The sequence below is a fragment of the Triticum urartu genome, chromosome 3A (genome assembly GCF_056163025.1).
Source record: "Triticum urartu cultivar PI428250 chromosome 3A, HENAU_Tu73, whole genome shotgun sequence".
NCBI lineage: Eukaryota > Viridiplantae > Streptophyta > Magnoliopsida > Poales > Poaceae > Triticum > Triticum urartu.
This window is the reverse complement of record NC_141875.1, coordinates 149521297-149593385: the sequence shown is the minus strand read 5'-3', so window position 1 is coordinate 149593385 and position 72089 is coordinate 149521297.

Here is a 72089-nt window from a genome sequence, read left to right as displayed (position 1 = left end):
ATGGAGCATGTTCCAAGAGCTCAGAACGCCATTGCCGATGGCCTGTCAAAGTGCGCCGCACTTAAATTACCTGTGGAACCAGGGATCTTTGTGCTCAAGCTGACTCAGCCGTCCGTAACGCCATCAACTGGACAGAGCAAAAATAGGAAGTTGATTACTGGTGACTATTTGCGGGCAGAGCTTCCCGAAGCCGCCGCCAAGAAAGTCCCTAAGATCAACACCAAGAGTGCTGAGGAGCACTCTGCTCCGGCAAGCCCTAGGGTTTGTTCCATTGTAGCAGAAGCTCCCGACAAGTTTTGCTCCGGCAAGCTTGCCGGGGAACATCAAGCTCCGGCAGAGGCCCAGGTTCTCGCCGTAGAAGCGGACGTTCCCGCAGCCGCAGATTTTCCTTTAGTCCTTGTTGTCGAGCCACAAGCTCCAGCATGGGCACAGCAGATTGTCCATTTCCTTCAGACAGGAGAACTTCCCGAAGAGCAAGAAGAAGCGGAAAGAGTAGCCCGGCAGTCAAGTATGTACCAGTTCGTCGACAAGACACTGTACAAAAGAAGACTCAACGGTGTGAAATTGAAGTGTATTCACCGGGAAGATGGACAAAAACTGTTGGCAGAGATACATGGAGGCATATGTGGTCATCACATTGGCGCAAGAGCACTTGTCGGCAAAGCATTCCGGCAAGGTTTCTTCTGGCCAACAGCCCTCCAGGATGCAACTGCACAAGTAACCAAGTGTGAAGCGTGCCAGTTCCATTCCAAGCAGATACACCAACCAGCTCAAGCTCTCCAGACGATCCCTTTATCCTGGCCATTTTCGGTCTGGGGGCTCGACATCCTCGGCCCCTTTCCACGAGCTGTCGGGGGCTTTGAGTACTTGTACGTTGCAATCGACAAGTTCACAAAGTGGCCGGATGTGGAACCAGTGAGGAAGGTGACAGCACAGTCAGCAGTCAAGTTCTTCAGGTCGATTGTTTGCCGCTTCGGGATCCCTAACAGGATAATCACCGACAACGGCACACAATTCACGAGCCGCACCTTCATGCAGTACGTCCAAGATCTTGGCGCCAAGGTCTGCTTCGCTTCTGTTGCTTACCCGAGAAGCAACGGTCAAGCGGAGAGGGCAAATGCTGAAGTGCTGCGCGGGCTCAAGACCAGAACTTTCGACAGGCTGCACAAGTGCGGAAGAAACTGGATCGAGGAGCTGCCGGTGGTTCTTTGGTCGATCAGGACAACGCCAAATCGAGCCACTGGCCAGACACCTTTCGCTCTTGTCTATGGAGCAGAGGCAGTTATCCCCACGGAACTCGTATACGGGTCACCTCGAGTGCTCACTTATGATGAGCTTGAGCAAGAGCAGCTGCGACAAGATGACGCGCTGCTCCTTGAGGAAGACCGTCTTCAGGCTGCTGTGCGAGCTGCTCGCTACCAGCAAGCTTTGCGCCGCTACCATAGCCGCAAAGTTAATGCCAGAAGTCTCGAGGAAGGCGACCTTGTTCTTCGGCGCGTTCAGTCAGCCAAGAATTCCAACAAGTTGACGCCGAAGTGGGAAGGCCCTTACCGGGTGAAACGAGTCACTAGGCCTGGCGCTGTCCGCCTTGAGACCGAAGATGGCATTCCGGTGAGCAACTCCTGGAACATTGAGCATCTTCGCAAGTTTTACCCGTAAGGCGCGGTTGTCGGAACCTGTTCCGGCAACCACCTTTTGTACAAGTATTGCCGCTGTTGCATGTAATCCTTTGTACAAAGCCGGGCGCAGACCCCGTGCATAAGTAAAACTCATGTGCTCCGCACATTTTGTCGATTTTATGCTTTCTATTTTTTGGCATATATGATCTGACACTTTGTGCAGCACCTACTCCACGGTAAGCAATAACGAGCCGTAAAGCTCCATATCTATATAGTCTCTTCTTTCTTTTGAAAGCAAGGTTCCCCTCGCCCACAAAGTTGCCGGGGGGGAAAGGAGAAGACGATGGTATGGGCCGGGCGTCGTTCAAGAAAGTTTCGCCTTGCCGGGAAGCAAACAACAGAAAAGCTAAGTTACCAAAGTTTGAGCAATCAAATTTTTAAATTTTAAGTTATCTCCCTTGAACGACCGCACTTTGTATGGAAAACCTGTGCGCGGAGGAACCAACTCGTAGCTAGTTGCGCCCTTACTTTGTTTCGAGTCCGCTCAACAACTTAAGTGAGCTGCTAGCGCCCTTACTTTGCTTCGAGTCCGCTCAGCAACTTAAGTGAGCCGCTAGCGCCCTTACTTTGTTTCGAGTTCGCTCAGCAACTTAAGTGAGCTGCAACTAGTTGCGACAAGGTTTCTTGTCGGTAGCGGCACCGGCAGCAGGCTGCTGACATTCCGCACTCAGCGCTCGCGACTCAGGTGCCTGCGCCGGCAAGTTCCCTAAAAGCGTAGGGTAAAAAAACATACAAAGGGAGGAATCAAGTAAAGGGAATAACGCTGCAATCATTGCCCAGAACAAAGTTATATTACAAGGATGACTTGTCGTAGCTCTAACAGACTGTTTTCATGACATGATAAGCAGCGATAGGGAAAGAAGAAATGGGCGGCCTAGTCTACGCGATCGCCTTCGACTCGCTTGATCCCGCTCACCTTGTCCACAATGGGTGCGACAAGGGCCTTGAGCTCCTCCAGATCAGCCTCCGGCGGCAAGGTCCTAAGGATGTTGGTGAGGCGGAGGCCCGGATTGCGGAAGGCCACCTTCATCAACACCTTCTGGAGGGCTCCTACGCAGATCTTGCGCGATTCGTCGGCCAGCTGCTTGGGGATCCTCTCCCGGAGTCGCTGGAGGGCTGTCGCCACGCCCTTGAAGAACAGGACGAGCTTGGCACTGGGCTGGAGGTTGTCATCGGAGGGATACCCGAGATCTTCCATCCCCAGCTGCGCCAGCTCCTTGTCGATGTCTGTGGAGGCATTCACCAGACTCTCCGTCCAGTGCGTCACAGTCTCCCTGAAGGCGTTCTGGGCGGCGGCAGCACTCTCCAGCAGCGCCTTGTCAGACTTGATTTCCTCCTTCAAGGCCGCCTCCCGCTTCTTGGCGCTGTCCAGAGTCTTGGTCAAAGTGGTTAACTTCAACTCAAGATCCACGTTGGAGACCTTGGCGGCGCTGAGCTCTCTGCCCTTCTCGGCGAGATCGGCTTCTAGCTGCGCCACCTTTGTCTTCAACTCCTCCTTGGCGGCCTCGGCGGCGGCGGTGGCGTCCTCTGCTTGTTTGAGGGCTTCGTCGAGTTTTCCCTCGCGCGCGGCAAGCTCCTCCTCATGGGCGTCGAGGTTGACTTTCCGCTGCGCCAGCTCGCCCTCCTCCGCGGCTAGCTTCACAGTGGCAAGACGCTGCCGCTCTTCGGCTTCGGCCTTCTCGTGGAGGAAGGCCTTCTGTGCCTCAGCAAGCTGCTCCTGTTCCTCCGCCAGGGATCGGAGGGCTTCCCGGTGGAAACCCCTGAGCTCTTCCGCGCGCCTTTTGATGTCAGCTCCCACCTTCGCGACAAGTGCCTCGCGGGATTCCAGCTTGGCTTGCCGCGCGCGGTAGAGCGACATCAACTTCCGCAGCAGCTGCTCTTCTTCGGGCTCGTTGTTGCTGCTGCTTGGCGCGTCGACCAGCTTCAGCCCCGCGGAGGCAAGCACTTCTCCGTCAAAGATCTCCCCCTCGACCGGCGCTCTAGAGCTTGATGCCCAGGGAAGATTGATGAGGACGTCGTCGCTGGCCTTCAAATAAACGCCCGGCTGGGGCTCCTTGGAGTTTGGCGCTGCGGCTTCGGCTGTTGGGTCAGCGGTCGGCGTAGCGCCCGGCGCTCCTGCGTCCTCTGGGCCGTCAGTACGATCGCCAGACTCCTCGCCAGTTGCTGCGGCGGCAGTCTTGGCGGCCTCTGCGCCGGCGGCGTCTCCAGCACCGGCTGATTCGTCGGCGGCGACCTCGGTCTCCATCTACTCCGCAGCGGATGGATCTGACGGCCGGAAAAGGGGAGAAGAGTCAAGGAAAACCCAGTAAAAACCCAAGAAGATCAAAAGAAGAAGGATCCAAGAGAAGTCTTGAAGCAAGGGGAGTACCTGCACTAGGCTCTGCGGTCGTGGTCTCTGTTGTCGGGGGGCCGCTGGTGCTGTCCCTCACCGGAGAACCCTCCCTTGCCGGAGACTTCTCCCTTACCGGGAAGCCCTCCCTTGCCGGAGAATTCTCCCTTGTCGGGGAACTCTCCCTTGGCTCCTGGTGGGGCTGCTCGGCTCCTACACAAGTCAACAAGCAGATATCAGCAACGACAAGTACCCAAGCACGCCTCGCAGCAGAAAGTAAATCATGCACTTACGCTGGGGGCTGCCCTGGAGGAAAGTCGTCGGGTCCGGCAAGGTTGTCTCGGGCGCGCCACCTGCTGTCGCAGTGGGCTCGTCCTCGATGACGATCACCGGGACCTTAGCTCTCTTTGCCGCTCTCTGGGCCAGAGTCCTAAAAAGGAACAAGTTCAGAAGAAAAGCAAGTGAGAAACAAGACCAACAGCAAGAATTGAAGAAATGCAAATATAGCAAGAGAAGCTTACTCTTCTTCTTCTTCGTCGGAGCTAAACGCGGAGAAGTCGAAGTCTGGCCCACGTCCGGCGCGAGGAGGCGGAGGAGTGGCTTCCCTTGGCCGCTTGGCGGGAGCAGTGGCGGTGGTCTGAGACGACCCCGCTCCAGCTGTCGGCGCGGCGTGAGCAGCGGCAGGAACTGAAGCGGTGCTCCGGCTAGACTCCGCTCCAGTTGCCGTCGCAGCATGAGGCGCTCCCGCGGCAACGGTGTTTGCCGCGGTGGAGCGTGTCACGCGGCGCGGCGACTGTTGACCCACTTGCCGCTCCGCCACGTCACCGACCTTGCGGAGGCGCCTTCTTGGTGGAGATGGAGGCTCTGCTTGCGGCGAGCTGCCCGAAGAAGAGGAGGAGGAGGAGTTGATTTCCAACGAGCCGCTTGTGTCCTTGGCGGGCTCGCTCGGCTCGGCATCACGCCCGGCAAGTTCCCTCTTGCCGGCGGGCTCCCCTCTCTCAACATGGCTTGCCGCTTCCACTGCATCCGCCTCCTCCACAGTGAAGCCAAACTCGCCCGCGGCTGCCGCTGCCGCTGCCTCCTCCAGCCTGGTGGCGATGAGTGCCATCTCCACATCCGTGGTGTCGCGGGTGAGGCCGTCCTTCTCGTCGGGGCGGATTGGCACCTCCACCAAGTCGTCGAAGAACTGCTGCACGACGTCGTCTGCAGGCTCCTGCCAAGTTGGCACAATTCCGTGCGAGTCGCACTCCGGCATCATTGCACGGATACGGTCGAGCGCAGAATTGTTGCACAACGGGACGATGCCCCCCGGCAACCTGAAGACCTCGGGATGTTGTGGGTCATACTTGAACAGCTCCTGCAGCATCGCGTTGAGCTCCAAGACTGTGAAGTTATAATTGAGGCCTGGCCACAGCCTCATAATGTCTGCCGCGTTCTTGAACTCCCAAGTTGGCCTCCCCCGTTCCTGCAGGGGGGCGATGTGGCGGCGAAGGAAGTCTGCGCCAACTGCGCCAACAGTAAGCCCGGCAAGCCTGAGGCGCAGGATCCTAGTTACGGTGATCTTCAGCCTGTCGTCCTCCGGGGCCACGTCGCTCCAGTCGCTGCCGCGCGCTACTGGGGTTCGGCGCCGGGTGGTGAATGGCTGCGGGCTCTCCTCGTCAATCCAGCACCAATCAGCCCTCCACTCCTCCCACTTGCCGCGGAATTCTCCCTCCAGATACGTTTCCTTCTTGCCGGCCCTTGAGATCCAGGCAATTCCGCCGGATAGAGCCTCTCCTCTCTCTACTCGGGGTATGAAAAAGTGGCGGAAGAGGGCTACGTTGGGAAGGACTCCGACAAAGTTTTCGCAGAGGTGTGCGAAAACTGCCATTGTCAGGACGGCGTTGGGGGTGAAGTCAAGGAGGTGGAATCCATAGGTGTTCATGATGTCGCAGAAGAAATCAGAGAAGGGCGGGCAGAGCCCGCAGTAGAAGAACAGAGCAAAGAAGGGGTACCCATTCGGAGCCTTCTTCTAAGCGGCGGCGGGGAGAACCTTTGTGCGCGGATGCGCGCGCGTCTCCGCCGACCAGAACAGATAATAGTTCTCCCTCAGCTCCTTCGCGCCGAGCTTTGGGGGAAAGATGGACCGCTCCTTCCGCAGCGCCGCGAGCCGCTGCGCCTCGGTCGACTTCACGGCCTTCCCCTTGTCGACCTTTGGAGCCATGGCGGAAGCAGTGGAGGAGGTTGACGGCGTTGGTGGTGCTGGCGGCGATGGGGGGCGGAGCGCTGCTCTCTCTCTCTCTCAGCTTTGGGAAGGCGAGGGAGCGGCGGAGATTTCTGAGATTGGAAGCGGCAACGGGCAAATGGGCAAACTGCCCCTGTTTCCTCTGCTTATAAAGGGGGGGGCGGACGTTCCGCATTTCCGAATAAAGAAACCCCCACGATCTCTCCCACGACGCCGCATTCAACGCGTGTCGTTCGGGGAGGGCGCGGTGGATTCGGAGTGAGATACGGCATAACCTAGGCCGCGCGTGCCCGTGCCCTGTTTTGGGCCTGGCCCAACAGCGCTCGGCACCGTGTATGGCCCAGGCCTGGGGGCTCCTGTCGGTGTACTAGAGTAAGGGTACCCTAGTATCCCGAACTTGTGCACGGGCAGTCGCAGCATCCCGCGGCAAGGCTTGCCGGGTGACCGCCAAGGTCCTCCGTGGTTCCTTTGGAGCCATTCAAGAACAAAGTGTCCAAGCCAAGAAGACAAGACCCCGGAAAGAGGAGCTTGCCGGGAAGGCTAACAAAAGCATCCCAAGACCCCGGCAAGAGGAGCTTGCCGGGAAGGCCACCCAAGGCATTTCAAGGAACTTGCCGCGGCGCACCACGCGTCCCGGCAAAGCCCGGTGAGTGACAAGCTCCCGGACGCGACAAGACAACGGCCGCGACAAGGCGCTTGCCGCGGCGAGCCACCTCTCCGTGCCCGCGCTCCAGCACATCCACCAACGTGTCGCTCTGGGGCCCTTCTAGGCGTACGTGGCGGAAGGCTGTGCAGCCAGGGGCGTGCGGTGGCAAGCGGCGCTGACAAGATCGCCATCGTGGCGAACGGTGGCGTCCCTGGCGGTCCCTTTTCGCACTGTTTAGGCGACACAGACGGGCATTTAAGGCTCTTGTCTCCTGCCGTCAGGGTTAGGTATGATACACTATAGCGGGTAGCTGTGCCTACCGCAGCACTTTTCCATTTCTACCCCCTGCCTCCGTTGCCACCTGTCGGTGACCCCTTGAGCATATAAAAGGAGGACCGTGTGCAACGTGGAGGGGGGTTAGCTGGTTCGAACACTCACGCTCGGTCTCGCTAGCTGCTGGTGTGTACTGTAGCACTCCGCGCTGCCGAGCAAGAAATCAATACAAACCACAAAGCAGGAGTAGGGTTTCACGCATCCGTGCGGCCCGAACCTGGGTAAATCGCTCACGTGCATCGCCTCGATTTGCTCTTTGCATGATCTCCGCCCCCGCCGAACTGAAAGGGACCCGGTCCGCCGGTCCCATAGGTGCCCGTGGATCAGTACCCCGGCACTTAGAGGATAAGAAGGCCGGCAATGTCAAAGGTATATGTGATATACATGTTATTGATGTGTACCTAACCAGTGCTCGTGGTACCTCATGGGTATTTGATACCGGTGCGGTTGCTCATATTTATAACTCAAAACAGGAGCTGCGGAATAAACGGAGACTGGCGAAGGACGAGGTGACGATGCACGTCTAGAATGGTTCCAAGGTCGATGTGATCGCCGTCGGCACGCTGCCTCTACATTTACCTACCGGATTAGTTTTAAACCTCAATAATTGTTATTTAGTACCAGCTTTGAGCATGAACATTGTATCTGGATCTCGTTTAATGCGAGATAGCTACTCATTTAAATCTGAGAATAATGGTTGTTCTATTTATATGAGAGACATGTTTTATGGTCATGCCCCGCTGGTCAATGGTTTATTCTTATTTAATCTCGAACGTGATGTTACACATATTCATAGTGTGAATGCCAAAAGATGTAAGGTTGACAATGATAGTCCCACATACTTGTGGCACTGCCGCCTTGGTCACATTGGTGTCAAACACATAAAGAAACTCCATGCAGATGGACATTTGGAGTCTCTTGATTATGAATCATTTGACATGTGCGAACCATGCCTCATGGGCAAAATTACCAAGACTCCGTTCTCCGGAACAATGGAGCGAGCAACCAACTTATTGGAAATCATACATACTGATGTGTGCGGTCCAATGAGTGTTGAGGCTCACGGAGGCTATCGTTATGTTCTCACCCTCACTGATGACTTGAGTAGATATGGGTATGTCTACTTAATGAAACACAAGTCTAAGACCTTTGAAAATTTCAAGGAATTTCAGATTGAGGTTGAGAATCAATGTGACAGGAAAATCAAGTTCTTACGATCATATCGTGGGGGAGAATATTTGAGTCACGAATTTGGCACGCACTTAAGGAAATGCAGAATTGTTTCACAACTCATGCCGCCTGGAACACCTCAGCGTAATGGTGTGTCTGAACGTCGTAATCGCACTCTATTGGATATGGTATGATCTATGATGTCTCTTACCGATCTACCGCTATCATTTTGGGGTTATGCTATAGAGACTGCTACATTCACTTTAAATAGGGCTCCGTCGAAATCCGTTGAGACGACACCGTATGAATTGTGGTTTGGTAAGAAACCTAAGCTGTCATTTCTGAAAGTTTGGGGATGTGATGCTTATGTCAAGAAACTTCAACCTGAAAAGCTCGAACCCAAATCGGAAAAATGCGTCTTCATAGGATACCCTAAGGAAAATATTGGGTATACCTTCTGCCTTAGATCCGAAGGCAAGATCTTTGTTGCCAAGAATGGATCCTTTCTAGAGAAAGAGTTTCTCTCGAAAGAAGTAAGTGGGAGGAAAGTAGAACTTGATGAAGTATTGCTTCTTGAACCGGAGAGTGGCGCAGCTCAAGAAAATGTTTTTGAGGTGCCTGCACCGACTAGAGAGGAAGTTAATGATGATGATCATGAAACTTCAGATCAAGTTGCTACTGAACTTCGTAGGTCTACAAGGACACGTTCCGCACCAGAGTGGTACGGCAACCCTGTCCTGGAAATCATGTTGTTAGACAATGGTGAACCTTCGAACTATGAAGAAGAAATGGTGGGCCCAGATTCCGACAAATGGCTGGAAGCCATGAAATCTGAGATAGGATCCATGTATGAAAACAAAGTATGGACTTTGACTGACTTGCCCGATGATCGGCAAGCCATATAAAATAAATGGATCTTTAAGAAGAAGACAGACGCGGATGGTAATGTGACCATCTATAAGGCTCAGCTTGTCGCTAAAGGTTATCGACAAGTTCAAGGGGTTGACTACGATGAGACTTTCTCACCCGTAGCGAAGCTGAAGTCCGTCTGAATCATGTTAGCAATTGCCGCATTATATGATTATGAGATATGGCAAATGGACGTTAAAACGGCATTCCTTAATGGTTTCCTTAAGGAAGAATTGTATATGATGCAGCCATAAGGTTTTGTCGATCCTAAGAATGCCAACAAGGTGTGCAAGCTCCAACGCTCAATCTATGGGCTGGTGCAAGCATCTCAGAGTTGGAACATTCGATTTGATGAGATGATCAAAGAGTTTGGGTTTAGGCAGACTTATGGAGAAGCCTGTGTTTACAAGAAAGTGAGTGGGAGCTCTGTAGCATTTCTCATATTATATGTGGATGACATACTATTGATGGGAATGATATAGAATTCTTGGGAAGCATAAAGGCCTACTTGAAAAAGTGTTTTTCAATGAAGGATCTTGGAGAAGCTGCTTATATATTAGGCATCAAGATCTATAGAGATAGATCGAGACGCCTCATTGGTCTTTCACAAAGTACGTACCTTCACAAGATATTGAAGAAGTTCAATATGGATCAGTCCAAGAAGGGGTTCTTGCCTGTATTGCAAGGAATGAGATTGAGCATGGCTCAATGCCCGACCACGGCAGAAGATAGAGAAAAGATGAGTGTCGTCCCCTATGGCTCGGCCATAGGGTCTATTATGTTTGCCATGCTGTGTACCAGACCTAATGTAAACTTTGCCGTAAGTTTGGTAGGAAGGTACCAAAGTAATCCCGGCATGGAACACTGGACAGCGGTCAAGAATATCCTGAAGTACCTGAAAAGGACTAAGGATATGTTTCTCATTTATGGAGGTGACGAAGAGCTTGTCGTAAAGGGTTACGTCGATGCTAGCTTTGACATAGATCTGGATGACTCCAAGTCACAAACCGGATATGTGTATATTTTAAATGGTGGGGCAGTCAGCTGGTGTAGTTGCAAGCAAAGCGTCATGGCGGGATCTACATGTGAAGCGGAGTACATGGCAGCCTCGGAGGCAGCACAAGAAGCAATCTGGATGAAGGAGTTCATTACCGTCCTAGGAGTTATTCCCAATGCGTCAGGCCCGATGACTCTCTTCTGTGAAAACACTGGAGCTATTGCCCTTGCCAAGGATCCCAGGTTTCACAGGAAGACCAGGCATATCAAGCGTCGCTTCAACTCCATTCATGAAAATGTTGAAAATGGAGACATAGATATTTGTAAAGTGCATACGGACCTGAATGTCACAGATCCGTTGACTAAACCTCTTCCTCGAGCAAAACATGATCAACACCAGAACTCTATGGGTGTTCGATTCATCACAATGTAACTAGATTATTGACTCTAGTGCAAGTGGGAGACTGTTGGAAATATGCCCGGTTATTATTATATTTCCTTGTTCATGATAATTGTCTATTGTTCATGCTATAAATGTATTATCTGGAAATCATGATACATGTGTGAATACATAGACCACAACATGTCCCTAGTGAGCATCTAGTTGACTAGCTCGTTGATCAACAGATGGTCATGGTTTCCTGACTATGGACATTGGATGTCATTGATAACGGGATCACATCATTAAGGGAAAGACGTGATGGACAAGACCCAATCCTAAGCATAGCACAAGATCGTGTAGTTCGTCTGCTAGAGCTTTTCTAATGTCAAGTATCTTTTCCTTAGACCATGAGATTGTGCAACTCCCGGATACTGTAGGAATACTTTCGGTGTGCCAAACGTCACAACGTAACTGGGTGGCTATAAAGGTGCACTATGGGCATCTCCGAAAGTGTCTGTTGGGTTGGCACGAATCGAGACTGGGATTTGTCACCCCGTATGACGGAGAGGTATCTCTGGGCCCACTCGGTAAGACATCATCGCAATGAGATCAATGTGACTAAAGGATTAGTCACGGGATGATGTGTTACGGAACGAGTAAAGTGACTTGCCGGTAATGAGATTGAACGAGGTATTGGGATACCGACGATCGAATCTCGGGAAAGTAACGTACCGATTGACAAAGGGAATTGTATACGGGATTGCTTGAATCCTCGACATCAAGGTTCATCCGATGAGATCATCGTGGTACATGTGGGAGCCAACATGGGTATCCAGATCCCGCTGTTGGTTATTGGCCGGAGAGTTGTCTCGGTCATGTCTGCATGGTTCCCAAACCCGTAGGGTCTACACACTTAAGGTTCGATGACGCTAGGGTTATTAGGAAGATTTGTATGTGGTTACCGAATGTTGTTCGGAGTCCCGGATGAGATCCCGGACGTCACGAGGAGTTCCGGAATAGTCCGGAGGTGAAGATTTATATATGGTAAGTCATCATATGGTCACCGGAAATATTCGGGGGTATGCGGTATTGTATCGGGACCACCGGAGGGTTTCCGGGGGTCCACCGGGAGGATCCACCTCCCCCGGAGGGCCTTATGGGCTGGGCGCCATCCCACCCTAGGGCCCATGCGCCTAGGGTTTGGGGGGAACCCTAAAGGGGGGGCGCCACCCTTGCGTGGGGCCGGCCCCCTTCCCCCTTGTCCCTATAAATAGAGGGGCGAGGGGAGGGCTGCAGCACCACATCCAAGGCGCAGCCCCTCCCCTCCCCAACACCTCTCCTCCTTCGCGTGATCTTGGCGAAGCCCTGCCGGAGAACTGCCACTCCATCACCACCACGCCGTCGTGCTGCTGTTGGAGCCTTCTTCCTCAACGGCTCCCTCCTCCTTGCTGGATCAAGGTGCAGGAGACGTCACCGGGCTGCACGTGTGTTGAACGCGGAGGCGCCATTGTTCGGTGCTTAGATCGGATTCGGCCGTGATCTGAATCGCTACGTGTACGACTCCTCCAACCGCGTTCTTGCAACGCTTCCGACTCGCGATCTTCAAGGGTATGAAGATGCACTCCCTTCTCTCTCGTTGCTAGTTACTCCATAGGTTGATCTTGGTGATGCGTAGAATTTTTTTAATTTCTACAACGATCTCCAACAATTGTTGTGGCAAGTACAGCCTCGAGAACACGCCTGGCAACAATGCTACAGGAAAACACTAGTTTAGGACACGTGGCGACAAGGACACATCAGCTGGATAGTTCAGCAGTAGAACTCATCATCAGGTCTTCCAGTTCACACGGCATGACTTTGAGAACTTCATCTCCACCGCGGACCTGGTTCTCATTCAAACAGAAACCATATTTTATTACTACCTCCGTTCAGAAATATAAGATGATTTTTGATATTATACTCCATATATGACTACTTATACGCATAGAAATGAGTGAACAAAGACACTAGAACATGTCTTCAAAGGCATGAGAGCAGAGGGATTACATGCAATATCCATAACACAAGTTACTGAGGCAAATATACCCTCTTAAAAGGTAGCATTGATGTTCATAAAGTACTCCCTCCGTCCCAAAATTCTTGTCTTAGATTTGTCTAGATACGGATGTATCAAGTCACATTTTAGTATTAGATACATCCGTATCTAGACAACTCGAAGACAAGAAATTTCGGATAGAGGGAGTAGGTGAAAGTAATCTATAAGAAATCAGTGTCAACCTCTCGCATGCTTTGGTCAAAAGAGGAATTTAGAACCATCATTTGGCACACTAAAATCACATGCAAGATCACCCAGAAAGTTGTACTAGCAGTACTAGTACTGCGTGTTAAATGAAAAAACACAATCAAGATCGAGAAATAGATCGTCAACAAGAGACATTACCTGTACTTGCTTAATGAGGGATCCCGGAGAGGGGGGCTTGGATAGGGCGATGGCTTTGAGCTTGTCTGCGGTAGTCTCGGCGGGGTGCTTGCGCTTCTTCGTACCATGAGCCTCGACGGTTTTGGCCAGAGCCATAAGCATCACGTCGTCCGGTGCTCCGGCATCCATCCAAGAGAGGAAGCTGAGAGAGAAGAGTGAAAGAAGGAACGAGATGAGGGAGAAGCGAAGGGAGTGGGGGTTTTCTTCAAGAGAGGAAGCTGAGAGAGAAGAGTGATATGATGGTTGCTTCGTCCGTCCAACTTACTGCTGGAAAGGAGGGGGTTTGGTGATTTGACGGCTCATTGGGCATTACTGCGCCGGTTCGATCGGGGTAGTCTACCGTCACTCTACTACAGAGTAATTTAGTGCATGGCTGGTGGACCCAGGTGCTGGTTGTCCCACACGTCGGCGAAAGTGAGTAATTTAGTGCATGGCTGGAGGAGGATCCGCACGGTAGAGCGTGTCCACTGTTTTTCTGAAGAAAAAAATGATTACGACAAGCATTTCCACTCTTACGACGGAGGAGTGCGAAACACGGCAGCCACTTGAACATACACAATGCTCCTACTACTAGGTATGTGCAGTGGTTCATACGTCAGTACTACACAATCTTGTTGCTAGTGTAGTAAGATATGACGATAACAAATGATGTTGTGCGCATGTCAACTACTCCTATATGTAACATAGTACCGCTTTTTTGACTGTCCCGTCGAGAATGAACGGTGAGATCAATGTTAACAGAACTAGGTCCACAACGCACGGTGAGTACGGTGCTACAGTACTCCATGAAACATGAACCATTTGAAGCACGAATAGTGTTAGGCAGGGTGTATGAAGGGTGCACGGGATGGGAGCAAAATTTCCCTTCTCGACCCACTTTTGGGTGTTTGGTAGAGTGCATGAAGGGTGCATGAGTCCACACTAGTAGCTTGACAAAAATACACGAAGAGGAAACTATATTGAGATGAGAATGCAACCAAACACACCCACACGCTTTGTGCTACAGTGACTGATCCGCACCGTCTGAGTTTGATCCAACGATCATGTTGCGCCGAGACATGGACATGCCCATGTAGAGGGCGCCTAAACACCACCGAAGTCCCTCTGCTTCTCGAGGCGCACGACGTTGGTGATGCAGGGTGCAACCGCCCGCAGAGCCCGCTGCCGGTCGACGGGGGCCAGTGTCAGGCGCCTCACCTCGGACTCCGTGATCTGCTGCGCCACCATGGCAACAGGTAGAACCAATGGGGAGAGGAAGCAAAGGGGGCGAAACGGCTAAAAGGCCACGCAATCAACGGGAAGACGGAGGGAGCGGGGAATCTTTTGGTTTTCACCACAGTAAAACACCAGTCGACGACTTCTCACATCAGGGAGCAGTGGGTTTTTACAGGCAGAGTCATCGTGACTAATTGCTGCCGCGCCTGCTCCCGTCAATCAAAAAATTAAAAATCCTACTACGCCTGCTCCCGTCAATCAAAAAATTAAAAATCCTGCCGCACCCAAACACCAGAGCAACGCCGTGGTGGATATTTAAATTTACGTGTCGGTAAGTAGATAAAAAAGGGGTGAAAAAACAAATGTGGCGGCGGCCTAGCTAATCGGTCGAACTAGCCTAACTAGCTAGCCACCGTGATTCACTGATGTACTCGGTGGGAAAGGTGGTTTTTCGTGATTTGACGACTCATTTACTTGCTTCGGCACTACGACCGAGGAGGACCCAGAAAACGCGCGGTAGGGTGTCCCACGTCAGGAAGAATATATGCGTGCACCACCCGGGAGGACCCCGAAACCACGCGGTAGGGTCTGCCATGTCTCGGCATGGAGGAAAAATGTGCGTGTAAAAATATACTGTATCAGACGTAGTACCTATGGTTCAACCTCGGGACACAGCCAATCGGTCGAAAACACCCCACTAGCCACACAGCTTCATCATGCAAACGTGGCACGGAGGATAGATGTGGTTAGCTCCGTCTCGACCAGCCACAACGTCTCTTGTTCCAGGCGATTTTTCTATTTCCCAAGCTTTTTTTAGTTGTAATAACACCACGGCAAGCTAGCGCCGCTCTTCGTGTGTGCCCGTGCAAAGGTTAGACGATGGAGAGAAGAGAGATTGAGATCGCAGACCTGGGACCCACCAGTAAGTGAGACAATGGTCATGCACGTGTTGACGAGGCACTCCCTCTACTCTACTCAACGCAAGTACTGTATAAAATCAAGTTATGGGACAAAGCCAACAACCGTTCGTTTTTCAGGCTATCGACTTACGCTTTGTAGTCCAGGTTGCCAGTTTGATTCTCGTCTTTCAGATTTGTTAGTTTTAGGTCCAAATTTGATTAATGACAAGTGGGACCCCCATGTGTTGTTCCGATATTTCAGTGTAGGATGGTTTTTTGAACAAACACTTTGCGCGGTTAGACAAGTAACGACACAAGTTACACGTATTTTGCAAGTTTACGAACAAAAATGACAGCAGCATAGAATATCACATCCACGCCGTAGCTTAGATACTATGGTGATACGAGTTTTTACACCGTTGGAAGTGAGATCCAATGGCTTGGGAGCAGTCTTTGTAATTATGCGCAATTTCCAAACTCTCCAAAGGTTTTTTGCAAATAAAACATTCAGGCCTCGTGTGTGCCGCTGCATCTTCGATCCAACAGCTCCCCGATGCTCATATTAGGTGCTCCCCGTAGCTTAATTACCCGCTACGGTGATATGAGCATCTAGGTCGTATGATCAGTGATCAGATGGCACATGCGTAGTACTTGTACTTTCTGCGCATTTCCAAAACTCTATCAGCCGTATATTGCAAAAACATTCAAACCTCCTACTGTTGGCCGTTAGATCTCAGTGAACTCGTATCACCATAGAATCTACGATGCGGGAGCACCTCATACTCTTCCGTGCGAGAAAACATAAGGTGCTATCGCAGCTTGGATGCTATGGTGATACGAGCTTGGAGGTCGTTTGATCTGAGATCCAATGGCATCCGAGCTGTCTTTGTGCTTGTAAGCAGTGGCCGAACTCTTTTGGGGCTTTTCTGCAAAAAACCATTCGAACCACCGAGGAGGTGTTGGGTCACAAATCCAACGCCTCCGAAGAGCTTGTATCACCAAAGCATCTAAGGTGTGGTAGCACATCATATTCTTACATACAGGAGAATATTATGTCCTCCTTCATCTTAGATGCTACGGTGATACGAGCTTCGAGGTCATTGGATATGGGATCAGAGGGCATCTAAGTAGTTTTTGTACAAATTTTGTGCAATTCTCAAACTCATCAAGGTTTCCTGCAAAAATATTAAGACACGTCATGTGAGCTGCTATATCTCAGATCTACAAGCTCCAAGCAACTCATATCGGCATATAGCATCTAAGGTATGGGGGCACATGATATTCTCCCGAGGAGGAGGGGTGGGGGTGCACAACCAATCGGTGGTTGGGAGGGTGGGGACAAATATAATCTAAACAACCCTAAACAGAGCTCCACAATTTTATCTAAGGTCGAGGGGTTGACCCCCGACAATCATGGCTCCGCCTAAACACAACATTTGCATGTACTGTAGTACTAGACTTAATATTCATGTTTCAGTTACATGTTCATTTTAAATATTGAACTGAGGACCATGGATGTCTTCAATTTTACTCCCTTCGTTCCTAAATATTAGTTTTTTAGAGGCTTCAAATGGAGTGGCACATACGGATGTATATAGACATATTTTAGATTCTAGATTCACTCATTTTGCTCCGTATGTAGTCACTTGTTGAACTCTAAAAGACTAATATTCAGGAATAGAAGGAGTATTTTTGAATTCGTGTCATACATGCATGGTTTGGAAAAAATATATGCACTATACTTATTGGATTGTTGTTGTGTTCGTGCGTGTGTGTCTCTCTCTCTCTCTCTGTGTGGTCATATGCTTGATACATACAAAGTTTTCTCACCTCCATATTGATCATCTTTTAAATTTGAATTTGCATTGGAAAACTTACTAGGGATACCATGAAATATGAAATCCATGTTGAGATCACTATATCACAAACTCACTCTAATTCAATAACTCGTCATAAATCAATTACCATGTTGAGATTAGTATTTGCAAGGAAAATACGGGTATTGTAATACACATAGATTCATTCAGCAATTTAAAAGGTTCCTTTCGTATTCTCGAATGGTAGGACCCAACGGCGTACCAGCTAGACCTTGGCTCGTGTTGATCCTAAAAAAACCGGGCTCGTGTCCTTCGGTGGCGTGCGTGGTATGCACATTAGGCAACCCCAACCAGTCGAGCCTTAGCATTTCAAGTCGAAATATTTGGCGGCCAGAATTCCAGCCCTAGGAAATTCCCCTCATGTCCCCGGACCATAATGACTACCGATGAACAACGGAGGGATGCTTTAGTAACTAGACAATGTTACCTACCGTGCCGAGCACGGTTCAATTCCCTCGGTCGCCGCTCGTCAAGGTCACCTGTCAACTGCATTGCCTACTACTACTACTACTACTACACCAGGATGAGCACAGAATTGAGCCCGTTTGTTCGTGCCTAGTACTTGAGTTAATATATCAGGCAATGCACTGGTATGGAGGGATTATCCTTTTACTCTGCATATATAACTTGTCTGAAGTCTAACTAAGCAAAATATTTGTCCAAATCCTTTCTTAAGAAATACAACAGGACAGATGTACGGCTTGAAAATTTATTGCATGATGCAGGTTATGATATTGTTTCGAATCCTGGATCTTAAATTTCAGAAAATCCAAAAGTGAGCATAAATTCTTGAAACTAAGCATGTTCACGTGGTATGGCACAAATATTACTCCATAAGTTTTTTCTTCAATTTGAGACAAGCTGCTTATGACAAGTTGCACAAATGAAGAGCCAAGGTATTTTGGAACAAAGACCTGTCATGTTAAGGCGGACGCTTTCACTATTGAAACCGTGGGCATTTACGTGCCACCACGAGTCCCCGCTTCTCATCGGTAGGTGTCGTCTGAGCAAGCGTGTAAGTCGACGGGAGGCGTGCGAGCAGACCGCTGCGCCGGCTGTTAGGGAGGCATGCGAGCAGACCGCTGTACAGGCTCACCAGGAGGCAAGCCCTTTGACCAGGCTCCGCCGCCCACCGTCATCCCAACTGCTCCCACTTTTAATGTCATGGGCACCGCAGTTTAAAATCAACCCCGCACTACCCGGTATCGCTACAATCCTCTCTCTTCCTCTGCGATTCTCCTGTCGTCTACCTCCAACTAGCCTGACCTAAATGTACGCCATCCCACATCACGATGGTCTGCCCTTAGTGTTCTAGTTTCCCGAGGAAGACACCCAGCCGGAGTCTCAAGAACATAAGGTGCTTTGGGACGAGCTTGAACTGGCCTTGCGGGAAGACGCCGCGCCTGTCCCCGCTCCCGTTCCGGCTCCCGTTGCCCCGACTGCGCCAGCGCCCATCCCGTCATGATGGTCTGCACATTGTCGCCGAGCTTGATCCCACGGGGTTCCACGAGGTCCCCGCCGACTTTCACGCTCCCGTGCACCTACCAGCGCATGCGCCTGCGCCTGCATTGACGCGCACGCCCGTGCACCTGCCAGCGCATGCGCCTGCGCATGCACTGACGTGCACGCCCGTGCCAGTGCCCGTGGACACGAATGTCTCCGCCGCACCGTTGACAGCGCCTGTCCCCGCGCGGGTGCCAGTGCCCCCCTGAGTGGCATGGATGGACGATGTCGACCGCTTCCTTGCACCAACTCCAGTTGCCTCCTCCCGCCAGTTGACTCGCTCCGAAGTCCAGAACATTTTGGCCTTCCTTGAAGCTAGGCCAACGTCCAGGAGTACGCCAACAACGGCGCAATACGCCGCCGTCACCGTCGTTCAGTGGCCCGACGACACACAAAGCACGGCAAAGGAGCCGCTTCCCACCGTGAGATGCCCCCGCCGCCGCCGCGTAATCTAAATTTGCCATGAAAAACGTTCGGATTGCCATGCTTAAAATCCGAACGTTTAACATTTCCGTTTATTTTGTATCGATCGTCGTATAATTTAAAGTCGGAGTCAGACTGAACAAAATGTATGGTTTGAGCGATTGAATGTTCTGCTAGAGCCGTATCAAATTAAATATAAAACGTCATCAAGGCACATGTATTCCTTGTCATCCAACGACCTAGACGGCTTCAATGTCGAGCGCTCAATACGTTTAGCGTGCAGTTAATTTCATGCCAAAAATAGTGCTAATCACATGAGAACACGCAAATAATATCCTAGTAGTTAATATCCGCATGCACTTAATATATTTCCAAATTAACGTGCATTGCACGTACACACTGACTAGTGCTGCTAGTATGTGAAACTGGTGCCGTGACTTGTGAACGCGTCCAGATATGGTCAACGGCAACATCGCCCGCGAGTTCTTCCTGTTTGCCCGTGCGTCTAAACGCACAAGGGGAGGAGAGAGAGAGCACACATGGAACCCACCAGTAAGTGAAGGCGAATAGTACTAAAAATAATATTACATGTTATCCATTAATTAGGATGTGGTAATATAATAACATTATGTGAACAAAGGGGGTACAACAAACATTGCTATTCTACGTATGCCGCCTATTGATGTGCGGCTTGAAGGCCCGGTCGCATGTTTGATCCTCATCCTTTATTTTTTAATTTGTATATGGGTCCAAATTTGTTTCATGACATGTGGGCCCCTCGGTGTGTAGTTTGTATCACTTTAATTTGTGGGTCGAAATTTGTTCCATTCGAAGTGGACTATCGGTGTGTAGTTTTGTAGCTTATTTATAATAATTAAATAGAACAACATAGTTTTTTCAATAATACCATGGTGCGACGTTGAAGGCGAGAAAGGACGTGCAAGAGAGCGATGATCGAGCCAGAGGGAAATCAACTAGGGGAGTTGCGTGGGTTGCAACGGTGTTTGGAGTAGTTGTGGGCCGAATGCTACGAAAATATGATCTAAACCGACCGGAATAAATGCCTACACAAATTAATCTAAGGTTGGAGTGCCCCTCGCAATGTAAATAGCTCCGACTTTGTGAGGATGGAGAGGTAGTAGCTTCAACGCGTGGAAGATACGGTATGAGAAAGCGAGGTCAATCGAGAGACATATAGATAGGGAGACAAAGTGAGTGTGGTCCGACATTCATTGAACAAATATATATGCTCTGGAGAAATATTGTCTGATTGAGCTTTTTGGCAAGGGTGAGGGCTATAAGATAGAGCTTGAGAGATGATCCAGTCACAGACGTGTAGATATATTTTGTGTATGGGAGGAAGCAAGGTCAACCGATCACATAGGGTCGTCGTGCGATCGAAAGAGTGAGACGGGTTGGAGAGAGTGACCTAGATAGACGATGTGCGTGAGAGAGCATACAATGTGAATAGGTCGAATTGGGCTCAAACATGGTGATATATTGTTCTTGTCCGAGAAAGAGCGAGGTCAATCGAGACATATGGAGAGAGAGAGAGAGAGATTGAGTGAGCGTGGCCCACCAAGAGGTCGAAAGAGTGGCGGAGACTTGGATGGACTGACCTAGATAGACAATATGCGTGAGAGAGTATAGAGTGTGTCGATCGAGACCCAAACAGGGAGATATATCATTTGTGTGTGAAATAAAATGAGGTTAAACGAGACTCAGATAAAGAGAGCGAGATTGAGCGAGTGTGGCCCACCGTGCGGAAGAAAGAGAGAGACAGTCTCAAGGGAGTGACCTAGATATACAACGTGTGTGCGTGCACACGAGAGGTTGGGGGGCTAGATAGGCAATGCATGTATTTAGCGCGAGAGGGTGAGAGGGAGACGGGGGGAGAGAGAGAGATCTCGGCATGGGGTGCAATGGCGGGTGTGTGAGGTAAATACATTTGGTAAGAGAGTGGAAAAAGGGGTTGTGTAGTTGAGAGACTTAGAGATCGAAACATGGAGAGAAAGAATGAACGTTTGTTGGAAACCGATAGCTTCCTAAGGTGGTTAGGAGAGGAAGATTGACCGATACAGGAAGTATGTAGCGTTCGTGCGGGGGGGGGGGGGGGGGGGCTAAAAACAACATTTGAATGTACATAGTATGAGACTTAATATCGATGTTTCAATTCGGTGTACATTGTAAGATTTGAACCAAGGACCAAGCATACGGGTAATTCTTTCTATTTCCTGCCATACTAAGTTTCGAAAAGTTTACATTGACTCAGTTTGTTGTGCTATTTTGTAGGTCATATGTTTGAATCCATCCAAAAGTTTCCTCACTACCATGGTGTTCATCATATACATATGAATTTGTATTAAAAAAGTAGCGTTGATACAGTGAAATGCGAAATCCACGTTAGAATTGGAGATCGCTACGTGACACACACTCTAATTCAAATAACTAACTATGTGACACACACTCTAATTCAAATAACTAATTATGTGACACACACTCTAATCCACGTTAGGGTGGGTACCGTTTCGATTTTTTTCAAATAACTCCTCATTAATTAATTTATAGTACTCCCTCTGTTCACTTTTATAAGACCTTGAAGACATTTCAAACAATGTGCAAAATAGTTCATTTTAAGTTGTCTGAAACGACTTACAAAAGTGAACGGATGGAGTATCTCGTTTCGAATGACTAATTATTGCAAGGAAAACACGGGCATGGTAATACATACAGATTCTTTTGCAAATGAAAGAAGATTTGTTTGCATTCTCAAATGTAGGTGCACCAGGTAGACCAGGGTCATGTCGGGGTGGATGATGCTTCGGTGCCTTAAAGGCAACTGCCTTTGGGTCACTAACATGTGGGACAGCCACCTATTGGGCCCACATGTCATGGACACAAAGGCAGGTGCCTTAAGGCACCGAAGCATAGTCCTGTCGGGGTGGTCGCGTGTGTCGGACAGACGCGTAGCACCCAGCCACCCACCCCCCTCCCCCCCCAAAAAAGGACGAAGACAATATAGGTTTGTGCTTCCACGTTTTGGATTGAAATATCTAGTGGCCCCAATTCCAGCCCTGCAAAATCTCTCTTCTCCACCGTCCCCTTCCGCGCCCAGATTGCTCGAATCCCTAATTCGCCACCAACCCTCGAATCGCCCCTCGTCTCGTCTCTTTCCCCACCATTCCCCACCTCTGTGCTGGACGACGACGACGAAGACGACGGTCGTGCTTCACCACCGCACCGGTGCTACCTCATCTACGCCCTCGTCCACCGCACAGGGTGGTCCACCGACAACGTCGGCCGCCGCAAACGACATGCCTCACAGACACCGAGTTCCACCACATCAGGTGCGCTTCACCGATGCCGTCTCCTAGCTCACCGGGGCTACTTCACCGAGCACATCATCGCACCTCCGCCCCCCGAGGCCGTTGGGGCTTCACCAACGGTCTCGTCCACCGCATCGTAGCGCTCCGCTGCCACTCAAGATCTGCATACGTGCGTGGCCAGCCAACGCCAGCGCATCACCCTCAACGGCTCTGAAGTGACCCGCATTCTAGCTAGGCGAGCATGCCCAAACGCCGGCCCGAACTAGGTATCCACACATCACTCCCTTGTGCACTGTTCCGACGATGTTTGGATATCCTTTCATTGCTCTCTTAGCTTACACGCCTATGCAACTCTGACATTAACTCTTATTTCTTCTAGAGATATCATCTAAAACAAGCAAATCCATTATTTAGCGAAACATGACGGCGCTACGGGATCTGGTACACTTCCTGCACACCCGTATAACCTTGTAAGTATCTATCCTCCGGTACAACATCAAGGTCGATTCCTCTTATTTGATCAACCATTCGCCATGTCAAAAATGCAGAGGGGGATGCAAGGAGCACAAGGCCTGCACATCCAAGCAAGTGGTAACATGGACTTGTACATGGAACATCCCAAGCGCAAGCAGAGCTACAGTGAGCCTGTACAACGAGCTAGTGTAAGTCCCTGCATTTCATTTAATTCGTACTGGCATTCGTGTATGATTTGTGTGTAGTGGCTGATCCAAGAATTCAAGTTACCAGGGGCGAACATTTAACTTAAAAAATGCGAAGGCACTTGCACTCCGGAAATCAACATAACTTGAGAAATGTGAAGCTACATGCACTTTGAAAACTAGCTAATGATCCAAAGTAGTTCAGATTATAAACACTAGATGATGCAAGCACCAAAAAATAGAAAATGCAACATGGTGTACAAGGACTACAAACATGGTCTGTACCTTCTTGAATTATTCGTTCTCTGGCTGAAAATATCGAAGTGTAATTGCACGTATAACCAGTGCGCAAACTGCATATCAATATATCTATCCTGCACAAGTATGCCAATAGTTTCAAACAACAGATTAGAAAAGTATTTATGCTATGTTGTCATGATATGGGGACTTTCTGGTAGATGACCTCGACGTTTCCTCAAGCTATGAAAATGCACTATAATTTGCTTGTCATCAATGCCTGCAAATCTCTGTCTCTCTCAACATAGTAGATCATCATTAGACACTAAATCCTTCAATGAGCTTGCAAAATGCTTGCATTAGATCCCTCATTAGACACTATATGTTCATCACGAGGAGCATGTAAAATGTTTGCATAAAATCCTTCGTTAGCAGTCTGTTCATTAGACACTTTAGGCTCAAGAACAACATGAGCTTGTATGTTTCCACCGGAAACTTGATTAGATACATCAGATTCTGTCAGTTCAGTATTGATTGCGGGAGTTACAAAATAAGTAGAAATTGGTTTCATTTTCTCATAGATTCCCTACATACAAGCAGTTTTACAACACTGTCAGGTTTAACTATTGGCCAGAAATTGAAGAGTTGAATTAGATATAATCAGTGATGTGATGTACCTGCTCGTTGCGCATGCTACTCTTGCAAGCTGCGACTGTCCGTTTGCGCAAGCTCGATGCCATGCCCGTGCTATCGCTGCGGCCTCCCACGCAGGCTACACCTAGGGTTGGATCTTCATCTTCTTGTCCTTCCGTTCGCTTGAAGCCCGGCGACCACCCTCCAACGAGGGCACGAGGAAGTGCTGTGTCGGTCTGTCTAGCGGCGGCTAGGTTAGGAGCGAAATAGACTGGAGGCTGGAGCGAATGAATTGGGATTTTTCCTGGTGTCGATCGATATGGGAGGCGCTCGTTTGGGCCGCGAGCCTGCTATAGGGCCTGCCTTGCACTTATGTTATTGCCCATCCAAATTGAAACATTTTTCTTCATTTTTTACATTGCCTGCTCATGTGTTGGGACGAACAAAACTAGCATGGGCCAACCTGGACGACTCAAACTAGGTGCACACTTTCCAGCCACCTGAGGCGGCCGCCCATACCAGCCCCTATGGTGGCGTCGCCCCTTTTTGCGTGTATGATTGGATAGTGAAAAATAATCCAGTGGCGCTTTTGATTTACCCACTGAATGGTTGAATTGCTTGTTTCTATGAACTGAGTTCGCCAATAATGTGAAGGATGCCAGTCTTTTCATCCTATTGTAGATTGCTTAGATCTCGATATGCCAAAAGTAATCACATGAAATATACAGTAAAAGCCAGTGTGATGTGTTTGGCTACAACTAGTCTGACTACACGTCCTCAGTGTGATGTGTTCGCCAATAACATATCAAGGACGCACCATCTTACCATATTAATCATTCGACTTACCCATGCAGTGTGGGAAGAAATAAGTATTCGGACTGCGTATCCAAGCAATTGATGCCATGGACTCCTTCGTACAACCTTGTAAGCAAAAAAGAAGTTGCAGTGTGCCTGTAAAAAGAACTAGCGTAAGTTCAGTTACCTGCTTCTCGGAATTTTAGTTAGCCACTTATTGCAAAATTGTTCAATTATGTTGCTTGGCTTAATTTAGTTTGCTACTGATTACATAATGGCACGGCCTGTTAATCATATTGTAGACTGCGCCTATCTATGTGTTTGATACTTACTGTTAAGAATTACCTGTTTGCCTTAACTTAAATATCTACCTGTTTGTTTAACTGCTTTGCGGATGCAACAGCGGGTTACAATGTTGTTAATAACTACTTTTCAGCATCCAATTGAAACTCTTTAATTCCTTGTTTGTTTAACTGGTTTGCTGTTATAACTCCCAGTTGAGATGTTTTGCTAACTTCAACTTTTCTGAATCCAATCGGAACTTTAATGGCAAAATAGGTTAGCCCAAGATCAAAGAGCGAGGTCCCCATGGACGTTGCATCATCCCACAGCAGTGGCACCGGCCCAATCGTGCATTATGAATTGCCAACTGCTGATGCTCTAGAGGCTAAACTAGTGGATGTTGGGGATATTACTATCAGTTGAGACCCGCCCAGGAGGGGCCGGGTCAGCCCCAATGGCGGGTCACGCAAGAAGCCCAACAGACATTCAAGATTGGGCCTGAAGGCGGTTTAAGGCCTGATATTATGAACCGCCATATGTAAGGAAAGACTTGTAAAGAAAGGCATGTAAAGGAAGTCACCGATCCGGACATGATTATGAGCCGGCCGGGACTTGCCGCCAGCCGTCAACCCATGTATATAAGGGGACGACCCGGTGGCGGCTTAGGGCAAGAAACAACAAGTCGATAACCAAGCCGGCGAGTTGAGCCTCTTGGTGATCTAAACCTCAGCAATACCAATCCCAACTAGACGTAGGCTTTTACCTTCATCATAAGGGGCCGAACTAGTATAAAACTCTCTCGTGTCCTTTGTCCCGATTAACCCCTTTAAGCTTCCTAGTGCGATGGCCCTACAACTAAGTCCTTGCTCTAGGACATCTGTCGTGACAATTCCATGACAGTTGGCGCCCACCGTGGGGCCAGCGCATGGTGGATTTGAATTCTTGAAGGGCAACTTTGAAGGGCTCAAGGGATACGCTGTGGGCCGGATGACCAAGAGTCGTCGCGACAAGCTCTACATCGACGATGAAGGCTAGGGCCCCGAGGCCGGCTCAATTGAGTACAGGTACCGGGTCCCCTTTGGCGGAATTCATGTCTTCATCGGCCGGATCGGCTAGTCAGGCCCTGAGCCGGACGTCCGCACCAACCTCATTGAAACGGCTCAGCGCGCAAGGACCACGGCGGTGAATACTCTGAAGGATCGGTGGAAGGCGGTGAGACGGTCGTCTGTTCTGACACTGCATCATCAACGGGCGAGACGGACTCTTTGTACCAGCTGCAAGACGGCATGCTCGGGGGCTGTTCCGATGGCAGCAGTATTCCGGACCCTCTTGAGCCGCCGAATTGGGCCGGAGTCTTCATGGCAGGGACACAGCCCGGGCAGAACTCTGCAGGAGCGACAGCAACAGGTATCGGGTCGGCTGCTGCCGGGTCAGGAGATCCCGCGCGCCCCCCAGCTCAAATTCTAATGGACCTCATGGATAAACTAACGACTCTGTTGACCGCCATGGTAGAGCCGGTAGATAAAGCCCAGCATGACGCGGAGGTGGCACGCGTACTTGAAGAAATGGTGCAAGCTAAGGAAAATCTAGCCGCAGAAGAAGCTAGGATGGCAGCAGAGCGGGCGGCTTTGGATGTTCGTGCTCAACAGCTTCAAGCGGAGACATTCTGGCTCTCGGTGGATCTTAACGCATCAAACGAGGTCATGAGGAGGAGGCATCAGAAAACTCAGTCACGTCTACCTCTGGCGCTTGATCCTAGGAACCTATTACATACACCCGGGGCTGGGGCAAGCTACCCGCCGGAGGCAAACCGGATCACGACACCCGGCGCACTGGTTTAGCCACGTGCCATGCAACCACCTCGTATAATTGCCGCTCCACCTCATTATGTACCAACATCGCCGGGTCACTTCTCCAACCCTTTGGAAAACCTCATCGCAGCATCGGCTCGTTTGGCAGCTCTTCCGATGGAAGGTGACTCACCAGCGGCAATCGAAACACGGAGGGTAAGAGAACTTCTTCAAACAGCTCTGGCACAGCAGGATGCGTACTCCTACAGTCGAGACAGGATCCATTCAACTCCTCGCCCAAGCCTGAGCCCGAGTTACAGTAGGCATATGGAGTCCGCGGATATGTCAAGCTATGCTCAATGCCACAACCGGCCATACAGGCATGAGCCGGTGCGGGCCGGAGCCCTTAACTTGGTGGATCAGGAGAGGATTCGTCAAGAGGCGGGACGAGCAGCTCAAATGGCAGCAGATCAGGCGGCTCATCAAACTTTTCCGGCTTATCCAGCAACCTCGGTCGAGGCAAGAGTGGCCACAAGTACCGGAGGCGTGCCTTGCTTGGTGCCGGCCATACGTAATGAGCGTTTGCCAAAGGACTTCAAGGGGCCTCGTAAAGTGCCTAACTACATAGCTGAACTACAGCCTAGGGCTTGGATTGAGAGTTACGAGATGGCTATGGAGTTATTGGAAGTCAGCGATGCTGCAATGGCCAAGTATTTCACCATGATGTTAGATGGAACAGCCCATACTTGGTTGAAGGGATTGCCACCCAATTCTATCGCCTCATGGGCAGAGTTGAAGGCCCGGTTCATCCAGAACTTTAAGGACACGTGTAAGAAGCCTATGTCGATTGTGGACCTGACCAATTGCAAGAAAGAGGATGGTGAATCCACAACCCATTGGGTGCGCCGGGTCAAGGAGAAAAATTGCCGTTTTGAACCTCTGAAGCAGTCTTGATGTTGGAGAAAAATTGCCGTTTTGAACCTCTGAAGCAGAAGCTGGGGTGGCTCAAGAATGACTGTAATGACATGGGAACGTTGATGGCGGCTCTCGTCAAGTATGCTGATTCTGATACTACCAAAGACCCGGTGTCTGACGAAGAAAAGGCAAGGAGGAAAGGAAGAACGGCAACGACAAGGGTCACCAGCATAACCCGGCAAATCAGGGAGGTAATAAACGTAAGGCTGATGAGTTTGTTGCTAACACCAATGCACAGGGCGGTAATCAACAGCGTAAGGGCAGACAGCCCCCTCGGTCGGGCGGGTCAGGTCCCACCCTTGAGCAGTTATTAAATGAACCTTGTCCAAAGCACGGCACCTGGGAGAAGCCAGCCACCCACCTATGGAAAGATTGTACGATCATGAAGGCTTTTAAAAATTCAAACGCGTTTGATGGAGGTCATGGTCCAAATGGCGGTTTAGGAGGAGGCGGTTTTTACAGCCCGGGCTCCGGTTCAGGTGGAGGAGGATTTCACGGTCAGGGCCATCCTGGTAACCAAGAAGGATATAATCAACAACCTGGCTAGGGTAATCAGCAGTAACAATCCGATTATCAGAGCAACCTGAAACAGCTGAGCAGTGGGCAATACCATGTGTTCACCACTAGTTTATGTAAGAGGGACCAGAAGCTTCACAAGAGGGCCGTCAATGCCGTTGAGCCGGCGATTCCACGTTATCTACGTTGGTCAGAGCAGCCCATTGTGTGGAGCAGAGAGGATCACCCGCCCCGGGTTGATAATCCGGGTCACTTGGCCTTGGTAGTGGCACCTCAGGTTGGTGGATACAAGTTCACTAAGGTGCTCATGGATGGAGGCATCAGCATCAACATCCTCTACTATGAGACGTTCCGCCGAATGGGATTGACTGGCTGATAAAAATCTTAAACAATCCAACACTGTTTTTCACGGTGTGGTACCTGGTAAATCGGCATACGCAGTTGGTAACATTGAACTGGAAGTAGCCTTTGGGGATGAGTATGACTCCAGAGCAGAACAGTGGACCTTTGAGGTGGTTAAGATCAAAAGTCCATATCATGCTCTGTTTGGTCGGCCGGCTTATGCCAAGTTCATGGCTCGGTCATGTTATGTGTATTTGCAGCTCAAGATGACAGGTCATAAGGGTACCATTATAGTACATGGGAGCCGGAAGATAGCCTTGGAGTGTGAAGAAGGTGATGCTGCCTATGCTGAATATGTTTATGCAACAGAGGAGTTAAAATTTTACAAAGATCATGTTGACCCGGTAGACATGACGTCATTAAATAAGCCAACAACAGAGCATGAGCCGGCGTTGAAATTCAAATCAGCTGATGACACTAAGATGGTTGACTTTGTGCCTGGCGACTCATCCAAGAGGTTCATCATTAGTGCAAACTTGGATCCGAAATAGGAAAGCGCGCTCATCGAGTTCATCCGTGAGAACCGGGACATCTTTGCATGGAAACCTTTAGACATGTCGGGTGTCCCGAGGGAACTCGCTGAGCACACTCTTAATGTTGATCCAAAGTTCAAACCTGTTAGACAGTTTCTCCAACGGTTCAATGAAGAAAGGCACAAGGCCATTGGATAAGAGGTGGCCCGGCTCTTGGCGGCCGGGTTCATTGTGGAGGTCTTTCACCCCGAATGGTTAGCTAACCCGGTGCTTGTACTCAAAAAGAATGGCACCTGGCATATGTGTCTGGATTACACCGATCTGAAAAAGGCTTGTCCGGCTGATCCTTTTGCACTCCCCCGTATTGATCAGATCATTGATGCTACGGCGGGTTGCACACGTTTGAGTTTCTTGGATGCTTATTCATGTTATCATCAGATTAAGATGGCGGTCAAAGATCAGGAGAAGACGGCTTTTATCACTCCTTTTGGAGCTTTCTGCTATGTGTCTATGCCTTTTGGGCTTAAGAGTGCCCAGGCGACTTACCAACGGTGTGTGCAGAATTGTCTTCACGATCAAATTGGGCGCAATGTTCATGCTTATGTCGATGATATAGTGGTAAAATCTAGGAAGGAGGAAACCTTGGTAACAGATCTGAAAGAGACTTTCGATAATCTCCGGATCTACAAAATGATGCTTAACCCAGCCAAGTGTGTTTTTGGAGTCCCAGCCGGCAAGCTCTTGGGTTTTTTGGTATCCAACCGAGGTATTGAAGCTAACCCGGAGAAAATCAAGGCAATTACATCCCTAGCCAAACCAACATGCATCAATGACGTTCAGCGGCTGGCGAGTCGTGTTGCTGCTTTGAGCCAGTTCATAAGCTGGTTAGGGGAGAAGGCAATGCCTTTGTATCAGATGATGAAGAAAACAGATGCTTTTATTTGGAGTGATGCTGCCAATACTGCTTTTGAGGATCTGAAGACGCAACTTGCTGAGCCGCCAGTCCTTGCTGCTCAAGTTGAAAAAGAACCGTTATTATTATACGTGGCCGCCAACTCACGAGTTGTTAGTGTGGCTATTGTGGTGGAGCGCAAGGAGGCTGGCAAGGAACATCTGGTTCAACAGCCGGTTTACTATGTCAGTGAGGTGTTGATTGAATCTAAGCAACGATATCCACATTGGCAGAAGCTCGTATATGGGGTGTTCATGGCAAGCCGGAAGCTTAAGCATTATTTTTAGGGACATCCAATCACCGTGGTTAGCTCTGCTCCTTTGGGAGACATCATTCACAATAGAGAAGCCACTGGGCGAGTTGCCAAGTGGGCAATTGAGCTTGGGTCTCATGGGTTGAAGTATGTGCAACGTACTGCGATCAAATCTCAAGCACTGGTTGACTTCATTAATGACTGGACAGAGATGTAGATGCCAAAAGAGAAACCAGGCAAAATGTATTGGACTATTCATTTTGATGGGTCCAGACAGTTGGAAGGCTCGGGGGCTGGAGTTATGTTAACTTCTCCACGAGGTGACAAATTTTGTTATGTGTTGCGGTTGATGTTTCCTTGCACTAACAACGCAGCAGAGTATGAAGCCTTACTCCATGGTCTTCGAGTGGCAAAAGAGATGAGTTTGAGCCGGGTCAGATGTCTTGGCGACTCAGATCTAGTGGCTCAACAGGTATCTGGCAAGTGGGATTCCAAGGACCCTCTCATGGCGGCTTATCGCCGGGAGGTTGATGTCGTTGCAGGGCATTTTAAAGGTTATCTGGTGGAGCACATTGACCGTCGAAAGAACGAAGAGGCTGATGCCTTAAGCCGGTTGGGGTCTCAGTGTAAGCCGGTACCACCTAACACCTTTTTGGATATTTTGCATAACCCCTCTGTCAAGTTGCCCACAGAAGAAGATTTAGCTGTTCCTGACCCGGAGGCGCAGTTGGTGGTCGCTCTTCATGTCATCCTAGATTGGACAGTACCGTTCTTGGCTTACATGACCCGGGGAGAGTTGCCAGCGGATGAGACCCTGGCTCGACAGATAACCCGATGGTCTAAGTCAATGACGATTTCGGATGGAGAGTTATACCATCGCAGTGTTTTCGGAGCGTTTCAGCGGTGTGTTTCCCCCGAAGAAGGTCAAGAAATCCTTCGTGAGATCCATGAAGGTGATTGTGGTCATCACGCCGGGTCAAAATCTTTGGTGGCCAAGGCGTTTCGTCACAGTTTTTACTGGTTGACGGCTCACGCTGATGCAGAAGATCTGGTCAGTAGATGTGATGGATGTCAAAAGTTTGCACGACGAGCGCATGTGCCGGCTCAAGAGCTCCGGATGATTCCAATCACTTGGCCGTTTGTGGTCTGGGGGCTTGACATGGTGGGACCTTTCAAAAGGTGTAAGGATAAAAAGACACATATCTTGGTGGCAGTTGATAAGTTCACCAAGTGGGTTGAGGCGGAGCCTGTGAGTAAGTGTGACGCGGCCATGGCGGTTCAGTTCATGAAAAAGGTGATCTTCTGTTTTGGTTTTCCACACAGCATTATCACTGACAATGGCATTAATCTGTCCCAAGGGGCTATGGAGGAGTTTTGTCAACGAGAGCACATCCGGCTTGATGTTTATTCTGTAGCTCATCCTCAATCCAATGGTCAAGCTGAGAGAGCCAATTAGGAAATTTTGGGATGACTTACCAAATATTCTGCTTCTGCACTTAGAGATGAAGTTGACATGTTGAGGAAGCAAACAGCACAATCACAAGCAGTACTCAAGATAACCATTAAATATTTGGTGGATTTCAAAACGAAGCAAGCTGAGACTGACCAGATTGTTAAGGTCCTGAAGGAAAAAAGGAAATTAAATTCCTACTTGGTAAGTCATAGGTGAAATGTTCTTTCCATAGTTGAATAACCTTTGTGTTGTCTGTTGATGTAATCAATCAAACCATTTGTTTTAGAGATCATGTAATATATTTTTTTTGGGTTTGTAATTTTATTTGAGCACAAGTCTGTATTAATTGATAAGACTTGGAGGCATTTCATTTGGATTGCTGTGCCAGACCTACAAATATGCCAATCGGGCTGAATGTGCATTCAACAATAGTAGTAGTATAGATGGACCATAATGGCATGCATCGGAAAGGGCCAAGATGCTGGCTAAAAAAGGATGCTATTGTAGCCAAAAAAGTACAATGGCCTGGCTTATGTATGTTAGTTGATATTATTGATCCATATATTCTATAAGTGTTTATATGTCTGTTAGTTCTGTACATTCTTGGTTGATTGACTCGGTATTTGAATCTTAATACATCGCTTGTGTACATATCTAAATGGGAGTACACATTATGTTGCGTGTGACATTTGAGTTGGACATGAAGTGTTCCAAATATTCGAATTCACCTTAAACTAGATTCTAGTTTCTGAATTTGAGTATCGGCATTTGTAAACCATATTCATATATGACAGTGGAATACATCTTTGTCATCCTTTTGAAGATATATAAAAACACATAGAATGATTTATAAAGATTCATATAGGAATACAAAATGGATTCAAATTTAGTTGCCAGGGTAAACATGGATGCTTATTGTCCCAAAATTCGAAAGAAGCGGCAAAATGCCCACTCCCACTCGGCTGCCCGAAGCCAAGTGTTTGGGAGATGGAAATTACTTTCTACCCAAGACACGGACAATCCATCGGCCTGATTTCCACTGCTCTAAATAGGGGTAGGTTAGTAACTTCAATTAGACGTGACACGACCGCCTCTGAGCCCATTCCGACACGGTGGGCATCAAACATGGGCGGCAAAACTCATTTGATTCAAGCTCGTCCGAAAGACCTCTGTTTCTCCCTCCATTCCCCATTCATACACGGTGGGTGGCAAAACAAACTCGACTCGGCCGAAATTGATGTAGGCAAATATTTTCAATAGGGGCAGGTTTGTAACTTCACCCAGACGTGACACAACCGCCCTACCTGTCAGCCCCGTTCATACACCGTGGGCGCCAACCATGGGCGCCAACCACCCTCTCCTCGCCCGAAATCGCTCTGGGCAAATATTGGCGAGATGCGAGATTACCGTCCTATCCCCAACCGACGAGACATCCAAATTTTAAATGGGGGCTAAGTTCGTAACTTTCCCATATTTCAGACAGGCGCGTCCCAAAAACATGGTTCCCCGTACCTCTCCCTCCATTTTCCATTCATACACCGTCCACACTAGAACACCCCATCCCCACACCAGCCTCCGTCCGCCACCCCATCCATCGCCGCCGTCCTCCACCACATCCATCGCCACCGTCTCCACCATGCCGGAGCTCCTACCAAGACCGTGTCGTCCACTGCTAGAGATGGATGTTTCCCATCCACGGCGATGGACCAATAGCCTTGCATCGCGTCCTCTCGCTTCATCGGCGCCGTCGTCCTCTTTGCCAGGGCTGCTCACACGACCTTCTCTTCCACCGCAACGGGACTTATCCCCCGATGCACCCGTCTACTGTCGCAGATCTGCTTCAACGCCACCGACAGCCATCGCACCACCGATGCCTACACGGCGCCGCAAGAGAGGTGGTACTTCATATCTCCTCAACTTTTTGATCTCAACCAGAAAATAGATCTTAACTTGGTTACTCTACTTTCTTTTCAGCTCTTAGAATTTAGTTCTTAGTTCGAAGCAAACAATGGATGCTAAATATCATTTCTCCGGTTTGCAGCTTAAAATCTGCCATGGCACAGCCATAATACGGTTTAATTGATCATGCTTAGGGTTTAATTGATCATGTTGGTTCCGTGGTGGTTTCTTTAATAGAAATCGGAGGGGAAACCCTCTTTTGCTAAAAAATATGCTTAGAGTTTCCCCCTTTTATGATCACTATACGATCAGAATACGTGCTTCATGTCATAATAACACTGCTCCACCCATCAAGCTAAACAAGCTTAGTTGTTCAAATACGAATCTGATATTATTAAAACAGAGTTGTTTAATTGGTCAGCTAAATGTTCCTAAGTTAGTTTCAAAAATGCATGTTCGCCGCTCGGGTGTGTATCTCTACAGGGTGCCCACGGTGGGCTGGCCCACCCTGGGATTTTGGGTCGTCCCAGGCCTCGATTCCCCTCTGTTCTGCTGCGCGCTTCTGATCTCTATTCGCCCCTAGCCGCCTGCCTCGCCGGCGACTTGACGTCCCCGGACGGCATGACTCTAGGAGGAGACGCCGGACTAACAGGAGGCCAGGAGCTGCTCACCCAACAGCGTCACCGCTGCTCGGGCGCGCCGCCGTGCCTACCTTCCAAGTTCGTTCAGGTCTCAGGCATGCAGCACCCACCAAGCCAACCCGATTTATCCTGAGGTACGTCCTCAACACTCAGCAGCCACTCCTCATCACCCATTTTCTAATTGATTCATTACTCATTAGGCAGGACTATCATTAGGGTTTGTTGTGTGCTTAGTGCTACCTACACTTAATGGTTCAGATGTATATCGGTAATCTTTAGTACCTCTAAAGTTCACAGGGTTTTCAAAATTCCGGCCCTCGGAACAGAAACTAGTCATTTTGGATTGTTGGTCGCAGTGACATTGACGCAGATTACTACTGCAAGCCATGTTTGTTGACAATTTTACTTGTCTTTCTTACTCATTCGATATAATATCCAATTATTCACGTCGATTAGTTGCAAACAATAAGTGCTAGACAAACTTCTTCATTCAGATTTTGGACGGTCTCTTACTGCAGTTACAATTCTGCATACTTGTCCTAGTAAGCTCACAAGTAAATGATTGATTCACTACATCTATGCTTGTCTTGTCATATTTGTTGTCAATATTCTTTTAGGGTGGACCACCCTATTTCTAAATACTGGAACCGTAGACATGAGTGAATAGTATTTCTCTATGTGATCTCTTCCATCATGTGTGGGTAACGAACACTGCATTGTATAGAAAGAAAGTGTCATTTCCATCTTTTACATAGGTTTCGATCTTTTACATGGAATACAATTTGCCTACTTGCTTTGTGTCGCACTACCAACACTCCACCCTTGAAGCTAAACATTACGCCACTCATAATTGCTTAGTTTATTTGTTCAAATACAAATTTCATATGATTCTAATGTTCCTACTTCAGTTTTGAAATGTGTGTCTGCCTGTTATAGAGACATAAGGGGTTTGTATTTCTGTGTGTGGTCTGGTCAGCACGGTTGGGGCGGTGAACTTTGCATATGCAGGGGTTTATAGGGAGACACTCTCCGAGTTGAATCCGCAATGCATTCCATAGATAATCTTACTACTTTTTATGTTTGCATGAATCTCAGATTCTGAACAGCATCATAATGATTATGAGCTTGCGCGCATGAAAAGAATAAAGCAGAACAATGCCATGGCTGTCAAACTTGGCATTAAGGGACTGAAATCAAGTCTGGATGCAATGCAATGCAAACGCTCTCCACCTACAGATTCATGCTTAGAATATGATCCTAACAGTGATTCTGAGCTAGAGGGAGACCTAAGTCAATGTATCTCCCTAGTTGAGGAGTCAGAGGAATATGCCCTATCTTATTCACCCATCAAGGTACTTGCTCTAACTTTCCAAGGTTACATTGCTCGCACATATCTTGCAACTGATGCTTTGCATTGCTTCTAGTTTTTTGAACTGCCATTAGCTTAGTTTACACATCGTGTATGTGAATACGCCCTGCCAATCCATTTTCAGTACATATTCCATCTGTCATCATACCATATTTATCCATTCAAATGATGTTCTTGTGTATCAGACGTTCAAAAGGAAGAGGTCGATTGCTGATCATGGAGGAGCACAAGCAAGGTATTTGGAAAAGGTAGTGGCACCTGATAAATCAAATAGCCCATTAGGTGTAGTTGCAATATCACCTGACCCACAAAATACCCCAACTCTAGCAGACTCTAGCCCTACTACACTGGTCATTTCTGATGCCCCAACTCAGCAGACCCCAACTGCAGCAAACAGTATGATTATGCCAGTTGACATAGCACCAGCTGTACGACGCAAAACCCCCCATTCCAGCAAAGAGTACACCAAATCTAGTTGCCAAATCCCTTTTCGAACCAGAGAGAGCCCCAATTGCAGCAAATAGGACCCCTGTTCCATTTCTTCCCAGTTCAGAAGACGAAGCTTATGTTGTTGTCAGGAACTTTCTGCGCATCTTTCCTTCATGGAAAGATTATATCGCAGACACAGAGCAATTTCCAGTCTTCCTCCGCAACTTACGCGTAGATAATGTACTAATGTTATTCATGGTCATTACTCCATATGTTTCTGCTGACATAAGACACAAGATTTCATTCTTTTAAATAGGCGAGGAGCAAACTGGATTGTGATGACGAGCAAGGGTTGGTTGCACTTTTCAAGCACTCGTTGAAGAAGTATCGTTCCTACCTGAGGCAAGCGCACTTCGATGGCAAGCCTCTGAACGAAATTTCTGTAAAGTCTCCGGTGCTACATTTATCTGACGGTGACTGGAATAATCCTATTACACATTGGTCTCTGTTGCAGCGTAAGGTACTGTCTATGATATCACATCACAATTTGAACTATTTATGCATTTGCCTTAATGTCTCACTTGTACGAAAACTGTTAGCAGAAGAACATTCGTTCTCAAGGGACCACTGAATCTCGCACTATACTGCACACTTCATTGCTCTTGTGAGTACCTCTTGCCCTGTATGACCATACGTACTTTCATAGCTGTTTGATTATGTAGCATCACTGCACATGTTAGCCTCATAATCGTCCATTTGGTGGACATTATAAGATCCATATGGACTCTTACATAAATTTAGAATCAACCCAATGATTTTGAAGAGGTTTAGCTCTGCAGTCCTCTTATAAGGACTAAACGTGGTCTATCACTGTACTTACATTAACAGCTACTCCCTCCGTCCCATAATATAAGAGCGTTTTGTACAGTACACCGGTGTTCAAAACACTCTTGTATTATGGGAAGAGGGATTGGTTCATTTTGTAGCATTCTGCATCTTATCTCCATCGCCCACCATTTACTAAAAAATACCAAATCTATATTTAATCTTACCAATAAGTAGAATACACAGACAATGCCAGTGCAGAAGTGTAGCTCATTGCTCTTGCCAGTACATTTTGTCCTGTAACGCTTGTACTTCCAGGGATTGGTAGTTGATTATGTAGCATCAATTTGCATCTTATCTTCATTATCCTCTATCCCTTCCAGTATTATCATATCTATAATTACTCTCTACAAAATGTAGAGTACATGCAATGCTTATGAAGAATATTCTGTGCTAAAATTCTTGAGTTATCCTTCCCTTGACATGGAGAAGGGCATTATAAAGCCAGTGTTAACTATTAATGTAAGTCAGTCCTTCTAAAGCCTTTATCCTCAACTGCTGTTTAATTTGCTCATACTCCCTATTGTTTACTGCTGTTTAGTTTGCTGTTTCTACCAAAATGCATGTTCGTAAGAACCGTAAGTTCTAAGTTTTACTTGTAAAACCAAATTCCTTATTCATACCATGCACATTACTTAATACTACCTATATGTATGCTTGTTTTTGTGGATCTATAATCCAGTGTGTGGTGAAGCAGCCCATGTGTGCACCTTGTCATCTCCTGTGTTTATCTTACTGATGTGGTTGATGATATGAACAACATGCCATGCACATTATCCAAAATAGATACAATGATTTTCTTTACCCTTCATCTATGCTTGTTATGTTGACATGATAATCCAGTAGTGTGGTGAAGCTCCCCGCATTATGAATAATGCCAAATTATGCTATTGATAATTTGAACTTACTCTTTATTTTCTAATTTGAAATTGGATAGAATTGACAGAATAGTTATCATCTTTGTTTATACACGTGCAAAACCTGTCATCTCTCTGCTTTGTTTCAGGGTGATATGCCTGATGGCATGCACAAGTCTGCTGAAGGCTGTGAGACAAACCCAACATATATTGCAGCAAAGAAGGCAAAACATCTTGAAGATATCGAGACAACCCCAAAGTCTTGTCTTGATGCAGTTTCAAGTTACTTGAGACTAACAATCAGACAAGCTCACAGAATTCGTTGTCTGAATCAGTTCGACTTCTTCAGTCCCAAGTTCTAGCAGAAAGGCATTCTGCAACTCAACTTCGACTTGAAGTCCTATCTCTAAGAAAGATTGCGGAGAACACCAATGAGAACCTCATCGCTAAACAGCTACACCTAGAAGCTATGACCGACATGTTAGGCCAGTCTCACAGCCTTGCTCAGTAGCTTGCGCAGCAGTTCCCCCACAAGGCTAACCTTTCTTGAACTGTCTTGGAAGTGGTCTCAGTTTAGTATTATTTTGTTACGCTGCAATGGTGCCTAGTTTTTGTAATCTGCTTCTTCGTTGCGCTTTATGATCACTTGTGGCGAACTTCGATGCCCAGTGGAAGCAATATACCTTAAATCCTTTATTGTATAGTGTAGGTTTATTCTTAGTTACTATGTTGTAATTTCTTTATTGTATAGAGTATGTTTGTTCTTAATTCCTACTAGTTACTGCCATCATTCGCTATCTGAAAAAATAATCAGATGTAGTCGACCGGATCGAAACATTTGACTCTAACGGGCCAGGTTTTTAGCGGGCCACAATTGGGCCGGCCTGCGTCTTTCTTGGGCCCGAATGATTGGGGCCTTCACACATTGCGCCAGGCCCAAACTTACACCGGCCTATATTTTAGTTAGGCCTTTTGTCGACCCAGCGCTTAGTTTGGCCTAGGTAGCGTTGGGCCATTAACAGGTTGAATATTGTACTGGCCTGTTACGGCCGTGATGAAACCACAGGCCTTTAGCAGGCCAAAATGCATGTTGGGCCTCAATTTTCACTAGTCGTCGACGGGCCTTCAGTAGGCCGAAATGTAGAACTAGCTGTTTTGGGCCCAATTAGCTCATGGGCCGTTACCAGGCCAAAACATATCTCGGGCCTTAGTTGGCCCACTGATATCATGGGCCTTTAAGAGGCCGAAAGCTTAGCACAGGCATCAACGGGCCGAATTACGCGACAGGCCTTTAATAGGCCCAAAGTCACGTTGGGCTTAACTGTTGCCACCTTTAGCATGGGCCGTTAGTGGGCCCGATGTCCCGTCGGACCATATATGGCCCATGGGCAGCACGGGCAATTCCCACGCCGAAAGTCACACCGGGCTGAAATGGGCCCATGTCTACATCAGGCCTCTAACAGGCCGAAAGTCACTTGGCTGTAGTTGGGCCCAAATATTCGGCGAACAATTAACGGGCCAGATCTGGCTTCGGGCCGCAAATGGGCCCAAATATTGGGCGAACAATTAACGGGCCAAATATGGCTTCGGGCCGTAAATGGGCCTTTATTAAGAAGTCCTTTATTGGGCTGGCCCACTAGTACCTGATTAAGTTCTACGGGCCTTTGACTGGGCCGGCCTTTTTAACCTATATGGGCCTTTGTTGGGCCTAGCCACGTGTCGACATATCATAGGCATGTCTCCTCCAATGGATGGGCGACATCTGGCCCACTGACGAGCTGACAGGTGTTCCCTTCGGCCAATCAGAATTTTACACGTGGAAATTTCCCATTGGTCAGGGCTGTTAACGGGTTATCGGATCCAAAATCCGACCCGATAGCTTAACGGTGTTCCGTTACGGTGGATGCCACGTGTCGGTCACCCTTGACGAAAGCACTTCTGTGACGCGCGATTTATTGTCATGGAAGTGGACACTTCCGTGATGATAATTTTTGTAATGTCATGGAACACTTCTACGACAGCACATGTATGACTATCTTGATTCTGTCATAAAATCGTCATGGATGTACATGCATGACAAAAAACGCGACCTACTGTGACAAACACGTATCATCACGGAAGTGTATTTTTTTTGTAGTGCACCTCACAACACAGGCAAGAACTCCTTCTTTGACTGTTCCATTTTGAACTACTTCAAAAACTTGTCAAGGTATGTACTCATTGAAAATATATCAAGCGTCTTGATCTATCTCTATAGATCTTGATGCTCAATATGTGAGTAGCTTCACCGAGGTATTTCTTTGAAAAACTCCTTTCAAACACTCCTTTATGCTTTCCAGAAAATTGTACATTATTTCCGATCAACAATATGTCATTCACATATACTTATCAGAAATGATGTAGTGCTCCCACTCACTTTCTTGTAAATACAGGCTTCACCGCAAGTCTATATAAAACCATATGCTTTGATCACTTTATCAAAGCATATATTCCAACTCTGAGATGCTTGCACCAGTCCATAGATGGATCGCTGGAGCTTGCTCACTTTGTTAGCACCTTTAGGATCGACAAAACCTTCTGGTTGCATCATATACAACTCTTCTTTAAGAAATCCAATAAGGAATGCAGTTTCGACATCCATTTGCCAGATTTCATAAAATGCGGCAACTGCTAACATGATCCGGACAGACTTTTAAGCATCGATATGAGTGAGAAAATCTCATCATAGTCAACACCTTGAACTTGTCGAAAAAACATTTCGACAATTCGAGCTTTATAGATAGTAACACTACTATCAGTGTCTGTATTCCTCTTGAAGATCCATTTATTTTCTATGGATTGCCAATCATTGGGCAAGTCAATCAAAGTCCATATTTTCTTCTTTATACATGGATCCCATCTCAGATTTCATGGCCTTAAGCCATTTCACGGAATCTGGGCTCATCATCGCTTCCTCATAGTTCGTAGGTTTGTCATGGTCTAGTAACATGACTTCCAGAAAGGATTACCGTACCACTCTGGTGCAGACCATACTCTGGTTGTCCTACAAGGTTCGGTAGTAACTTGATCTGAAGTTTCATGATCATCATCATTTAGCTTCCTCACTAATTGGCATAGAAATCACAAGAACTGATTTCTGTGATGAACTACTTCCCAATTCGGGATAAGGTACAATTACCTTATCAAGTTCTACTTTCCTCCCACTCACTTCTTTCGAGAGAAACTCCTTCTCTAGAAAGGATCCATTCTTAGCAACAAAATATCTTGCCTTCGGATATGTGATAGAAGGTGTACCCAACTATCTCCTTTGGGTATCCTATGAAGACACATTTCTCCGATTTGGGTTCGAGCTTATCAGGTTGAAGCTTTTTCACATAAGCATCGCAGCCCCAAACTTTAAGAAACGACAACTTTGGTTTCTTGCCAAACCATAGTTCATAAGGCGTCATCTCAACGGATTTCGATGGTGCCCTATTTAATGTGAATGCAGCCGTCTCTAAAGCATAACCCCCAAACGATAGCGGTAAATCAGTAAGAGACATCATAGATCGCACCATATCTAGTAAAGTACGATTACGACGTTCGGACACACCATTACGCTGTGGTGTTCCGGGAGGCGTGAGTTGTGAAACTATTCCGCATTGTTTCAAATGTAGACCAAACTCGTAACTCAAATATTCTCCTCCATGATTAGATCATAGAAACTTTATTTTCTTGTTACGATGATTTTCCACTTCACTCTGAAATTCTTTGAACTTTTCAAATGTTTCAAACTTATGTTTCATTAAGTAGATATACCCATATCTGCTCAAATCATCTGTGAAGGTTAGAAAATAACGATACATGTCGCGAGCCTCAACACTTATCGGATCGCATACATCAGTATGTATTATTTCCATTAAGTCAGTTGCTCGCTCCATTGTTCTGGAGAACAGAGTCTTAGTCATCTTGCCTATGAGGCATGGTTCTATCATTAACTTTGCATATTTTGGCTTCAATATTATGAATATGTGTATCAGTACGATCGAGATTCAATAAACCATTCACCTTGGGTGTATGACCATTGAAGGTTTTATTCATGTAAACAGAACAACAATTATTCTCTGACTTTAAATGAATAACCATATTGCAATAAACATGATCAAATCATATTCATGCTTAACGCAAACACCAAATAACATTTATTTAGGTTCAACACTAATCCCGAAAGTATAGGGAGTGTGCGATGATGATCATATCAATCTTGGAACCACCTCCAACACACATTGTCACTTAACCCTTAACTAGTCTCTGTTCATTCTGCAACTCCTATTTCGAGTTACTAATTTTTAGCAACTGAAATAGAATCAAATACTAAGGGGTTTCTATAAACACTAGTAAACTACACATCAATAACATGTATATCAAATATACCTTTGTTCACTTTGCCATCCGTCTTATCCGCCAAATACTTGGGGTAGTTCTGCTTCCAGTGACCAGTCCCTTTGGAGTAGAAGCACTTAGTCTTAGGCTTAGGTCTAGACTTGGGCTTCTTCACTTCAGCAACAACTTTCTTGCCGTTCTTCTTGAAGTCCACCTTCTTCCCTTTGCCCTTTTCTTGAAACTAGTGGTCTTGTCAACCATCAACACTTGATGTTTTTCTTGATTTCTACCTTCATCGATTTCAGCATCACGAAGAGCTTGGGAATTGTTTCCGTTATAGTTCATCACGAAGTTCTAGTAACTTGGTAACAGTGACTAGAGAGCTCTGTCAATCACTATCTTATCTGGAAGATTAACTCCCACTTGATTCAAGTGATTGTAGTACTCGGACAATCTGAGCACATGCTCACTGGTTGAGCTATTCTCCTCCATCTGGTAGGCAAAGTACTTGTCAAAGGTCTCATACCTTTCGACATGGGCATGAGTCTGAAATACCAATTTCAACTCTTGGAACATCTTATATGCTCTGTGGCATTTCAAAACGTTTTTGACGTCCCGGTTCTAAGCCGTAAAGCTTGGTGCACTAAACTATCAAGTAGTCATCATATCGAGATTTTCAAACGTTCATAACGTTTGTATCTGCTCCTGTAATAGGTCCGTCACCTAGTGGTGTATTAATGACATAATACTTCTGTGCAGCAATGAGGATAATCCTCAGATCACGGAGCTAGTCCGCATCATTGCTACTAACATCTTTCAATATAGTTTTCTCTAGGAACATATCATAAATAAAACGGGGAAGCTATACGCGAGCAATTGATCTACAACATAGATATGCAAATACTATCAGGACTAAGTTCATGATAAATTAAAGTTCAATTAATCATATTACTTAAGAAATCCCACATAGATAGACATCCCTCTAGTCATCTAAATGATCACATGATCCAAATCAACTAAACCATGTCTGATCATCACGTGAAATGAGGTAGTTTTCAACGGTGAGCATCACTATGTTGATCATATCTACTATATGATTCCACGCTCGACCTTTCAGTCTCAGTGTTCCGAGGCCATGTCTGTATATGCTAGGCTCGTCAAGTTTAACCCGAGTATTTTGCGTGTGCAAAACTGGCTTGCACCCGTTGTATAAGAACGTTGAGCTTATCACACCCGATCATCACGTGGTGTCTCGGCACGACGAACTTTTGCAACGGTGCATACTCAAGGAGAACACTTGTACCTTGAAATTTTTAGTGTGAGATCATCTTATAATGCTACCATCAATCAAAGCAGAATAAGATGCATAAAGGAAAAACATCACGTGCAATCAATATAAGTTATATGATATGGCCATCACCATCTTGTGCCTTTGATCTCCATCTCCAAAGCACCGTTACGATCAGCATCGTCACCGGTGCGACACCTTGATCTCCATCGTAGCATCGTAGTCATCTCGCCAACTATTGCTTCTACGACTATCACTACTGTTTAGTGATAAAGTAAAGCAATTACATGGCGATTGCATTTCATACAATAAAGCGACAACCATATGGCTCCTGCCAGTTGCCGATAACTCCGTTAAAAAACATGATCATCCCATATAATAAAATATAGCATCATGCCTTGACCATATCACATCACAACATGCCCTGCAAAAACAAGTTAGATGTCCTCTACTTTGTTGTTGCAAGTTTTACGTGGCTGCTACGGGCTGAGCAAGAACCATTCTTACCTATGCATCAAAACCACAACGATAGTTCGTCAAGTTAGTATTGTTTTAACCGTCAACAAGGACCGGGCATAGTCACACCCGGTTCAACTAAAGTTGGAGAAACTGACACCCGCCAGCTACCTGTGTGCAAAGCACGTGGTAGAACCAGTCTCGCGTACGCGTAATGTCGGTCCGGGCTGCTTCATCCAACAATACCACTGAAACAAAGTATGACATGCTGGTAAGGAGTATGACTTGTATCGCCCACAATGTGTTCTACTCGTGCATATAACATCTACGCATAAACCTAGCTCGGATGCCACTGTTAGGGAACGTAGTAATTTCAAAAAAAATTCCTACGCACACGCAAGATCATGGTGATGCATAGCAACGAGAGGGAAGAGTGCCATCTACGTACCCTCGTAGACCGTAAGTGGAAGCATTATGACAACGTGGTTGATGTAGTCGTACGTCTTCACGATCGACCGATCCTCAGTACCGAATGTACGGCACCTCCGCGTTCAGCGCACATTCAGCTCGGTGATGTCCCACGAACTCATGATCCAGTATAGCTTCCTGGAAGAGCTTCGTCAGCACGATGGCATGGTGACGGTGTTGATGAAGCTACCGACACAGGGCTTCGCCTAAGCACCGCTACGATATGACTAAGGTGGATTATGGTGGAGGGGGGCACTGCACACGGCTAAGAGATCAATGATCAATTTTTGTCTCCAAGGGGTGCCCCCTCCCCGTATATAAAGGAGTGGAGGAGTGGGAGGGGGCCGGCCTCCTATGGCGCGTCCCATGAGGAGTCCTACTCCCACCGGGAGTAGGACTCCCCCCTTCCAATTAGGATTAGGAGAGGAGAAGGAAGGGAGAGAAGGAGAGAAGGAAAGGGGGGCGCCGCCCCCCTCCTTGTCCAATTCGGACTAGAGGGGGAGGGGGCGCGGCTGCCCTGGCCGCCCCTCCTCTTCTCCCACTAGGGCCCATTAGGCCCAATATACTCCCCGGGGGGTTCCGGTAACCCCTCGGTACTCCGGTATATGTCTGAAACCTCCCGAAACACATCCGGTGTTCGAACATAGTCGTCCAATATACTGAACTTTACGTCTCAACCATTTCGAGACTCCTCTTCATGTCCATGATCATATCCGGGACTCCGAACTACCTTCGGTACATCAAAACACAAAAACTCATAATACCGATCGTGACAGAACTTTAAGCGTGCGGACCCTACGGGTTCGAGAACTATGTAGACATGACCGAGACATGTCTCGGGTCAATAACCAACAACGGAACCTAGATGCTCGTATTGGTTCCTACATATTCTATGAAGATCTTTATCGGTCAAACCACATAACAACATACGTTGTTCCCTTTGTCATCGGTATGTTACTTGCCCGAGATTCGATCGTCTGTATCCTCATACCTAGTTCAATCTCATTACCGGCAAGTCTCTTTACTCGTTCCGTAATACATCATCCCGCAACTAACTCATTAGTCACAATGCTTGCAAGGCTTATAGTGATGTGCATTACCGAGAGGGCCCAGAGATACCTCTCTGACAATCGGAGTGACAAATCCTAATCTTGATCTATGCCAACTCAACAAGAACCATTGGAGACACCTGTAGAGCACCTTTATAATCAGCTAGTTACGTTGTGATGTTTGGTAGCACACAAAGTGTTCCTCCGGTATTCGGGAGTTGCATAATCTCATAGTCATAGGAACATGTATAAGTCATGAAGAAAGCAAAAGCAACAAACTAAACGATCATCGTGCTAAGCTAACGGATGGGTCAAGTCAATCACATCATTCCCTAATGATGTGATCCCGTTAATCAAATGACAACTCATTTCTATGGCTAGGAAACTTAATCATCTTTGATTCAACGAGCTAGTCAAGTAGAGGCATACTAGTGACACTATTTGTATTTCTGTTCACATGTGTACTAAGTTTCCGGTTAATACAATTCTAGCATGAATAATAAACATTTATCATGATATAAGGAAATATAAATAACAACTTTATTATTGCCTCTAGGGCATATTTCCTTCAGGAGGAACCCCGGTCGGTTTAATAGGGGAGAAAGAGAGCGACCGGGGGGAGGTGGGCCGGCTTGCTGGGGTGGGCTAAAGCCCAGTGGGCAGGGGGGCCTCTCTTTTCCTTTTTCTCCTTTCTTTGATTTTTGTTTTTTAATAAATAAAGATGGGTAAGAAAATATTTGGGCATTCTACTTACTTAGAAAAATATGGGAAGTGCCCCTTTTATTCCCTGGTGATCTTAGATAGTGCCACAAATATTTTGGAGACCAGAAGAATTCATTTGGTAATTTTCATAAATAGGATAGCATTTAAAATGTTGAATTGGTGCTATTATAATTGCTAATGCTCATATTTGCACAAAAGGGATGTTGTGTTCCTTAACAAATAATTGTTATGGAATTTTTGACAAATGATGAACATTTTTCTAGCAACTTTTGAGCTACTTCAAACTTCACTTGAATTTGAATTGACTAGAATTTCAAATGGGATATTGATCAAAGGTGATTAAGCACTGTTTGGAAAAATGATTAGTTTAATCACAGAGGGTTACTGTAGCATGACACTGGGGGTGTTACAATGGGTAGGGGGCGCGTAGAACACACACGAACAATTATTAGCCGCGTGTGGCACCCCTCTCCACAGTTTACACCTCCGGTCATATTCACGTAGTGCTTAGGCGAAGCCCTGCGCAGATCACTTCACCATCACCGTCACCACGCCATTGTGCTGACGGAATTCTCCTATAACATCCCAAATTTTCAATTTGGAATGTTATACATTAGATCATCATGCATATCATATTTTATTTGCATTGGGTTTTGATCCTAGAAAATTCTAAGCAACTCAAGGACCCACGGAGAGAGTTGGGGATTTCGTTATTTTCATATTTGAGTTTTTGCTCAAATTTTGAGAATAGGATCATTTGATTTTATTTATTTTATCATCAATTATTTCTATTACAAAAATATGAGAGAGGGAATAAAATGACTTTCCCAAAATATAGAAATATTGAGGATTTAATAAAAAAATCAAATAGTTTTATTTCGGAGTTTTTTTTGTTGTTTTTATTTGAATTAGGAAAAATGCGTGTTTTTCAAAATTGCATTTAGGGCCCAAATAAATGTTCAGTTTGTCGGGCTTGATTTTAGAAGCCCGGGAAAATTTATTTCGGGATTTTTGGAGTCCGTTTAGTATTTCTTTTTATTTTTTTTCTTCCGAGCGAAAAAAAAACGGAACCGACTATGGGCCGTACTCGGTCAGGACTCTGCCTGGCCGGGGCCTTTATAAGCCGGGGCAAGCCAGCCCGAAGGCCCAGCCGCGCCCTAACCCTAGCCGCGCCCTAGCCGCCAGCCGCCAGCCGCTGCCGCCGCCGCCGCCCCGCCGCCGATCCGCCGAAGCCACGCGTCGCCCGAGGTTTGCCGCACCTCGAAATCCGTGTCGTTTAAAAAAATTCCGTTCGTCGTTTTTCTTTTTCATCGGATTTTTCCGCGGTTATTTTCTGATCGCGATTTCTGATCCGATTTTCGTTTTAGTTTAACTTTTCGCTCGTTTATCGGAATCAGGCGATTCAAGCGCCTAGAGTTTCATCTTGAAACCCTCTATCCGCATAATCAACTTAAACAAGTTTTTGCTACTGTAAAATTTGACTTAGGTTCAGATTACTAGAACGAAGTTGTTTTCTTTCGCCGTTTGACTTTCCTTGCTTCGTTCGATTTGATTCCTTTTGCCAACCGGAGTTCTTAAGTTGAACCTTTTGGTTAGATCTCTTATTTGAGTTTTACCTATGCATTAGATGGGTACTTATTGTATGCTTGTTTGTTTGCCTGCGATAGAGTACCCGGAGTGCGCCGCCTGTTACTTCGAATCGTTAGGTTTCACGGATCATCAGCAAGGCAAGTAACACTTTGATCATACCTTTTCTACAACCCAGTTTTTTTGCATTAGATCAATCATCACACATTGCATGATTAGGATCTAATTAAACTGTGGGATGGGAAGTAGATGAGGTAGTACCTATTACCTGTTTATTATCAAACCTTTGGGAGTTACTTCTACGTTTGCTTATTATGCCATGCTATGCTAGTAGACGTGGATTGGGTGAGTGAAATCCATGACAGATGTGAGATTGATAATTAATGGTTTATCTAAGGTGACAACTTAAATACACATCTGGGTGGATTGAGGCACCTGGATATTCCAGGACCTGCCTGTTTTCTTTTGGACCGCCACCCAGGCTCAAAGGGATCATGAGATTTTTCAAACTAGAAACTTCCGTGTGCAGCCACAAGCCATTATGGGCTCTTGCATAGTTGATTAAGTCGTGCGAACTCTTACAGGGTAGACTAGCAGATGTAGGGGAAAGTAGGTGTACAGGTCTATCCATCGTAAGGTGCTAGCGCTTCTGAAAGACTGTGTCTCGGTCATCCGTTTATCAAACACCATGTAGTGCGAGAAATCCAACGGAGGCGATCGAGTCTTGTGGGGAAAAGTGCGCAAACCTCTGCAGAGTGTAACAAACTAATCATGATTAGCCGTGTCCCCGGTTATGGACATCTTGAGTATCTAGTATCTGGATTATCATGTGAATCTCAACATGTTACTCTAAAATTAATGTTGTTGGGTTAATGATGATGCTTAATTGGGATTGAGAATGATGTCCACCATTCTCAATGTTTAACAACCACCATGATAGTAATTAAATTTATTCTTTTTGAAGTAGGGAAAAATTGGCTTTATGCAAAACTATAACCATAGAGCTTTCCACCAGCCAAATATGCATATAGTATAGCTGTTGCATTCCATTACTCTCTATGTGTTACCTTGCCAGCATATTCCATGTGCTGACCCGTTTTCGGGCTGCAACGTTAATGTTGCAGACTTTTCAGATGACGATTAAGGAGTTTTTAGGTCGTGGTTCTATACTCAGTGATGCCGTTGGAGTTGATGGACTCACTTATCTTCCAAGCCTTCCACTGTTATCGTAATTAGATGGCCTTAATCCATATTTATTGTAATAAGTTCTCTTTTGAGACACTCGATGTAATAAGTGTGTGATTGCTACTCTGCTATAAATCCTCCGAGTACTGTGTGGTGTCAGCATTACTGATCCAGGGATGACACCGGAGCACAGAGATCAGACTGTTTGAGGTCTGGTTGCTACATCTCCCTCGACACTTTACTGTATCAAGAGTTCGAGGGACATCATCGAGCTGAACATGTGCAGAACTCGGAGGTGTCGTACATTCGGTGCTTGATCGGTCAGAACAAGAAGAAGTTCGACTAGATCAACCACGTTGTCAAACTCTTCTGCTTTCGGTCTACGAGGGTATGTGGACACACTCTGTCCCTCTCTTTGCTATGCATCTCCTAGATAGATCTTGCATGAGCATAGGAATTTTTTCGAAATTCCATGCTACATTCCCCAATAGTGGCATCTGAGCCAGGTCTATGCGTAGATAATATGCACGAGTAGAACACAAAGAGTTCTAGGCGGTGATCGTCATACTGCTTACCACCAATGTCTTATTTTGATTCGGTGGTATTGTTGGATGAAGCGGCCCAGACCAACCTTACATGACCACGTTCATGAGACCGGTTCTACCGACAGACATGCAACTAGTTTTGCATAAAGGTGGCTGACGGGTGTCTGTTTCTCCAACTTTAGTTGAATCAAAATTGACTATGGCCGGTCCTTGCTGAAGGTTAAAACAACAAACTTGATAAATCACCATTGTGGTTTTGATGCGTAGGTAAGAACGGTTCTTGCTAGAAGCCTGTAGCGACCACGTAAAACTTGCAACAACAAAGTAGAGGACGTCTAACTTGTTTTTACGGGGCATGTTGTGATGTGATATGGTCAAGACATGATGTGATATACGTTATTGTATGAGATGATCATGTTTTGTTAAAGTCACTGCAACCGGCAGGAGCCTTATGGTTGTCTCTTTATTGTATGAAATGCAAACGCCATGATTGCTTTAGTTTATCACTATGCGTTAGCGATGGTTGTAGAAGCAATAGTTGGCGAGATGACCACGACGCTATGATGGAGATCAAGGTGTCAAGCCGGTGACAATGGAGATCATGACGGTGCTTTGGAGATGGAGATCAAAGGCACAAGATGATGATGGCCATATCATGTCACATATTTTGATTACATGTGATGTTTATCTTTTATGCACCTTATTTTGCTTAGTACGGCGGTAGCATTATAAGGTGATCCCTTACTAAAATTTCAAGGTATATGTGTTCTCCCTGAGTATGCACCATTACGACAGTTTGTCGTGCTGAGACACCATGTGATGATCGGGTGTGATAAGCTCTACATTCACATACAACGGCTGCAAGACAGCTTTGCACATGCGGAATACTCGGGTCAAACTTGACGAGCCTAGCATGTACAGACATGGCCTCGGAACACTGGAGACCGAAAGGTCGAACGTGAATCACATAGTAGATATGATCAACATAGAGATGTTCATCATTGAAAACTACTCCATCTCACGTGATGATCATACATGGTTTAGTTGATTTGGATCACGTGATCATTTAGATGACTCGAGGGATGTCTATCTAAGTGGGAGTTCTTAAGTAATATGATTAATTGAACTTAATTTATCATGAACTTAGTCCTGATAGTTTTTGCTTATATATGTTGTAGATAAATGGCACGTGACACCGTTCCCTTTAATTTTAATGCGTTCCTAGAGAAAGCTAAGTTGAAAGATGATGGTAGCAACTACACGTCTAGGTCCGTAACTTGAGGATTATCCTCATTGCTGCACAGAAGAATTATATCCTTGATGCACCGCTAGGTGTGCCACCCCCAGCAACTGCAGACGTTGTGAACGCCTGACAGTCGCGTGTTGATGACTACTCAATAGTTTAGTGTGCCGCTTTACAGCTTAGAATCGGGACTTCAAAGACGTTTTGAACATCATGGATCATATGAGATGTTCCAGGAGTTGAAGTTAATATTTCAAGAAAATGCCTGAGTTGAGAGATATGAGGTCTCCAACAAGTTCTACAGCTACAAGATGGAGGAGAATAGTTCTGTCAATGAACACATACTCAAAATGTCTGGGTATCATAATCACTTGACTCAACTAGGAGTTAATCTTCCAGATGATAGTGTTATTGACAGAGTTCTCCAATCACTGCCACCAAGCTACAAAGGCTTCATGATGAACTATAATATGCTAGGGATGGATAGTACTATTCCCGAGCTCTTCTCTATGCTCAAAGCTACGGAGGTAAAAAAATCAAGAAAGAGCATCAAGTGTTGATGGTTAACAAGACCACTAGTTTCAAGAAAAAGGGCAAATGAAAGAAGGGAAACTTCAAGAAGAATGGCAAGAAAGTTGCCACTCCCGGGAAGCCCAAATCTGGACCTAAGCTTGAAACTGAATGCTTCTACTTCAAAGGGACTAGTCACTAGAAGCAGAACTGCCCCAAGTATTTCGCGGACAAGAAGGATGGCAAAGTGAACAAAGGTATATGTGATATACATGTTATTGATGTGTACTGTCGGTGTCAAAACCGGCGGATCTCGGGTAGGGGGTCCCGAACTGTGCGTCTAGGCCGGATGGTAACAGGAGGCAAGGAACACGATGTTTTACCCAGGTTCGGGCCCTCTTGATGGAGGTAAAACCCTACGTCCTGCTTGATTAATATTGATGATATGGGTAGTACAAGAGTAGATCTACCATGAGATCAAGGAGGCTAAACCCTAGAAGCTAGCCTATGGTATGATTGTTGTATGATGAAGTTGTCCTACGGACTAAAACCCTCTGGTTTATATAGACACCGGAGAGGGTTAGGGTTACACAAAGTCGGTTACAATGGTAGGAGATCTTGAATATCTGCATCGCCAAGCTTGCCTTCCACGCCAAGGAAAGTCCCATCCAGACACGGGACGAAGTCTTCAATCTTGTATCTTCATAGTCCTGGAGTCCGGCTGAAGGTATAGTCCGGCTACCCGAACACCCCCTAATCCAGGAGTCCCTCAGTAGCCCCTGAACCAGGCTTCAATGACGATGAGTCCGGCGCGTAGATTGTCTTCGGCATTGCAAGGCGGGTTCCTCCTCCAAATTCTTCATAAAAGTTTGTAAACACCAAGAGTAGTGTCCGGCTCTGCAAAATAAGTTTCCACGTATTGCCACAGAGAGAATAATATTAACACAAATCTAATATGCTAACGTATTCTGCAGCGTGACATCACACTACGGCCAAGCCTTTATTCGAATCGTTTTCACCTTTCCACCTCAGCGTGTTTTGCGAGGCGGTTTCCTTGGCACGTCTTGTCAAAGCACAGATCGTGTCCCCTTTATTTACGGGATTCTCATCAATACAGATGTGGGTAACCCAATCGTGCCCGTTAGCATGTCTTCTCGATTAAAGGCGAGTCCCAAACGGTTACGGGGAGGGCTCCTGGTATTCAGCCTCTTATAAAGAGACCAGGGCCTTACTCCTTTTCTCCAATCTCAAAACAAGTTCGCCCGTCACCTCGAGTTCCAACACCCTAGGCTCCAGATTCCAGGTGCTTCGGACCTTCGACAATGTCCGGTTCCGACCTTCAAGGCTGATGGATGCCCTCCTCCGTGACGGAGGAGGATGTGCTAAAGTTGAGAGAGGCTAAGTTCTTGACCGCCGAAATTTCGCATAGGTTGCCTGCTCAAAGGCAGGCTATTCCCAGTCCCCAGCCCAGTGAGAGCGTAGTGTTCATGTCTCACTTCCTTCGGGGTTAGGCTTCCCGATGGATCCCTTCGTGAGGGGGCTGATGTTCTATTATGGGCTGGAATTTCATGACTTAGCTCCGGAGTCCATCCTCCACATTTCCTCATTCATCGTTGTGTGCGAAGCGTTCCTCCGTGTTATTCCTCACTTCGGATTATGGCTCAAGACTTTTGGAGTGGAGCCGAAGATGATCGAGGGACGGCACGCAGAGTGCGGAGGTGCTGTCATAAGTAAGAATGCCGATGCTCCATGGCCCGAGGGCTCCTTTCGAGAGGAGCTCGGCTTGTGGCAACGAGAGTGGTTCTATATCACCGCTCCCAGGAGCACCAAGTGGGTGGCGCCTCTTGCCTTTCGCTCGGGTCCCCCACCACGGCTAGCGTCATGGGTTAACAAAGGATTAGATTGGGGGTTATCCAAAGACGTGCCCTTGTTGCAGGGCCGCATTAGGGATCTCTTAGAAAGAGACCTCAACCTGGTCAAGGTGACGCAGGTCATCCTGATTCGCCGAACACTGCCCGGCAAACGTCGTTCCCTTCGTCTGTGGGAGTTCAATCCGGAGGGACCACGAGCTCTCCAGCATTTTATGGGCGCAACGCCCATGGAGATGTATAAAATGTTCTTCGGATCACAAGCAATGTGTCCGGATTTGACCGAGGACGCAGGTTTAAGCTGCAATCGCCCGGATACTCAAGTAAGTAACCTTGTGCCCGAACTCGCTATCCGTAAAATTGTCATAAATTCGCCCCTAAAAGAGCCGTCCTTTTAAGCAGGAGTGGATAGCGAAGGCAAAGCTGATCAGGTGTCCGGCTCCCCTTCCTGAGACCAGGCCGGATCCCGTGCTAGTCAGGATGTTGAAGATCGTGCCTTTGGAGGGAAGTGAGGGGGAGGACAAGGAAACTATGGCCTCCTCAAAGGAGGCTGCTCCGAAGGGAGGAACCGACAATTCCTCTCCTAAGGGGAAGAAGAGGGCCACCTCTGACGACCCGAAGACCATGGCCTCAAAGCGGGGGGGAAAGTCCTCGTCAGAGGGTCTGACATCGGGGAGATCCTCGGCCGAACTACGCCCTCAAAGGGATCAGCCCTCCAGCGAGCCGTAAGTAGAGAAAGATTTTCCTTTAGAGGGATGAGAGGAATCCTTGCTTTTTATCTGAGAAGATTAACCGAAATTTTTCTTTGTAGCTCGGACCTCAGGCCTTCTCAGCAGAGCTCGTCTTCGGGGGATCTTCTTTCGGAGATGATGGAGAGTGGAATGCCTCCCCCTGCCGTACCGCCTGGCGAGGCAGGCGACCCTAAGGTGTCGTCGCGGAGGGTTTCTCCGAATCCGGTAGGGGTGGAAGGTAGCCATATGTCCCCCCAAGGTTCTCCGCATCCGGCCTTCGATGGAGGTCATAGGACGAGTCCGGCACCGTCCGATGCGCGGTCGGAAGAGCTGATGATTCTGCTGGGGCGAGCTTCTATCTCAGAGGAGCACCGTGCATTGATGGGTACGGCGATTGGAAGGATTTCATCCGCAGAAAGCGGATTGCATGAGGCCGTCAGAAGTTTGCTGACGGGTTTTGAGGTACGTTTGATAATGTACTTCTTTGTCAGTTGCGCATAAACAAGATGCGCCGTGTGTAGATAGTAGCCCATGAGACTCTGTGCATTGTCAAAATTGACGGCGCGTACAGGATCATAATCCCAGGTCTAAAATGTCGCCTTTGTATACAAGTGGTGAAGTGTCCGGAATCAAGCCGAACTGATGATTTTGCCGAACTAAAGCGGCAACTTGACGTGGCAGATGCCGACATCACGCTCGTCAACGAGCGGCTTGATGAGGCTCAAGGTATGCAATTCCTCGGGCGGCATCTGGTAAGAGGAGCTTTATGCCAGTATCTTACAATGTGTGTGCTTGACGCAGATGGTGCGGCCGCCGTGGAGAGTCTTCGGGCAGAACTTGCCCGAGCTAAGGAACAAGCCAGGAAAAGTGATGCGGCTACCGAGAAGGCCCTTGAAGAGCTGAGAGCCGAATAGGCTGCTCACTGCCGAAGCAAGAAGGAGATGGCCGAGATGGCCGTGAAGTTAAAAAGTGCTGCTGACCATTGCAAGTTTCTTGAGAAAGAAGACCGGGCGAGACAGACAGACTTAGAGAAGGCCGTTGCTGATGCCAAGGACGCTCGCTCTGCGATGAGAGCTGCGAAGGAGGAGCTGCGTCAGGCCGGACAGATTGCGGCTGGAAAGCCCTTTATGCTGCGGAGGAAGTTTTGCGGTCCGAAGTTTGCTCTGTTGGACCGGATGTGGAATGCGGAGGACACGTATCTGGATTTGGCAGAGAGTGCTACTGATGCGACTGAATACTTTCGAGATCAAGAAGATCGCGAAGTGGAAAGGCTTTTCTGGTCGTGGTTCCAGAATCCAGAGCGTCCACTGGCAGTGGACGATCGTCTAGCTCAATGGGCCAAACTAAATAGATTCTCCGGTCTCGCCATGAAGTATGTCATGGGTCATCTGTGGCCGAGAAGATCGGAGCCGAAAAGTTATTTCAGCTTGGTGCAGCAATTCCTTGACGCGGTGCCACGTATCAATGCGATGAAGAGGTCAGCATGCATAGAGAGCGCACGGATGGCTCTTGCCCGTGTCAAGACATACTGGGCGGAGATGGAGACCATCGTTGTTGCATCCCGAGATTCGGACAAAAGCTGAGTACCCTCCGAGCACTATTTTCAGGAAGTCCTTGAAGGAGCTCGTGTAATAGAGGCGCAGTGCTCGAAGGATGCTATGTTCTGATAGCATATGTAATTATAAAGCAATATTTTGATGAATTGTAGTAGCCTTTTATACTTGTGCCTTCAAGTATTTGGAACACCTCCTGTGCGGCCGTTTTAAGATATATATATACAAAATCTGAAAGATTGCAGTCATTGGCTTCAGCCCCCACGCACATAGTGCGGGGGTGCTCGCAGAAGGCGCATTTTCACACTTAATCCAACGTCTTGGTCCTACAAAGGAGGTGATAGCGCAGCGAGCTAGGCAACCGGACTATAATGCTTTAACACTTTCACTTAGCCATAGGAGCTTGACAATGGGACTATTTAGGTAGCCCCTGGTGGCGACTGCGCTCGCCCGAATTCGGGGCGCGTATGTGCCTGGCCAGGAAACGGCCCTTCGTTAATGCCGAGGAATCCTACAGATTCCGGAGAGTCATCGAGTGGTTGACCAGTCTCACGCCATATCATGACAGTCGATTTTCGGCTTTCTCTACTGTGGTGCTCTCCTGGCCGAACCAGGGCACAATCGCAGTAGTTCTCCTGGTGTCGCCTTAGCCGATAGAGCGGAACGTAAGGCGGCCGAACACAGGAGCCGGGCAACCCAACATTTGACCAAAATCATGACTCGGAGCTGATGCATATAAGGCCAAACTCGCGACGCCGAACACTCCCTAAGGTATTCGGTCTTTATGAGAGCGGGCGAGGTAACGCTCTGAGGTATAAGCCCCTAGTGTCCAGGTACGCGCAAGAATTCTGACGTGGCCACATGCCAAGACGCCAGCCTCCTCCTTGGTCATAGAACCAGGGGATGTGTATCAACAAGGGACAGTAAAAAAGGTTTACGTAGGGTCTTAATCTGAAAAGAATCCTTGGAATGGGTCCCTACTGCACGTCTGCGCCTGTGTCTCCGTTGTGCCGTATCCTGGACGGGCACAGCACGACGTTCATCTGTAAAAAGAGAGCAACTAAGTTGAAAAAGGGGCGTGCCGAACAAAAGCTATATGAAATAAACAAAGTGTAAAGTAAAATATGAAAAATTGAGCTTTATTGTCTCTTATTTTATACATGTGAAGCCCCTAGTGCAGGGGTATATGGCCACTAAGCCTTTATCAACGATACTTTTGTGCCGGACTCGTCTATCCGTGTCCGTGGTCTGTTCCGATGTTCTGGCTGGTGAAGCCATTGTATTGTGGGGCTGTTAAAGCGGCCCCACAATCCTCCGCTTGGGGGAGGTGTTCTCACTGCTTCCCCTGTAAGGAGATGATGCCGCGTGGACCGGGCATCTTAAGCGTAAGAGATGCATAATGCGGTATTGCGTTAAAGCGTGCGAAAGCTTCGCGTCCCAGTAGTGTTTGGTAGCGACTTGAGAATGGGACAATGTGGAAAGTCAGCTTTTCTCGACGAAAGTTATCGACAGGGCCAAAAATAACCTCGAGCCGGAGAAAACCCATGCAATGGGTGTCCGGACCTGGCGTTACTCCTTGAAAGGAGGTTTTGCTGTGGCGAATTCTTTTTGGGTCGATCCCCATGTGGCGGATTGAGTCCTGATATATCAGGTTGAGTCCGCTGCCACTGTCCATAAGGACATTTGAAAACTGGAGTCCGCCAATTATTGGATCGAGTACCAGGACAGTCCAGCCTGGGTTCCTGATACTTCTAGAATAATCCAGATGATCGAAGATGATTGGTTTTGACAACCAGTGGCGGGATTCCTTTAGGATAGGCCATGGGGCGCGTACCTTTATAGGCGCCGCATGTTTTGTTATGTGGAGTAAGTTTACTATTTTTACTTCTTGTGGGAAATTCTTTTGTTTCCTGGTACTCTATTTTTGGGGTTCGTCCTCGTCTTCGCTTGGTGTGTCGAGCCCCTTTTGTTCGGCGTTGAGTCTGCCGGATTGTTTGAAAACCCAACAATCTCTGTGGGTATGGTTAGCAGGCTTTCCGGGAGTGCTGTGTATTTGACATATCCTATCCAAGATTTTGTTTAGGTTGGATAGGTCGTCCCTGTTATCTTGGAGGGGCAGCTTTTTCTGATTCTGTCGTGAGCTTTTGAATCCGGCGTTGACTGTCGTGCTCTTCGGACTTTTTTCCTTAGTCCGGCGACGGTCCTTATTGCGTCGTGGTTTTCCATTTCCATCCCTAGCTTTGGATGTACTTGGTTCACTGGTGCTGCATCTTGCCAACCAGCTGTCCTCTCCTGCGCAAAAGCGGGTCATGAGGCTTGTTAGTGCGGCCATTGTTCTTGGCTTTTCTTGGCCGAGGTGTCTGGCGAGCCATTCGTCTCGGACATTATGCCTGAAAGCCGCTAAGGCTTCAGCGTCCGGACAGTCGACTATCTGATTCTTTTTAGTAAGAAATCTATTCCAGAATTGCCGAGCTGACTCTCCGGGCTGTTGAGTTATGTGACTAAGATCGTTTGCATCCGGAGGGCGGACATAGGTCCCTTGAAAATTTGCTCGGAAAGTGTCCTCGAGCTCTTCCCAACTTCCGATTGTGTTTTCAGGAAGGCTTTTGAGCCAATGCCGGCCTGGCCCTTTAAGCTTGAGGGGTAAGTATTTTATGGCGTGGAGGTCATCTCCTCTAGCCATATGTATGTGGAGGATATAATCCTCGATCCAGACTCCAGGGTCTGTTGTTCCATCGTATGCCTCTATGTTTAGGGGTTTGAATCCCGCTGGAAATTCATAATCCAGGACCTCATCGGTGAAACATAGGGGGTGTGAGGCACCCCTGTACTTGGGTGTGCCGGATTCTGATAATGGCTTTATTGCATTGCTTACGAGAGCTTGCTTTCTTGGCCCGTAAATGGACCTAGCTGGGCCATGATGCGAATCCTTAAGTGGGTCGCATGCCGGCTTAAGTGCGGCGCTGCTTGCCGCTTTATGCTGGCCATGGGGTCGTCTATCCGACCGTGTGGCTTTCTCACTTTTGGAATGCGAGGGCTCTAAGGCCTCCTCGTCGAATTCAGGCAGTAGCTTTCTCTTCGGATAGATTTTAGTGCGGCGACTGTCGCCGTATTTGTCTGCGGTATTGCTTACTTTACTCCATCTGATCCTGAGTGCATCTTCCGCAGTTTTTAGCTTCCGCTTCTACTTTTTCAGGCTGCGTGCGGTTGCAACGAGCTGTTTGTGGAGGTTCTTCTGCTTCGTGGGCTTGTCCGGCGTAGGGTCGTCCGGAATGCCATTTTCGCCGGGGGAGGGATGTTCGGTTTCTCTATCCGGGTTGTCCTGTTGGGACGGTTGCTCTAAGGCATGCTCGTCGTCTACCGGCTCATCCTGCTCTATGGCTGGGTTTTTATCGAGGCGGGGCTCGGGTCGGTGTTTACGCCGACGCTTTGATTTTTTTTTGAGAGATTGATCCCTCTTTCCATCCCCGTTTTCCTCGTTGTTGCTTCCTTTAGGGGTATCCACCATGTACACATCGTCAGATGAGGTGGCTGTCCGATGCCCTATAGGCGTTGGTTCTTGGTTGTCTCCTGCATCATCGTCCATACCGTCAATGTCTTCGGAGTCGAAGTCGAGCATGTCGGTTAAGTCGTCGACAGTGGCTACGAAGTGGGTGGTGGGTGGGTTTTGAATTTCTTCATCATCCGAATCCCATCCTTGCTGACCGTAGTCCGGCCAGGGCTCTCCTGATAAAGAGAGAGACTTTAGCGAATTCAGGATGTCGCCGAAGGGCGAGTGCTGAAAGATGTCTGCGGCGGTGAACTCCATTATTGGTGCCCAATCGGATTCGATCGGCAGGGGCGCGGGGGGCTTGGAGTTCGGAAAGGAATCCGGCTCCTCGGAGTCATGGGCCATGGGGAGTGCGGGGCTGGAATTCGGCTCGATCGCCTCTGAGATCGCAGCCCCTGAGGCAGCGTCCAACCGCTGATCCTCGATCGGCGCAGTAGGCTCCGAATCAATGGTCCGAACCGATGCTGTGCGGCCTCCAAGGCACTGTTCGGCGGCAGAGCTATATCATGCCCATCGAGATAGTGCAGCACGCTTGGCTGTGGCTCGAATCCGTCGAAGATCAAGTCCCCGCAGATGTCAAGCCGTGTAGTTTAGGCTTCCAAACCTGACCTGATGGCCATGGGCGTAGCTTTCGATCTGCTCAAGGTGGCCAAGCGAATTGGCCCGCAGTGCAAAGCCGCCGAAGACGAAGATCTGTCCGGGGAGAAAAGTCTCACCCTGGACTGCATCGTTGTTGATGATTGAAGGAGCCATCGGTCCTAAAAGCGACGACACAGAGGAACTCTCAATGAAAGCACCAATGTCGGTGTCAAAACCGGCGGATCTCAGTTAGGGGGTCCCGAACTGTGCGTCTAGGCCAGATGGTAACAGGTGGCAAGGAACATGATGTTTTACCCAGGTTCGGGCCCTCTTGATGGAGGTAAAACCCTACGTCCTGCTTGATTAATATTGATGATATGGGTAGTACAAGAGTAGATCTACCACGAGATCAAGGAGGCTAAACCCTAGAAGCTAGCCTATGGTATGATTGTTGTATGATGAAGTTGTCCTACGGACTAAAACCCTCCGGTTTATATAGACACCGGAGAGGGTTAGGGTTACACAAAGTCGGTTACAATGGTAGGAGATCTTGAATATCCGCATCGCCAAGCTTGCCTTCCACGCCAAGGAAAGTCCCATCCGGACACGGGACGAAGTCTTCAATCTTGTATCTTCATAGTCCTGGAGTCCGGCTGAAGGTATAGTCCGGCTAACGGAACACCCCCTAATCCAGGACTCCCTCATGTACCTTACTAATGCTCGTGGTAGCGCCTGGGTATTTGATACTGGTTCGGTTGCTCATATTTGTAACTCGAAACAGGGGCTATGGATTAAACGAAGATTGGCTAAGGACGAGGTGACGATGCGCATCGGGAATGGTTCCAATGTCGATGTGATCACCATCGGCACGCTACCTCTACATCTACCTTTGGGATTAGTTTTAGACCTGAATAATTTTTATTTGGTGACAACGTAGAGCATGAACATTATATCTGGATCTTGTTTGATGCAAGACGGTTATTCATTTAAATCAGAGAATAATGGTTGTTCTATTTATATGAGTAATATCTTTTATGGTCACGCACCCTTGAAGAGTGGTCTATTTTTGTTGAATCTCAATCGTGGTGATACACATATTCATAATATTGACGCTAAAAGATGCAAAGTTGATAATGATAGTTCAACATATTTGTGGCACTGCCGTTTAGGTCATATTGGCGTAAAGCGCATGAAGAAACTCCATGCGGATGGACTTTTGGAATCACTTGATTATGAATCATTTGATGCTTGTGAACCATGCCTCATGGGCAAGATGACTAAGACTCCGTTCTCCAGAACAATTGTAACACCCTCGATGCGACTATAGCTCCCATGTGTCGAGGCACGACTTAGAGACATAATCGCATTGAAGGCATATGTCGCAAGTTAGGCAATCTTCACAACATCCCATGTAATGTAAATAATAAAGGGGAGATAACATAGTTGGCTTACACTCGCCACGTCAATCAAGAACATGAATAACATTACATCATCCAAAACACTCATGGCCCGACTACGGTGCCAAAATAAAAGAGAACCCAACATGCGACACGGTCCCAATCACCCCCAACTGGGCACCACTACTGATCATCGGGAAAGGAAACGTATTATCATTGAGAGTCTTCGTCGAACTCCCACTTGAGCTCATACGCGTCTCCTGGAGCGGAATCATCAGGCCATGCATCTGGTGTAATAGTAATCTGTGAGCCACAGGGACTCAGCAATCTCGCACCCTCGCGATCAAGACTATTTAAGCTTATAGGTGTGGCAAGGTAAAATATGAGTGGAGCTGTAGCAAGCGACTGGCAAGTATGGTGGCTAACTTATTCGCAAAAGAGAGCGAGAAGAGGAGGCAAGGTTCGAGCGAGAAACTAGAGAGCAACCTGCGCAAAACATTACTCCAACACCATGTCCACTTCCCGGACTCCGCCGAGAAGAGGCCATCACGGTAACACACTCAGTTGGTTCATTTTAATTAATTAAGGTTCAAGTTATCTACAACCGGACATTAACAAATCCCCATCTGCCCATAACCGCGGGCACGGCTTTCGAAAGTTCAATCCCTGCAGGGGAATCCCAACTTAGCCCATGACAAGCTCTCACGGTCAACGAAGGAATAGACCTCCTCCCAAGACGTTCCGATCAGACTCGGTATCTCGGTAACTCAAGACACTTCGACAGGTTAAAACAAGACCAGCAACACCGCCCGAATGTGCCGACAAATCCCGATAGGAGCTGCACATATCTCTTTCTCAGGGCACACTCAGATTGTCCTAGGTACGGGTAGGCCAGCCCAGAGTTGCCCATGGTGGCCACCGGTAGTTGACAGGTGGACCAACACTTAGAGGAGCACTGGCCCGGGGGGGTTAAAATAAGATGACCTTGAGTCTGCAGAACCCAAGGGATAGAAAAGGCTAGGTGGCAAATGGTAAAACCAAGGTTGGGCATTGCTGGACAAGCTTTAATCAAGGCGAAATATCAAGGGGTTCCCATTATAACCCAACCGCGTAAGGAACGCAAAATCCGGGAACATAACACCGATATGACGGAAACTAGGGCGGCAAGAGTGGAACAAAACACTAGGCGAGAGGCCGAGCCATCCACCCTTTACCAAGTATATAGATGCATTAAGATAACATAGCAATATAATGATATCCCAACAAGTAAATAAAAGATGTTCCAACAAGGAACGGCCTCCAATCTTCACCTGCAACTAGCAACGCTATAAGAGGGGCTGAGCAAAGCGGTAACATAGCCAATCAACGGTTTGATAGGACAATGGTGGGTTAGAGGTTTGACATGGAAATTTTGGAGGCTTGCAAGCAAGTGGTAGGCATCGTAGCATTGGCATAGCAAAAGAGCGAGTAAACTAGCATAGCAAAGATAGTAGTGATTTCGAGGGTATGATCATCTTGCCTGCACAGTTGTCAGACTTGACTGGATCCTCAAAAGCAAACTCAATGGGCTCCTCGGTAGCGAACTCGTCTCCCGGCTCTACCCAAACAAGACAAACAAGCAATAAGGACACAATCAACCACGTGCAAACTCCAACAACACAATGCAAATATGATATGCTATGCGGGATGCGATGCGGGATGCAAAATGCAAGATATGACAGGAAATGCATGAACCTGGCCTCAACATTGAATTACAAGGGTGACACTGGAAAGATTAGATGAAATCGCTTGAAAACGATATAAAGAACGCCGGAATCGGAGTTACGGTTTGGAAATGGCAAGCGATTCAAAAATGACACCGGTCTGCGATTTACAGCAAGTAGGCATCTAAATGCAATGAAATGAACGTGCTACAGCAACCAAACATGACATCAAAATAAATGGCAGGGATGCACACAAGATGCTTAACGAAAGTCTAGCACAGAGCTATGGACAAATCATCCGTTAACAGGTTCAAACAAGCATGGCAAAAACGCAAATGGCAAACAGATCTCAGACTTAGTGAAATTAACACTTGTCTTGAATTTCAAATCATATAGCCCTCTTCGGAGCAACAAAACAACATACTACAGGACCTGAACATGACTAAGAAAGACATGGCATGGAGCTACTCAACAATCTTAACAAAAGTCCCTTAGTGACCTTGAGCCAAAAGGGATCACAAAATATACTAACAAGCACACGAACATAGCAAAAACATAATCAGTTTTCATACTAAGTGAAAACTGGGACATGCTGAAACATAACTCACGAAGGCATGTTTACGAGCTCGATGCACTCACCACAGTGCAAGTCATGGCAAGACAAGCATACATCCTTTAGTAAGGCACAAAATACAAGCTAGACATGGCAAGAACAATGGCATAGCATGCACGGATCAACTATAATAGCATCGGCAAAATCGCAAACAAGTTGACGATCTGCCCAGATACACAACGAAGCAAAAGTACAGCTCGATTGACTCAAGCTAGGGTGCTCCGTAATTTCAAGTAAAGACATGGATGGATAGAGCATAACAAGATTAACAAAACTCCTTTACTGATCATCCTCAAAAGAGGCACGGATCACTAGGAAACAGCAAGAACATATGGCATCATGAACTAAATAATCCCAGACTTAGTGAAAACTACTAAGTCCCTGAAAACAGATTTACCGGGTGCCTCACTTTGCAATCTTGCACAAGTCGCCACACACATCCTAAAAATGCATGGGTTGCACCTCTGGAAAGATAACAAGATGCTTAACAAAACATATGTAGGACTCACAGGCATAACATGCACACAATAATCATGGCAAAAATGACAAAAGTCTAAGATGAACTAGCAGATCTGACAATTAACTCACGAAGCCTCCTTCTAACAGCATTTCGGGCATCAAGATGAACTTAAAAGAAAATGATGCAATGGAATGAAATGATGTACTCTCTGAGATGAACATTCTGATATGCTATATGCATGAATCGGAGCTATGGATGCAAAGTTACGGAGCCGCGAACACGGGCATATGAGCTAAAAATCCTGAGGACTTAGACGAAAAATGACCTAGGGTTAGGATTTCAGATCTGAGATCTGCGTGGATTACGAGGCCGCCGGAGTTACTGTTCAACGCCGGAGTTTGAGGTCGCCGGAGACCGGATCCGAGGAGGGAGAGGCCGGGGGCGGAGGCAGCGGCGCGAGGCGGTGAGGAGGGGTGGCGGAGCTCGGCCGGCTCGGGGCGGAGCGGCGGCGGAGCGGCCCGCGGCGGCGATGGCGGCCCGCATCAACGGCGGTGGCGGCCCGCGGCGGCGACGCCCGCCTGAGCCGAGGGAGGCGGCGGCGAGAGGAGGCCGGGAGGTGCGGGGGCGGCTCGGGCTCGCGGGGGCCCAGTTTGGGCCTCCCGGGCCGCGGCGGCGGCGAGGTGGCGGCGCCACGTGGCGGCGGCGGATTGGCGGTGGCGGCCGGCGGATGTTGGCCGGCGCGGGTCGGACACGTCCGGCGCGCGAGATCTGTTTTTTTTAGGGTTTTGGGGAGAGGGGAGATCCGAAAACGGAGGGGGTGTATTTATAGGCATAAGTGGAGCTAGGAGAGTCCAAATGAGGTGCGGTTTTCGGCCACCCGATCGTGATCGAACGCTCTAGAGCATGGAGCAGAGTTTGGTTGGTTTTGGGCCAAATTGGAGGGGTGTTGGGCTGCAACACACACGAGGCCTTTTCGGTCCCTCGGTTAACCGTTGGAGTATCAAACGAAGTCCAAATGGTACGAAACTTGACAGGCGTTCTACTGGTAGTAAACCAAGGCCGCTTGGCAAGTCTCGGTCCAATCCGGAAATGTTTAATCCCCACACATGAAAGAAAGATAGAAATGACCACCGGAGGAGAACGAAGCGCCAGACTGCAAAACGGACAACGGGGAAAATGCTCGAATGCATGAGACGAACACATATGCAAATGCGATGCACATGATGACATGATATGAGATGCATGACAACGATAACAACACACGGAGACAAAGACCCGAACCCGAGGAAAAAATATAACTTAACGCCGGAAACGGCAAGAGTTGGAGTAAAAATAGGGAAAGTTATATCCGGGGTGTTACAACACTCCACCACTACGAAAGGATCTCGTCCCGAGATCTAGGACTGAAAGAACGCTGGGTACTCAGAACGGAGGTGATCCTCGCGTTCCCAGGTAGCTTCACGGTCGGAATGGTGTGACCACTTGACTTTGAGAAATTTGATTGACTTGTTGCGAGTCTTGCGTTTAGTCTCTTCAAGAATAGCAACTGGGTGCTCACGATAAGAGAGATCTTCTTGGAGCTCAATGTCCTCGAAGTTGACGGTGCTGTCAGGAGTCTTGAAGCACTTTCGAAGCTGAGAGACATGGAACACGTCATGAACATTTGCAAAGTTTGAAGGAAGCTCGAGTTGATAGGCGAGGTCGCCTCTCTTGCTGACAATCTTGAAAGGTCCCACGTATCTAGGGGCAAGCTTCCCTTTGATACCGAAACGACGAGTACCTTTCATAGGAGAGACACGGAGGTAAACATGATCTCCGATCTCGAAAGCCAAATCACGGTGCTTACTATCATAGTAGCTCTTCTGGCGGGATTGGGCTGCTTTGAGGTTATCACGAATGACTTTGCACATCTCTTCTGCTTCTGTGATTAAGTCATTACCCAAAAGCTGACGTTCACCGGTTTCAGACCAGTTGAGAGGGGTACGGCACTTCCTGCCATACAGAATTTCAAAAGGGGCCTTGCCCGAACTTGCTTGATAACTGTTGTTGTAGGAGAATTCAGCATAAGGAAGACAATCCTCCCACTTCATGCCGAAGGAGATCACACAAGCCCTGAGCATATCTTCAAGAATCTGGTTGACACGCTCGACTTGACCGCTTGTTTGAGGATGGAAAGTTGTGCTGAAGCGGATGTTCGTGCCCATGGCCTTCTGAAAAGAATCCCAAAACTTCGAGGTAAAAATGCTGCCACGGTCTGAAGAGATCACTTGAGGAATACCGTGCAGAGAGACAATTCGAGAGGTATAGAGTTCCGCCAATTGAGCTGCAGTGATCGACTCTTTGATAGGCAGAAAGTGAGCCACTTTGGTGAGTTTGTCGATGACAACAAATATAGCATCATTGCCACGCTTGGACTTTGGAAACCCAGTCACGAAGTCCATTTCAATGTGGTCAAACTTCCATTCTGGAATGGCAAGAGGTTGGAGGAGACCTGTTGGCCTTTGGTGTTCTGCCTTTACTCTTCTGCAGACATCACATTCATTCACGAATTGAGCGATCTCGCGCTTCATTCGAGTCCACCAATAAGCTTGCTTAAGGTCCTGATACATCTTCGTGCTCCCAGGGTGGATGGAGAGGAGAGAATTGTGAGCCTCGTTCATGATCACTTTATGAAGTTCACCTTTGGGCACAACAATACGATCCTCGAAGAAGAGAGTGTCCTTGTCATCAAGGCGGTAGCACTTGTACTTGGACTGACTCTTGGCAATCCCAATCTTCACCTTTTTCACCATAGCATCAAGAAGCTGAGCTTGGCGAATCTAGTCTTCTAAGGTAGGAGAGACTAGAAGGTTGGCGAGGAATCCTTGAGGAACAACTTGCAGATTAAGTTTGCGGAAAGCTTCACAAAGCTCGGGTTGATAAGGCTTAAGAATCAGACTGTTGCAGTAAGCCTTCCTGCTCAATGCGTCAGCAATCACATTGGCCTTGCCTGGAGTATACTCAATACTCGGATTATACTCTTGAATCATTTCGACCCATCGAGTTTGCCTGAGGTTGAGATTAGGCTGAGTGAAGATGTACTTGAGACTCTTGTGATCAGTGAAAATGTCCACTTTTCTTCCCAATAGAAGACGTCCCCATGTCAAAAGAGCATGCACAACTGCCGCCAACTCGAGATCATGAGTGGGGTAGTTCTTCTCATTAGGCTTCAACTGGCGAGATGTATAAGCAACAACTTGGAGAGAGGCATCACAAAAGACCTCGTACGGCTTGGATTCATCAGGCGGAGTCAGAACTGGAGTAGTGATCAATTTCTCTTTCAAAGTGTTGAAAACAATATCACACTCCGGAGACCAAATGTACTTGACGTGCTTCTGGAGAATATTTGAGAGAGGCTTCGCGATCTTGGAAAAGTTTTCAATGAATCTTCGGCAATAGCTTGCGAGACCGAGAAAACTGCGGAGTTGCTTCACGTTCTGAGGAGGTTCCCAATTCACAATTGCAGACACCTTCTCAGGATTCACGGCAATGCCCTTGGCAAAGATGATATGACCAAGATAAAGAACCTCATCGAGCCAAAATTCACACTTGGAGAACTTGGCGTAGAACTGATGTTCTCTGAGCTTATCAAGAACCAAACGCAAGTGCTTGGCATGATCTTCCTTGTTCTTGGAGAAAACCAGAATGTCGTCGAGATAGACCAAAACGAAGTCATTGGTGTAGGCATTGAAGATGAAATTCATCATGCGAGAGAACGTCGGAGGAGTGTTGGCGAGGCCAAAAGACATGACAGTGTATTCATATGAACCAAAGCTTGTTCTGAATGCTGTCTTGGGAATATCTTCTTCAGGAATGCGAATCTGGTGATAACCCATACGGAGATCAAGCTTGGAGAATACTTGAGCACCTTTGAGTTGTTCGAACAGCTCATTGATGTTGGGAAGTGGGTATTTGTTCTTGATGGTCTTCTTGTTCACTAGACGGTAATCAACACAAAGTCGGTCCGTTCCATCCTTCTTCTTCACAAAAAGAACACCACAACCCCACGGAGAAGAACTAGGCCGGATGAGACCCATTCTCTCTTGCTCATCGAGTTGCTTCTTCAGCTCCTTCAACTCTTCAGGTCCGAGCTTGTAAGGACGTTTGCACACAGGTTCCGTACCAGGCTCAAGATCAATAACGAATTCAACTGGCCGGTGCAGAGGCATTCCTGGAAGCTCTTCTGGAAAGACGTATTGGTATTCGCAAACGACTGGAATTCGAGAGATGGCATCCAATTCACCCTTCTCATTGAGAGAAAACAGACGGATGGTATCCTCACGAGCGGCAAAGACAATTACATCCTCAGACGAATGAGTCAATTGAATCTACCTGGCTGCATAATCAAGCTGAGCCTTGTGCTTAGAAAGCCAATCCATTCCGAGAATAAGATCAATATCCGAGTCACCGAGAACCGTAGGAGAAGAAAGGAACTTGTAGTCGCCCAATATGATAGAAACATCCGGAACGATGGAGTTAGCCTGCATGCGCTTACCGGGAGAAACAACTGCTAAAGGACTAGGCAAAACTTGCGAAACCAATTCATGCCTATTTGTAAACGGTCTCGAGATGAAGCAATGCGATGCACCAATGTCAAAAAGAACTTTTGCAGGAATATCATTAACAGGAAGGTTACCCATGATCACATCTGACGAGTCCTCTGCCTGAGCTGCATTCATCAAATTGACCTTGGCATGCTTGGGGTTATGCTTGACCACTGCTATACTTGCCGATCTGACAGGAGAAGGAGGAGGAAGACGCCTCTGGTTGAGGCACTTGTTGGCATAGTGACCCTTCTGTTGGCACTTGTTGCACGTGACCTCTGAAAGCAGACGGTGATACGGAGCACTCGATCTTGGAGCTTGAGACGAAGTCTTGTTCTGAAAACCAGGGTTGGGTGGGTGGGAAGAACCACTGCCACCTTTACTCTTCTGCTGATACGGCTGACGGAACGGAGGAGGAGGAAGCCAAAACTTCTGCTGCTTGGCCACTTGAGTAGAGGAAGAAGGAGTAACATCTCTGACTCGCTTCTTGGAAGCATCACACCTCAACTGAGCAGCCTCTTGCTTCAGTTCCATGTTGTAGAACTCATCGTACCTCAAGGGCTCAAAGAGGACAAGAGCTAGCTGAATTTCTTCTCTGAGACCACCCCTGAACTGATATATCATGCTCTTCTTATCAGGGACGTCCTGCTTGGCAAAGCGGGCGAGCTTCTGGAACAACTTTTTGTAGTCATAGACAAACAAAGAGCCTTGCTTCAGATTGCGGAATTCCTCACGCTTGCTTTCAACCACGCTCTGGGGAATATGATGAGCTCGGAAATCTCGACGGAAATCATCCCAAGTGATAACACGTCCACCTCTGGAGTCCTTGTACTGCTGGAACCATTCTGCAGCTTGATCTTTGAGTTGGAAGGAAGCGAACTTGACAAAGTCCTCAGGCCTGACTTTACTGCACTCGAAATGCTTACACAGATCCACAAGCCAATCGTCAGCATTGGTTGCCTCAACACAATTGCTGAAAGTCTTTGGCCCGTTAGCAAGGAACTGGTTGAGTGTAGCAAAGTGACTCTGATTGCTGCCTTGATTCCCTTGACTGCCTTGATTGTGCTCTTGAAGAATTTGCATGATCAGCTGTGTATTTGCATTGGTTGCGGCCATCACAGCTTGCCATGCCTCTGGAGGAGGTGGAGGCGGTGGCGGATCAGGATTCGGAGTCATGCGCGTTGGAGGAGCCATCCTGAAGAGGTTGACCACCATTAGCACATTGACAGACGAAATATTGAAGCTGAATCCAACGGAATGAAAATTGCAACATATAGTCTTCACATCCGAACAAAATGAACGAATGCATTCCTCTTGAAATGGTCACATATCCATAAATTGAGAAGCCATGTAGAATTAAGGTAGAGAAATAAATCAACAAGGTACGGATCAAGAACGAATAATCGGTAAGAAATCCCAATCTCAAACCAATATCCGTGGAAGAAGAACTAGAGCTACTAGAATTCCCACCTATGAAACTCCCGAACCTTTCCGGTTATGCAATCAGGTGTTGGGGATACAGGGGAAGCATAATATCTCACCCAAACTAGCAAATCCTACATTTAGCTGTATCCATCCTTCAACACATAACCAAGAAACCTTCGGAAACCATCTACCTCAACCTTCGAAAAGCATCCGTTATACAAGTTATGGCGATACTCCCGAACTCCCGCCCCGGTACTGGGTGGCGTCGAGGTTATCTCACCAACGAACTGCATAAAAGAGATTTTCGATGTCGGTGTACTAAACTCAGGTATTCCAGAACTGCAACGATAAAATTATGATGACAACACCTCAGAGCTCAACTCCCCGGGACACTTCCACTAAACCCCTGACAGGAGGCACCAAGACAATGTTCTCATCATAAAACCATCGGAACGATTCCAAGATACCCGCATGATCCTAAAAAAAATTTAGTGAAATTTGAGAAGAGAAGAGTCAAAACTCTACGTCAGGAAGCCTTACCAGAGCGATGAGGAGACTGGGAAGTAAAAAGAATTCCTAATCTCTCCGATATATAATTCCTAAAAGACTAAAAACATTTTTCTAGACACAACTCGGCCGCTAAAAACGATCAAGCAATGGGGCTCCTAAGGTCGGGTGAGGCTCTGATACCAACTTGTAACACCCTCGATGCGACTATAGCTCCCACGTGTCGAGGCACGACTTAGATACATAATCCCATTGAAGGCATGTGTTGCAAGTTAGGCAATCTTCACAACATCCCATGTAATGTAAATAATAAAGGGGAGATAACATAGTTGGCTTACACTCACCACGTCAATCAAGAACATGAATAACATTACATCATCCAAAACACTCATGGCCCGACTGCGGCGCCAAAATAAAAGAGAACCCAACATGCGACACGGTCCCAATCACCCCCAACTGGGCACCACTACTGATCATCGGGAAATGAAACGTATTATCGTTGAGAGTCTTCGTCGAACTCCCACTTGAGCTCATACGCGTCTCCTGGAGCGGAATCATCAGGCCCTGCATCTGGTGTAATAGTAATCTCTGAGCCACAGGGACTCAGCAATCTCGCACCCTCGCGATCAAGACTATTTAAGCTTATAGGTGTGGCAAGGTAAAATATGAGTGGAGCTGCAGCTAGCAACTAGAAAGTATGGTGGCTAACTTATTCGCAAAAGAGAGCGAGAAGAGGAGGCAAGGTACGAGCGAGAAACTAGAGAGCAACCTGCGCAAAACATTACTCCAACACCGTGTCCACTTCCCGGACTCCGCCGAGAAGAGGCCATCACGGTAACACACTCAGTTGGTTCATTTTAATTAATTAAGGTTCAAGTTATCTACAACCGGACATTAACAAATCCCCATCTGCCCATAACCGTGGGCACGGCTTTCGAAAGTTCAATCCCTGTAGGGGAGTCCCAACTTAGCCCATGACAAGCTCTCACGGTCAACGAAGGAATAGACCTCCTCCCAAGACGTTCCGATCAGACTCGGTATCTCGGTAACTCAAGACACTTCAACAGGTTAAAACAAGACCAGCAACACCGCCCGAATGTGCCGGTAGCTGACAGGTGGACCAACACTCAGAGGAGCACTGGCCCGGGGGGTTAAAATAAGATGACCCTTGAGTCTGCAGAACCCAAGGGAAAGAAAAGTCTAGGTGGCAAATGGTAAAACCAAGGTTGGGCATTGCTGGACAAGCTTTAATCAAGGCGAAATATCAAGGGGTTCCCATTATAACCCAACCACGCAAGGAACGTAAAATCCGGGAACATAACACCGATATGACGGAAACTAGGGCGGCAAGAGTGGAACAAAACACTAGGCGAGAGGCCGAGCCTTCCACCCTTTACCAAGTATATAGATGCATTAAGATAACATAGCAATATAATGATATCCCAACATGTAAATAAAAGATGTTCCAACAAGGAACGGCCTCAAATCTTCACCTGCAACTAGCAACGCTATAAGAGGGGCTGCGCAAAGCGGTAACATAGCCAATCAACGGTTTGCTAGGACAATGATGGGTTAGAGGTTTGACATGGCAATTTGGGAGGCTTGCAAGCAAGTGGTAGGCATCGTAGCATTGGCATAGCAAAAGAGCGAGTAAACTAGCATAGCAAAGATAGTAGTGATTTCGAGGGTATGATCATCTTGCCTGCACAGTTATCAGAGTTGACTGGATCCTCAAAAGCAAACTCAACGGGCTCCTCGGTAGCGAACTCGTCTCCCGGCTCTACCCAAACAAGACAAACAAGCAACAAGGACAC